The following is a 69,318-nucleotide window of genomic DNA, read 5'->3' on the forward strand; positions in this document are numbered from 1 at the left end:
TTTTTAATTGATATAGGCCTAATAGAATTAGATTTATATACTGTATTTTAAGTCTGTTTATAAATTATGTTTTATTGGCTGTAAACCGCCCTGAGTCCTTCGGGAGAAGGGCGGTATAGAAATTTAATAAATGAAATGAAATGAAATGAAATTAGTATGTGGCTCCACATTGCTTTAATGCGCCAGGTTTTATGGCCAGTAGAGTTTTTGAATCTAACCAATGTGGTCATTCTATTAAGTATGGCTTCACCCTTCTCGATCGATCAGAGAAGAGCTGGAAGGGACCTTGGAGATCTTCTAGTCCAACCCCCCGCTCAAGCAGGAGACCCTACCATTTCAGACAGGTGGCTGTCCAATCTCTTCTTAAAAACCTCCAACGATGAAGCAACCACAACTTCTGAAGACCAACTTCTGTTCCACTGGTTAATTGTCCTCACTCTTGGGAAGTTTTGCTTAATTCCAGGTTGCTTCTCTCCTTGATTAGATTCCATCAGTGGTGGGTTGCTATTGGTTTGCCCCAGTTCTACCGAACTGGTAGCAGCGGCGATGGTGGGAAGCTCCACCCACCTGCCTGGACGTCTCTGTGTGCAGAAGTATTGTGTGTGTGCGCAAGTGTGCGCACGCCCACGAGCAAAACGGTAGCAACGGGATTTGAATCCCACTATTGTTTCTTGTCTTGCCTTCTGGTGCTTTGGCAAATAAATGGACCCCCTCCTCTTTGCAGTAGCCCCTCAAATACTAGAATACTGCTATCATGCCACCTCTTCTGCACCATATAAATTGAAAGGAGAAAACGATTAAAGCCTCAGAGGGATTTTTTTTAAAAAACAAAAAAGGATTTGGGGGAAATGAGAATATAATATTTAGAAGTCCCCTTCAACATCATTTTAAGAGCGGCTTACGCTCTTAAAATTAGAATGCCGTTGATTGGCAGTTTTTGCTCCCTGTAATCCTATTAGTCTATTCGTGTTTTAAATTTCTGTTGTTTTGCTTTTGAATTTGAATTCTCAGCTTCACCTATTTCATTTAGGATGAAAATGCACAAAGTGAGAAACTTCACACCAGCACAACGTTTCTGGGCGAAATACCAAAGTGGGAGCAGCAGATAAGAACGCATGAAATTCATACTGAAGAGTATGAATTTGGTTTACGCCAAATATCTGACCTTCGGACCTTTCGCCGCGAACTGAAAACATACTTGTTTGTTCGCGTGGGGCTTTCTTAGACTGTTTAGATTCTGAATTTAAATTTTATTTAAGTTTTAAATTGGGTTTTTTTAGATTTTAAATATTTTAATTTTTCGGCCAAATTGTATAATAAGTCTTTTAATTTAATTTTTAATTGTACATTGTTCATTTTTATCCTGGCTGTACACCGCCCTGAGTCCTTCGGGAGAAGGGCGGTCTAGAAATCTAATAAAATAAATAAATAAATAAAAAATAAGAGAGCTGCGTTCAAATCCTAGTGAAGCTCAATACAGGTGGTCCTCGACTTAACGACCACAATTGGGGCCGGAATTTTCATCTTTAAGCAAGGGGGCTGTGGAGCGAGTCACGTCCAATTCTATGATCACTTGTTTTTTCTTGTCAACAATCGTTGCGGTTGTTAAACGAAGCATGTGGTTTGTTAAGCGACATCCCCTGTTGGCTTTGCTTGTCGGAAGCCAGTTGGGAAGGTCGCAAATGTTGATCACGTCACGTGACCCTGGGATGCTGCCTGTTCTGACCCAGCTCCCCAAATAAAACAAACCCTCTGAATTTAACTCAAACATTCCTTTATTAGGAGCGCCGGAAGCCCCAGCAAAAAAATTATCTTTCATCTCAGGCTAACAAATCTGTCTGGCCGGAAGATGAACAGTTGTCTGCCACATCTATTCATCTCCGCCCCCTGCCTTTTGGCCCCAGAGCTAGGGTAGGGCTTCGCTAGCAGCGGTGGCTCTTCCGTCCCAAGGACCGTCCCATGGATTTCCATTGCTCTCCTCTCCTCTGCCTTCTGTGCATCCGCGCGTCAGGCACTGGACTTAGCTGTTCCTCCTTTTCCTCATCAGTCACCTCCAGACCTGGGGGCTGTTGACTCGCCATCTGAGGGCTGACGGACAGTTCAGGCTCCGCCTCTGTCTCTATCTCTGTCTCTGTCTCTGTCTCTGTCTCTGTCTCTCTCTGACAGCTCCATTCCCTCTTCTCCCTTGGATATCTCAGGTTGCCTGGATGCTGACCCTGACTCCCACGCCTTGTCCTCCTCCGATTTGGCTGTTGGAGGGGCCGGCAGCCGACAGGCCACAACACTGCCACTTAAGTATGTGCCAGTTGCCAAGTGGCCATCACGCTGCGATGGCCATAAGCGCGAGGATTGGTCATAATGGTTGTAAGTCAAGGACTACCTGTAGTTTTTTCTAAGCCTGGCAAATCCTCTCTTAGGCTACTGGACTTTGTTAGGCTGCTGTAAAAATAAAAGCTAGATTTTTGCCGCTTTTCCTGGCAGCTCAAAACAATTTGCAACTGTAAAAAAAAAAAAAAACCCTCAGAAACCTCAATTAGAGATAATATAAAAAAGAACAATAACCCATAAAGGGATTTATACAGCAGTTCATAATCCCCTGTGTGATGCCCGGGGTAAAGATGGATGAGTTGAAATATGATTAATCATATGATTCTATCCCAAATATTTTATTGCTGCTAGGTCAAAATTTAACAGCGGAAGCTTCTCCTGTTGCTCTGTCTCCAAAGTCTGCTACTGGTTCACTGTGCGCACATGCGCGGTGCGTGGCAAATGTGCGCTCAGCGCGCAGGCACACTGCAGCTGCTACCGCATAGCACTGAAAAAGGAGGCTTAAGAAGCATTTTCTAAGGTAAGTAGAACAGCGAGGGGGGTGGGAACAGCTATGCCGCACGGTTTAGATTAGCTAGAAAGCAGGATTTCCTGCTTTCTAACAAATATAAATTGCGCGGCACAGCTGATCGTCGGAAATACTTTTTGTCCGAACCAGTAGCATTTTTTTTACTACTGGATCTCCTGAACTGGTACTTATTATTACTACCGGTTCAGAAGAACTGGTACTAACCGGTAGCATTTCATCCCTGCTCTATCTGCTAATTTTATCTGGGGTTTTTTTTTTGCTGAAAGGGTGGACGAGAGGGGAAAGGGGTAGGGGAATTGAAATCCCTGGTGCTTCTTCCAAGAAAGCTTTGAGGATTTAGGTCTCATACATGGGTTAAACTTGGAGTGGGTATTGTTGGCAGCTAAGCCATGTTGAAAAACTCAAGTGGTTTGAAGCTGGAAGGAGACAAATGCAATCTCCCGGCTTAGCCCTACCAGCAATTAACCCGGCATAAAGGAGACCAAGGCTTGGCTGGTAAGCGAGGGAGGGAGGGAGGGAAGACACGTTCCCTGGCTCTGTTGTGATCCAGGCCCAAGTAGGTAGTAGGAAACTCAGTCAGTGTAAAAACAAACAAACTTTATTCGAACAGCTGAGGACTAACTCATTCTCAGCATAGTCCAACTAAATTAAAGCAAATTCCTCCCAACACAAATTCCTCAGCCCTATCACCAACCTTGATCTAATTTGGCAAACTGCCAAAGGCCTTTCTTGGCAAAAGTTCAAAAGACACCAATACGAAACAAATGCAACAAGACAAAGCTATCAACGTTGTTTTCCGGCGAAGAGCCCAAACACTGTTGCTGGTCTGTTTTAAACCTTATGGGAGGGGCCAATCATCTCTTGGCCCTACTCCCAAGTCGTCCTCTGTGCTTGAGCTGCTCTTAGCTTCTGGTAGCTCTTCTCATGCGTGCATTAGGAACAGGCTCCTCCTGTTCCTCTGCCTCACTACTGTCAGCCTCTGGAGGCTCTGGAGTCCGCACCTCACTCCCCAATGACCCTGGCCCCACCTCAGCCTCAGCCTCATCGCTGTCTGATCCCATTGCCAGCTCCGCAGGCTGCTGGCGGGCTACAACAGGCTCCCCAGCGGGGAAGACCCTGGCATGGAGTGGCATGAAAGAACCCGAGGTAGCGAAGACGACAAAGTGAGGACTGTTCAAAAGAGAAACCGATCTGCAGGCTGAGTGAGGTTGCGTCTCTCATGTCATCCCCGAGCAACATTTAGATTTCACGTGCTTTGACCACAAGATCAAATTCCCACCTTGACAAGACCGAGCTGCTTAGAAGAGTTGTTTGAGATACGTTCCCCTCCTGACTCATCTTTTTCTTCCAGGCAGGGCTTTTGATTCGTTTCATCAGCAGAAAGGGAAACTTAAGAGGAGTTCGCTTTCATACCCAGGACGCTGAAACGTTCAAAGCGCTTCTCGAGCTTCCTATTATTCAGTCCTTGATTTGGTACAACGCTGGGGTTACAAGGACAATTTAAGATGGATTTTTAATCTTACATACGCCTTTCTCTAAGCTGATGATTTTATTTATTTATTTATTTATTTATTTATTTAAATTTTTATACTGCCCTTCTCCCGAAGGACTCAGGGCGGTGTACAGCCAAAAATAAAAACAGCAAGTATACAAAGTTAAAATATCAATTTAAAATACCTATTCCATAATGGCCGAATTAAAACCGTCAGATTGACCTAACCTAAAATACCCCATATAAAATTACAAAAGATTAAAACTTTAAAATTTAGAATTTAAAAAATCCAGATAGGTTTCCAGATAGGTTGGAGGACAGCTCCAATCCCCCGGCCCCCCGTTAGCTGAGTCATGTCCAATGGATGCTGAACTGAATCCATTTAGCAATGGCCACATACAACTAGTCCTCAACATACGAGAGTTCGTTTTTGAGGCACCGTTCGAAATTACAACGGCACTGAAAAAAAGGAAAACCGTTTTCCACACTTACGATCAGTTGTAGCATCCTCACGGTCGTGTGAACAAAATCCAAGATGCTTGGCAACTGATTCTGTATTTATAATGGTTGCAGGGTCCTGAGGACAATATGATCATGTTTTGTGACCTTCCGACCGGCCAGATTCACTTAACAACCGCGTTGTTAACTGAATGACTGCAGAGATTCACTTAACCGCCATAGCAGGAAAAGGTCGTAAAACTTGGAGGTCCTCTAGCCCAACCCCCTGCTTTGGCAGGAAAGCCTATACCAGGGGTCGGCAACCTTAAACATTCAAAGAGCCATTTGGACCCGTTTCCCACAGAAAAGAAAACATCGGGAGCCACAAAACCCTTTTGACATCTAAAATGAAGATAACATTGCATATATTGTGGTGTTTTTTTACCTTTATGCTATGTATAAATGCTATGTATAAATGCAACACACTATAGTGTGTTGCATTTATGAAATCAATGAACTGCTACAGAGAAAACCAATTTTTACTTCGGCATGCAACAAAAACATTTTGAACTCCGAGAAAAAAAAAAAGATGGGTCGAAAACCTCAATAAATGGTGTGCCGGCAGGGTGTCTCACATTGGCAGTTGTGAGGCATATTTTGAGCGACAGGGAGCCACAGCAGAGGAATGAAAGGGCCACACGTGGCTCCAGAGCCACAGGTTGCAGACCCCTGTCCTACACCACTTCAGACAAATGGTTATCCAACATCTTATTAAAAATTTCCACTGTTGGAGCATCCACAACTTCTGGAGGCAAGTTGTTCCACTGATTCATTGTTCTCACTGTCAGGAAATTTTTCCTTAGTTCTAAGTTGCTTCTCTCCTTGATCAGTTTCCACCCATTGCTTCTTGTTCTACCCTCAGGTGCTTTGGAGAACAACCCGACTCCCTCTTCTTTGTGGCAACCCCTGAGATATTGGAACACTGCTATCATGTCTCCCCTAGTCCTTCTTTTCATTAAACTAGGCGTACCCAGTTCCTGCAACTGTTCTTCATATGTTTTAGCCTCCAGTCCCCTACTCATCTTTGTTGCTCTTCTCTGCACTCTTTCTCGAGTTTCAACAAAGATTAGTTTCCACTAGTTACTTCTTGTCCTGCCTTCAGGAGCTTTGGAGAATAGCTTGACTCCCTCTTCCTTGTGGCAGCCCCTGAGATATTGGAAGACTGCTATCATGTCTCCCTTAGTCCTTCTTTTCATCAGACTAGACATACCCAGTTCCAGCAACCATTCTTCCTATTTCAGCCTCCGGTCCCCGAAGTCTGGGGGAGAGGAATGCTGCAGTGGCGTGGAAGCTCAGGAAGGTTGGGGAAAGAGGGCGCATACCAGCAACTGAGAGACTCTTGAAAGAGGGCGCAGGATTTGGGGGTGTCTGTGTGCAAGCGCAGGAAGGCAAGGGAAAGAGGGAATGAAGTATGGAATCTGATGACAATCCGTATAATTCAGTGATCGCAGATCTATTCCTCTTAAATTAGTTTACAAGCAGGACATAAAGGAGTCCTTGTTCCCAGCATCTGTTTCTCAAAAACAGATCTAGGCAAGTTCGGGGTAAACATCACATTCAGTCCTGGGATATTTTTTTTTTTATCATGCATGAATATTTGGGTAGTCTGCCAAAGCTGTGACCTCCCAAAGTGATAAGAGCAGAAGAACAAGACGTACTGAAACTCAAGTTCGTTGTAACCTCAGTGAAGGGAGGGGCTTTCAAGATTTGTTCGAGTATCTCTGCAGAAGAGAAAGATAACCAAGTCAGTAGGAAGCGATTTAGTGCCAGAACTCAGAATACCGTTTTTTAAAAAAATTTGAATTTATATCCCGCCCTTCTCCGAAGACTCAGGGCGGCTTACACAGTATTAAGCAATAGTCTTCATCCATTTGTATATTATATACAAAGTCAACTTTTATTGCCCCCAACAATCTGGGTCCTCATTTTACGTACCTTATAAAGGATGGAAGGCTGAGTCAACCTTGGGCCTGGTGGGGCTTGAACCTGCAATAATTGCAAGCAGCTGCTGTTAATAACAGACAGACTTAGTCTGCTGAGCCACCAGAGGCCCTTTATCTTTCGCCCACCAGATTCTCAGAAACAGAGAGCTAATGGAAAGACCCCCCTTGAAGAGGATCAATACAGGTAGCCCTCGACTTACGACCGTCGTCCGGCCACTGTTCAAAGTTACAAGAGCGGCCGAATGAAGAATGGAACCGGTCCTTGAGGTCCCTGCCATTGCAATATCCCGCAGTCACGAGAACAAAATTTGAAGCACTTGGATAAGTCTCCCCCCAACCACCACCAGGTCTTTTTCCTTTTCTGAAGACATTTCGCTTCTCATCCAAGAAGCTTCTTCCGCTCTGATAGGATAGTGGGGAATGGAAGGATTTATACTCCTTCCAGACAGCAGGTCATTTGCATCCTTTTAGAGCAGGGGTCTCCAACCTTGGCCACTTTAAGCCTGGCGGACTTCAACTCCCAGAATTCCCCAGCCAGCAAAGCTGGCTGGGGCATTCTGGGAGTTGAAGTCCTCCAGGTTTAAAGTGACCAAGGTTGGAGACCCCTGTTTTAGAGGGTCCTTGAAGCACTTGGAGGTTGATCTGTGTCCTCAGGGTCACCTGAGTGGTGTTCCTGGGTCCTGGAGTCTGCAATTTTGCTTCTGGAAATCCGTTCCAAGGCTGTTCATCTCAAATTGTATAGCTAAAAGTCTGCAGAGATTCTCAGTCATCCAGGTCGTGGTTGCTCCAAAAGGTGCTTTTTACTTTTAAATATGTTTCGCTTCTCATCCAAGAAGCTCCTTCAGCTCTGGCTGGATCGTTCTTTCCATCCTCTTCCGCAGCACAAATTCTTTCTGGGTTTTTTTAAGCAAAAGGGTCATGCGAACCCTGTGTAGGAACAGGAGACTGTGGTGGTGGGGGATTAGGTTAGCCTAACGCAAGGCAAGTATCGGTGGATTAAATTCCATTTCTCTGCATGGGGGAAGAAAAGAAATGACTCTGATTTCACTGATTAGCAGAGCTGCATGCTAGCTAGCTAGCTAGCGGAAGATGACATCATAGTTATCTATTCTGAAATCATCTTCTTCTCGCTGGGTTCTTTTTAAAAAGGCAGTTGGAAGCCCTCTTGCCTGCCTTCTCTGAAGCTTTTCTCTGATTCTGGGAATCAAGTTCGAGGAAGCTTATAGGGCAATTCTAGGCAGGCGTGTGACTCAGTGGAATACTTGTAGCCCAGGGTTAAAAATATACAAATAATATACAAATGGATGAAGACTATTGCTTAACACAGTGTAAGCCGCCCTGAGTCTTTGGAGAAAGGCGGGATATAAATTCAAATAAAAAAAAAAAGAGGTGTCCTTGGGTTTTTTTTTAATTAATTTTTTTAATACAAACAATCCATGTTCCATTAAACAGTGTGTCATCTGGGTACAAATGTCTTGTGCAATAATAGTTAAAATTTACAGCCATGTTCATTGTTTCGTCTATTCTTAACTTAATACTGATATACATAGTGTATCTAATAATGTGACTTCTTAACTTATTTAATTCTATTGATATATTTTTCTGTATTTCACTAATCTACTTTTAATTCTAACTTTCATATTTATTCTCTAGCCATTGGTAGAATAGTTCCAATATAATATAATATAATATAATATAATATAATATAATATAATATAATATAATATAATATAATATAATATAATATAATATAATATAATATAATATAATATAATATAATAATATAATATAATATAATATAATATAATATAATATTATAATATAATATTATAATATAATATAATATAATATAATATAATATAATATAATATAATATAATATAATATCATATCATATCATACAATATTTCAGTTTATTCCTTCTCTTTGATTGCAAGTGTTAACCTATTCATTTCTGCACATTCTAATGTTTTCCTAATCACATTCCCATCCATAGGAATCTCTTCACTTTTCCAATTTTGTGCAAATCTTGCAGATGTCTTCCAGAAAACAACCAAGATCAGAGAGCACCAAGGGGGTCCTCAAATATTAAAAAAAATAAACTATCCTATTTATTTACCAACGTCGTTCTTACATTTGCCCGTATCTGTATATAAAACATGCGTTCTGGGTAGAGAAGAGAGCTACGAGCATTTTAGCAAGCTTCTTTCTATGCCCCACATTCTCACAAAAAGGAAAAAAAATTAAGGCTGAGTTTCTTGATGGCAGTCCTTTGAAGGACTCGTCTTAAAAGCTTACAAAATTAAAAACGCTACCTCATTAATTAGGGATGTCATTTTGATTAACTCAAAGGTTAATTGTTTGATGTTTTTAACTGACTAATCAGTGAAAGTGATAATTTTGAGATAGATTCCTAAGTAGGGTGGGATATTTTTCCACAGTGGCTTGTAGATGCACAGTGTGTAGCCCCTCCAAAGTCATTCTCAGACAGCCTGAAGGATGCTCAAAGGGCTACCCCGGTACAGACTATCATCCTCAGGTGTTATTACACAAGTCACTACAGTGTGTTTGTGAAAAGGGAGTCTAGTGATTAAGGCACCAGGCTAGAAATTTGAAGAGTATGACTTTAAGTCCCATTCTAGGCATGAAAGCTGGCTGGGTGACTTTGGGCCAATCGCTAGGAGACTGTGAGTTCTAGTCCTGCCTTACACATGAAAGTAGCTGAGTGATTTGGGCCACCAGGAGACTGTGACTTCTAGTCCTGCCTTAGGCATGAAAGCTGGCTGTGTGACTTTGGGCCAATCGCTAGGAGACTGTGAGTTCTAGTCCTGCCTTACACATGAAAGTAGCTGAGTGATTTGGGCCACCAGGAGACTGTGACTTCTAGTCCTGCCTTAGGCATGAAAGCTGGCTGTGTGACTTTGGGCCAATCGCTAGGAGACTGTGAGTTCTAGTCCTGCCTTACACATGAAAGTAGCTGAGTGATTTGGGCCACCAGGAGACTGTGAGTTCTAGTCCTGCCTTAGGCATGAAAGCTGGCTGGGTGACTTTGGGCCAATCGCTAGGAGACTGTGAGTTCTGGTCCTGCCTTACACATGAAAGTAGCTGAGTGATTTGGGCCACCAGGAGACTGTGAGTTCTAGTCCTGCCTTAGGCATGAAAGCTGGCTGTGTGACTTTGGTCCAATCGCTAGGAGACTGTGAGTTCTAGTCCTGCCTTACACATGAAAGTAGCTGAGTGATTTGGGCCACCAGGAGACTGTGAGTTTTAGTCCTGCCTAAGGCATGAAAGCTGGCTGGGTGATTTTGGGCCAATCGCTAGGAGACTGTGAGTTCTGGTCCTGCCTTACACATGAAAATAGCTGAGTGATTTGGGCCACCAGGAGACTGTGAGTTCTAATCCTGCCTTAGGCATGAAAGCTGGCTGTGTGACTTTGGTCCAATCGCTAGGAGACTGTGAGTTCTAGTCCTGCCTTACACATGAAAGTAGCTGAGTGATTTGGGCCACCAGGAGACTGTGACTTCTAGTCCGGCCTTAGGCATGAAAGCTGGCTGGGTGACTCTGGGCCAATCGCTAGGAGACTGTGAGTTCTAGTCCTGCCTTACACATGAAAGTAGCTGAGTGATTTGGGCCACCAGGAGACTGTGAGTTTTAGTCCTGCCTAAGGCATGAAAGCTGGCTGGGTGATTTTGGGCCAATCGCTAGGAGACTGTGAGTTCTAGTCCTGCCTTACACATGAAAGTAGCTGAGTGATTTGGGCCACCAGGAGACTGTGACTTCTAGTCCGGCCTTAGGCATGAAAGCTGGCTGGGTGACTCTGGGCCAATCGCTGGAGACTGTGAGTTCTAGTCCTGCCTTACATGAAAGTAGCTGAGTGATTTGATCCACCAGGAGACTGTGAATTCTAGTCCTGCCTAAGGCATGAAAGCTGGCTGTGTGACTTTGGGCCAATCGCTAGGAGACTGTGAGTTCTAGTCCTGCCTTACACATGAAAGTAGCTGAGTGATTTGGGCCACCAGGAGACTGTGACTTCTAGTCCTGCCTTAGGCATGAAAGCTGGCTGTGTGACTTTGGGCCAATCGCTAGGAGACTGTGAGTTCTAGTCCTGCCTTACACATGAAAGTAGCTGAGTGATTTGGGCCACCAGGAGACTGTGAGTTCTAGTCCTGCCTTAGGCATGAAAGCTGGCTGGGTGACTTTGGGCCAATCGCTAGGAGACTGTGAGTTCTGGTCCTGCCTTACACATGAAAGTAGCTGAGTGATTTGGGCCACCAGGAGACTGTGAGTTCTAGTCCTGCCTTAGGCATGAAAGCTGGCTGTGTGACTTTGGTCCAATCGCTAGGAGACTGTGAGTTCTAGTCCTGCCTTACACATGAAAGTAGCTGAGTGATTTGGGCCACCAGGAGACTGTGAGTTTTAGTCCTGCCTAAGGCATGAAAGCTGGCTGGGTGATTTTGGGCCAATCGCTAGGAGACTGTGAGTTCTGGTCCTGCCTTACACATGAAAATAGCTGAGTGATTTGGGCCACCAGGAGACTGTGAGTTCTAATCCTGCCTTAGGCATGAAAGCTGGCTGTGTGACTTTGGTCCAATCGCTAGGAGACTGTGAGTTCTAGTCCTGCCTTACACATGAAAGTAGCTGAGTGATTTGGGCCACCAGGAGACTGTGACTTCTAGTCCGGCCTTAGGCATGAAAGCTGGCTGGGTGACTCTGGGCCAATCGCTAGGAGACTGTGAGTTCTAGTCCTGCCTTACACATGAAAGTAGCTGAGTGATTTGGGCCACCAGGAGACTGTGAGTTTTAGTCCTGCCTAAGGCATGAAAGCTGGCTGGGTGATTTTGGGCCAATCGCTAGGAGACTGTGAGTTCTAGTCCTGCCTTACACATGAAAGTAGCTGAGTGATTTGGGCCACCAGGAGACTGTGACTTCTAGTCCGGCCTTAGGCATGAAAGCTGGCTGGGTGACTCTGGGCCAATCGCTAGGAGACTGTGAGTTCTAGTCCTGCCTTACACATGAAAGTAGCTGAGTGATTTGATCCACCAGGAGACTGTGAATTCTAGTCCTGCCTAAGGCATGAAAACAATCCTGCCTCGCAAAGTTGTTGTCGTATGGAAAATAGGAGCATTTGGTAAGTTGGCTTCCTTGAATTGGCTTAAAAAAGACGTAAAACGGCAGGATAAAAATCTAATAATAATAAAAAAACGCCATTATTTTTATTTCTTAGAAACCTGTTATTTAAGCAAACAATACATTGTTTAATAATATTTATTTATTTAATAATAACCGAGTAATGAAATTCTGCAAACAAATAACTGAAGATCTGCAAGCCAACCACTGAGGCCAGAGGACATAAAATAATTCAATACAGCTAGGCGAAGTGATTGCATCTGCCTGCAAAAATCAGGGTGACCGAAGGGGGCAGCAGGGAGTTTTACTGTAGCTTAGCTTTGTTTCTGTCCCTTGCCCCTTAAGTATGACCGCTTCTTTTTCCTCTCAAGGACGCCCTCTGCTGGCAGCAATCTCGATGTCCGAGCGCCCTCTAGCGTCCGTGGCAGAAGCCTTTCCCCCAGGTCTTCAGTGCTGCAGGACCCTCTCACGAATGCAGCTGCCTGACCTACAAAGCTCCAGAGGGAATTTCTCCAGAATTGCTGCTCTTTGAGACACTTTTGGATATTTAGGCTTGGGGGGGGGGGGAAATAAATCACACCAGCCGATGGAAAGGAGGCCACACAGCAATTCCGTTCTCGCAGCCTTCTGTTTCTCCGGGAGTGCTAGTACCGCAATTCCTAGAATTTCAATTCCAGTTAATGCTGTCTAGGGCTCTTCAAAAGATAAAACAAGAAAGTCCAGTTGCCTCCCTAAAAAAGCACCTTTGGGACAACCATGAACTGAAGACTGAGAATCTTTACAGACTTTTAGCTATACAATTTGGGACGAAACTGCTTTGAATGGTGTGGGAATAGGAATGGATTTCCAGAGGAAAAAAATGGCAGACTACAGGAACCAGGAGCAACACTCAGGTGACCCTGAGGACACAGATAAACCTCCAAGTGCTTCAATGACCCTCTAAAAGGATGCAAATGACCAGCTGTCTGCAAGGAACATGAATCCTTCCATCCTCCACTATCCTGTCAGAGCTGAAGAAGCTTCTTGGAGGAGAAGCGAAATGTCTTCAAAAGAAAAAAATGAGAAAGTCCAGTTGCCTCTTGGAAAAAAACACACAACACCTTTGAGACTGTCTAGGGCAGGGATGTCCAAACTTGGCAATTTTAAGACTTGTGGACTTTAACTCCCAGAATTCTTCAGCCAGCTTTGCTGTCCACAAGTCTTAAAGTTGCCAAGTTTGGACACCCCTGGTCTAGTCGCTTTTCTCTCGCCGCCCTTCCACTTTAGACCAGGTCTCCAACCTTGGCAACTTTAAGCCTGGTGGACTTCAACTCCCAGAAGTCCACCAAATTGGGTGGTGGGAGGTGAAGTCCACCAAATTGTGGAAGGCGGCAGTGATGGGTTTCAATTTTTTTTTAATATTTTCTGTGGGTGTGGCTTGGTGGGCGTGGCATGGCAAGGTTACTGCAAAATCCCCATTTCCTCCCGATAAGCTGGGATTTGGGAGGCAGAGAATAGATGGGGGCGGGGCCAGCCAGAATTTTTACTACCGGTTCTCAAAACCACTCAAAATTTCCACTACTGGTTCTCCAGAATTGGTCAGAACCTGCTGAAACCCAAACTCTGGAAAGTGGTGTTTAGAGGCGCATATACTCTTTCCCAATCAGGCTTCCTGGGACTACATCTCCCAGAATCCTCAACTAAGTCACATTTTAGCCCCAGCAGGAAGGATCAAGGCAGTTTCGGCTGCAGTTCCCAGAATGGGAATTGTTGTGTCTTGCCCGCCCTCAGAGCAGCCGGGGCCTTCTTACCTGCTCCCGAACACTGAGGAATGTATGCCTCCCGGCCCCAGTCCTGGCTCCATGCCCACACAAACTGCAGAAGAAGGAGCATCTCCCTGCCCCAGCCCTGACTCCATGCCCAGGCAAACGGAGCAGCTAGACCCCTCCCCCTCCTCCACAGCAGGTGAGCCTGAGGAGGGTTTACTCCCAACAACAGCTGATTGGAGTGACCCTCGCATCAGAAGATTGGAGAGGCGGAGGCAACAGAAGGAAGGGAGGGGCCGGCCTTAATGAGTGCTGAGTCATGGAGCCACACCCCATGGCCTATATAAAGGATCTACTTTCTGGCAGTCTCTGAGTCAGGCAAAAGTCGAACTTATCTTGCTGAAGTCACTTACTGGTCTCCTGCCTGCTCTGAGGACTTTGCTAGGACTTTGGGCAGAGCTGCAGAGGCAAGCCTGATTCGGATTTCCCTGACCCAGCCGTCAGCGGAGGAGTGGGACACGACAGGAATAGTAACAGCAGTCGCAGCCCATCTGTTGTGTCTTGCCCGCTCTCACCGCAGCCGGGGCCTTCTTATCTGCTTCCGAACACGGAGGAATGTCCTAGTATGCCTCCCGGCCCCAGCCCTGGCTCCATGCCCAGACAGGAGGAAGCACCTCCCGGCTCCAGCCCTGGTTCCATGCCCAGGCAAACGGAGCAACTAGACCCCTCCCCCTCCCCCACAGCATGTGAGCCTGAGGGAGGTCAATTACCAACAGCTGCCGACTGGAGTGACCCTCGCTTCAGAAGAATTGATAGGCGTCGTCGTCAGAAGGAAGGGAGGGGCAGGCCTGGATAAGTGCTGAGTCATGGAGCCACACCCCATGGCCTATATAAAGGACCTGCTTTCTGGCATTCTCTGAGTCAGGCAAAGTCTAACATATCTTGCTGAAGTCACTTACTGGTCTCCTGCCTGCTCTGAGGACTTTGCTAGGACTTTGGCAGAGCTGCAGAGGCACGCCTGATTCGGATTTCCCTGACCCGGCCGTCAGCGGAGGAGTGGGACACGACACCATCCTGGGGTGCCAGACTGGGGGAAGATTCTTGATCCTGGCTTATGTTTTTTTATTCTGCAATGTGGGGCGGGGGAAGAGACACAAAAACCGTAAGTGGCAATCACAAAACTCCATTGCACTTATTTCCAAATAGAAATGCGTCTTTAAAATTGCACTTTATCACAATTTTTGTCGCTTTTCTCTCACCGCCCTTCCATTTTAGACCAGGTCTCCAACCTTGGCAACTTAAAGCCTGGCGGACTTCAACTCCCAGAATTCCCCAGCCAGCAAAGCAAAGCTGGCTGGGGAATTCTGAGAGTTGAAGTCCGCCAGGCTTAAAGTTGCCAAGGTTGGAGACCCCTGCTTTAGACTACAGGTAGTCCTCGACTTACGACCACAATGGAGCCCAAAATGTATGTTGGCTAAGCGAGGAATGCGTTAAGTGAGTTTTGCCCCATCTTAGTGACGACCCTTCGTGCCACATTTGTTGTTAAGCCAAATCGCTGCAAGTTGTTCAGTGAATAACATGGTCCTTAAGCGAATCTGGGCTTCTCCCTTGATTTGGCTTATCAGGAGGTCGCAAAAGAGGACCGCGTGACCCTGGGTGACTGCGACCGTCATAAGTACGAGTCAGTTGTCAAGCACCCGAATATAAATCATGTGATCCTGGGGATGCTGCAATGGTCGTTTTAAGTGTGAAAAACCGGCCCGAAGTCACTTTTTTTCATTGCCCTTGCAACTTTAAACGGTCACTAAGCGAACTGTTGTAAGTCGAGGACCATCTGTACTTGGCAAACCTCCCCTCCGTCCCTCTGGCCGCGCGCATGCGCGGAACGATTCGACCAGCACACCATAGAAAACTCCCGATCGCCCGTTTAGAACGATTCGCCGCCCGCTCATGCGCAGTGCCGGATTGACGAACCCGAGCCTCACGGCGCACGCGCAAGGCCTGAGGGCTGGTGGGCGGGTCCTGCCCATATATATATATATATTTATATGTATATATATATTTATATTTTAATTCCCCTCTCTCTTTCTTTGCGCTTGCGCAGCGGGGGGGGTTTTCTGTGGCCGGAGGGGACCGGGCTGCCCCTCCCCAAATCCGGAGGAACCGGTGAGTGGTAGGCTGTGCAAGGCATTGTGGGAAAGGGGTAGCTTCCCTCCACCCCCCCCGCTTCTACTTACTCTTGGCTCGCGGGCCCTCTTTTTTTTTTTTTTTTCCCCTCTCTCCCCAGCCGCGGTGCATGATGGGATCGTGGACTCCGCCGTGGTCCGCTAGCCGCAGAGCATGCTGGGAAAGAAAGGCCCGGGGCCGGTTTATAGCGCTTGGCTTGGCTTGGCTGGTGGGGGCGGTGGGCAGGCCTGGCTATTATGGGATGGGACCCCCGGGAAAAGAGGGGGAGTGGGTTGGGGGGGGTGCAGGCTCCCCGCCATCTCTCTCTCTCTCTCTCTCGTGTCTCGGTTCTGCTCCTCTTGCAGGTTGGGCCGCTGGCTTGTTTTTTGAGGGGTGATGTCCGAAGTACCCAAGCCGGTGGAAGTGGGCAGCTCTGAGGACATTGGCTTTGAGGAGGAGGATGGGACCTCGACCGGTGAGCGCACAGGCCAGGCCGGGGAAGAGCTTGCCCGGAGGGTGGGGCGGGGGGGGTGTCCCTGAGCTCTCCCCGTGGGGGGTCGAAAAAGGGGCTGAGAGGAGCGTGTCACCGACACGACTGGCCCTGGCTCTGTGAGTGTGAGTGTGTGTGTGTGTGTGGTGGTGGGGGTGCGTTTCTGGTAGGCCTCCTCCAAATTTCTGCAACGTGGGAATCGCCTCCCGGCAAGCTCTGGGATTGGAATAGAATTGGAATAGGAATAGAATTGGAATAGAAATAGAATTGGAATAGAAATAGAATATAATCCTTTATTGTCCAAGCATGATTGGACACACAAAGAATTTGTCTTTAGCGCATAAGCTCTCCGTGTACATAAAAGCTATAAAGGATAAATCGTGATCATTGTCATAAAACTACATAATAAATCATGATACAACAGTGATAAGTGTTCACACACCGTTAGCTTTCCCGTTAATTGCACATCTTGCACCAGAGCGCCAGGGGGTGGCATTGTGCAAGGAGAGGAGTTCAAAGAGACAGCCCTGGAGACTTTGAGCAAAGCAGTGCTTAAAATAATTATATGCCGAAATTCCAAGTGGCATTTTGCTCTTATTACAGGCAATCTTTGACTTACGACCACAAGGGAGCCCAAAATTTCTTGTTGCTAAGCAAGACACATCGGTTAAGTGAGTTTTTGGCCCCCTGTTCAACTTTTCTGGCCACGGTTGTTAAGTTAATCCCTGCAGCAGGCGTTTAAATCAGGTTAAGTGCAGCAGGCTTTCCCGTTGACTTGGCTTGTCAGAAAGTGGCAAAAGAGGATCAGGTGACCACGGGACACTGCAACTGTCGTAAATATGAGTCAGTTGATAATTGTCTGAATTTTGATCTCATGACCATGGGAATGCTGCAACGGTTGTAAATATGAACAACGGTCATAAATCATTTTTTTCAGTGCTATTGTAACTGAACGGTCACTAAATAAGCTGTTGCAAGTCGAGGACTACTTGTGTTCTGGAAGGGCTCCTTTGACCTCCATGTTCTTCTGAATGGGTTGTGAGTGATACATTGATTTGGGAAATCATAGATAGCTGTTATCTGGCACTCTCTGGATAAAAGTCGGAGCATGATTATGAAAATATGGTCCAGCATCCTAGAGGTTTAAAGAATCCTCCACCCAATTAGTTGAAGAGTTTCTGCTTTTGGAGTGGGGGCAAAGAAAGCTGTATTTGTGAATCATCTTCTATCTATCTATATAAAAGCCATATACCACTCACTCATCACGAAATCTCCAGAACTGTAAAGCCTACAAACCTGAAATTTGGCACGTATGTTCCTCTTGGCTTCTAGGTGCTCGCTAAGAAAGGATTTTTTTGAAATGACCATCCGATCATTAGTATTACTTATACAGTATTAACACGCTCTGATCTTAAGGAGTTAGACATTCTGCTCCTCCTCCCCACCTGAGAAGAACTCTGTTCCAACTGCCAGTTGCCTCACATTCCGTTACCTCAGTTCAAACCAGCAGACGTTCCACTCCTTTGCTCAGAAGCGGTCTGGGGCTCCTTACAGTACTAAACATCGGTATCCCACCAAAATGTCTACGCCTTCCACCTATGGAACTGCTTCCGGACTCAAGATGGCGGGAGAGATATTCCCTTACGAGTTTCAATCACCGACCACCACTGAGCCAACAGATTGTGAACCGAATTTCTCCTGCATAGTATTCCAGCCCCAACTCACTTCATACACAGACCCCCTCAATCCAGACACATCTGTTCCATCTACTGTAACACCAGTGAAAGAGGGGAGTGGGTTGGGGGTGCAGGCTCCCGCCATCTCTCTCTCTCTCTCGTGTCTCGGTTCTGCTCCTCTTGCAGGTTGGGCCGCTGGCTTGTTTTTTGAGGGGTGATGTCCGAAGTACCCAAGCCGGTGGAAGTGGGCAGCTCTGAGGACATTGGCTTTGAGGAGGAGGATGGGACCTCGACCGGTGAGCGCACAGGCCAGGCCGCGGAAGAGCTTGCCCGGAGGGTGGGGCGGGGGTGTCCCTGAGCTCTCCCCGTGGGGGGTCGAAAAAGGGGCTGAGAGGAGCGTGTCACCGACACGACTGGCCCTGGCTCTGTGAGTGTGAGTGTGTGTGTGTGTGGTGGTGGGGTGCGTTTCTGGTAGGCCTCCTCCAAATTTCTGCAACGTGGGAATCGCCTCCCGGCAAGCTCTGGGATTGGAATAGAATTGGAATAGGAATAGAATTGGAATAGAAATAGAATTGGAATAGAAATAGAATATAATCCTTTATTGTCCAAGCATGATTGGACACACAAAGAATTTGTCTTTAGCGCATAAGCTCTCCGTGTACATAAAAGCTATAAAGGATAAATCGTGATCATTGTCATAAAACTACATAATAAATCATGATACAACAGTGATAAGTGTTCACACACCGTTAGCTTTCCCGTTAATTGCACATCTTGCACCAGAGCGCCAGGGGGTGGCATTGTGCAAGGAGAGGAGTTCAAAGAGACAGCCCTGGAGACTTTGAGCAAAGCAGTGCTTAAAATAATTATATGCCGAAATTCCAAGTGGCATTTTGCTCTTATTACAGGCAATCTTTGACTTACGACCACAAGGGAGCCCAAAATTTCTTGTTGCTAAGCAAGACACATCGGTTAAGTGAGTTTTTGGCCCCCTGTTCAACTTTTCTGGCCACGGTTGTTAAGTTAATCCCTGCAGCAGGCGTTTAAATCAGGTTAAGTGCAGCAGGCTTTCCCGTTGACTTGGCTTGTCAGAAAGTGGCAAAAGAGGATCAGGTGACCACGGGACACTGCAACTGTCGTAAATATGAGTCAGTTGATAATTGTCTGAATTTTGATCTCATGACCATGGGAATGCTGCAACGGTTGTAAATATGAACAACGGTCATAAATCATTTTTTTCAGTGCTATTGTAACTGAACGGTCACTAAATAAGCTGTTGCAAGTCGAGGACTACTTGTGTTCTGGAAGGGCTCCTTTGACCTCCATGTTCTTCTGAATGGGTTGTGAGTGATACATTGATTTGGGAAATCATAGATAGCTGTTATCTGGCACTCTCTGGATAAAAGTCGGAGCATGATTATGAAAATATGGTCCAGCATCCTAGAGGTTTAAAGAATCCTCCACCCAATTAGTTGAAGAGTTTCTGCTTTTGGAGTGGGGGCAAAGAAAGCTGTATTTGTGAATCATCTTCTATCTATCTATATAAAAGCCATATACCACTCACTCATCATGAAATCTCCAGAACTGTAAAGCCTACAAACCTGAAATTTGGCACGTATGTTCCTCTTGGCTTCTAGGTGCTCGCTAAGAAAGGATTTTTTTGAAATGACCATCCGATCATTAGTATTACTTATACAGTATTAACACGCTCTGATCTTAAGGAGTTAGACATTCTGCTCCTCCTCCCCACCTGAGAAGAACTCTGTTCCAACTGCCAGTTGCCTCACATTCCGTTACCTCAGTTCAAACCAGCAGACGTTCCACTCCTTTGCTCAGAAGCGGTCTGGGGCTCCTTACAGTACTAAACATCGGTATCCCACCAAAATGTCTACGCCTTCCACCTATGGAACTGCTTCCGGACTCAAGATGGCGGGAGAGATATTCCCTTACGAGTTTCAATCACCGACCACCACTGAGCCAACAGATTGTGAACCGAATTTCTCCTGCATAGTATTCCAGCCCCAACTCACTTCATACACAGACCCCCTCAATCCAGACACATCTGTTCCATCTACTGTAACACCAGTGAAAGAGGGGAAAAAAGAGGGGGGAAAACGCAGGAAAAGATTTACAGATGCAATTAGGAAAACACAAGTAAGGGAAGCTGCAAAAAAGTATCGTCAAAGTCATCCCGAAGTCAATAGGCTGTAAAAAAGTATGCATCTAATAACCGCTACGTTAAATATGAACCGCAGAATGATTGCTCCAGGGAAAATGATGTTGATATCAGACCAGTTTCCCTGTGCCTGGTGCCGTGCCCTGAAGTGGCAGGATGAGACTCCCGGGATGTGCTGCAGTGGCGGTAAAGTCCAACTCTCTTGAACCCTTACACAGCCCGATCACACCTGATCACATAGTTTCGTAGCGAAGCACGTGTATCCAGCTAGTAGAATAGAATAGAATTTTATTGCCCAAATGTGATTGGACACACAAGGAATTTGTCTTGGTGCATATGCTCTTAGTGTACATAAAAGAATTGGAATAGGAATGGAATTGGAATAGGAATGGAATTGGAATAGGAATAGGAATAGAAAACAACAGAACAGAACAGAATAGAATAGAATAGAATAGAATAGAATTCTTTATTGGCCAAGTGTGACTTAACACACAAGGAATTTGTTGGCGCATGTGCTCTCAGTGTACATAAAATAGAATTGGAATAGGAATAGAATTGGAATAGGAGTAGGAATGGAATAGAATAGAATAGAATAGAATAGAATAGAATAGAATAGAATTCTTTATTGGCCAAGTGTGACTGGACACAGAAGGAATTTGTCTTCGGTGCATAAGCTCTCATTGTACATAAAAGCTATAAGTGATTAAATCATGATCATCATCATAAAAATACATTCGTCATAAATCATAAGATACAGCACTTACTGATAATAAGTGTTAAAACACCGTTAGCTTTCTCTTTAATTGCACACCTTGCACCAGAGCACCAGGGGGTGGCATTGTGCAAGGAGAGTTTAAAGGGACAGCCCTGGAGACTGAGCAAAGCAGCGCTTAAAACAATTACATGCCGAAATTCCAAGTGGCATTTTGCTCTTATTATAGGCAATCTTTGACTTACGACCACAAGGGAGCCCAAAATTTCTTGTTGCTAAGCGAGACACATTGGTTGAGTGAGTTTTTGGCCCTGTTCTACTTTTCCGGCCACATGAATCACGGCAGCAGATGTTTAAATAAGTAACACGGTTAAGTGAAGCAGGCTTCCCCGTTCACTTGGCTTGTCAGAAAGGGGAAAAGGGGGATCAGGGGATCTCGTGACCACGGGGATGCTGTAAGGGTTGTTAAGTGTGAACAACGGTCATAAGTCACTTTTTTCAGTGCCGTCGTAACTTTGAACGGTCACTAAATGAACTGTTGTAAGTGGAGGACTACTTGTGCTTTGGAAAGGCCCCTGGAACCCCCATGTTCTTCTGAATGGCGGGGGGGGGGGGGAGTTGTGAGGGATGCGTTGACTTGGGAAATCATGGATAAGCTGTTATCTGGCACCCTCTGGATAAGTTGGAGTATGATTAGGAACATGTCCAGTGTAGTAGAAGTTTAAATCGAAAGAATCCTCTCCACAATTAATTGAAGAGTTTCTGCATCTGCAGCAGGGGCAGAGAAAGCTCTACTTGAGAATATCAAATATTCTCAAGTTGGGGGGTCACATACATAGAATAGCCCTTATATGGGACCAGTCTGCAGCATTGAGAAACTTGCATATGTCCATCTTTGATCTGCCTTTGAGGCTTAACGATCAAAAATAGCTTCTTGATTCATTACTTAAGCATATAAACCAGAGGTGGGTTTCAGCAGGTTCTGACCAGTTCTGGAGAACCGGTAGTGGAAAATTTGAGTAGTTCTGAGAACCGGTAAATACGACCTCTGACTGGCCCCGCCCCCATCTATTCTCTGCCTCCCGAGTCCCAGCTGATTGGGAGGAAATGGGGATTTTGCAGTAACCTTCCCGTGGAGTTGGGTGGGAATGGAGCAGAGGTGGGTTTCAGCAGGTTCTGACCAGTTCTGGAGAAGCAGTAGCGGAAATTTTGAGTAGTTCGGAGAACTGGTAGTAAAAATTCTGGCTGTCCCCATCCCCATCTATTCTCTCTCCCAAGTCCCAGCTGATTGGGAGGAAATGGGGATTTTGCAGTAACCTTCCCGTGGAGTTGGGTGGGAATGGAGCAGAGGTGGGTTTCAGCAGGTTCTGACCAGTTCTGGAGAACCAGTAGCGGAAATTTTGAGTAGTTCGGAGAACTGGTAGTAAAAATTCTGGCTGTCCCCATCCCCATCTATTCTCTCTCCCAAGTCCCAGCTGATTGGGAGGAAATGGGGATTTTGCAGTATCCTTCCCCTGGAGTGGGGTGGGAATGGAGATTTTACAGTATCCTTCCTCTGCCATGCCCACCAAGCCACACCCAAAGAACCGGTAGTAAATTTTTTTGAAACCCACCACTAGTATAAACTTCCATGATTTTAGAGCAGGGAATGATGGCCGTTTTATGACTTGTGGACTTCAGCTCCCATGAAGTCCACAAGTCATAAAGGGGGCCATCGATTCCCACCTCTGACTTAGACTATGGTGGATAATGGTTAATTTTAGCACTTAGCTCATAATGGGCTTTTAATTGTTGCAGGTATTTCAGCCATGCAGGAGGAGGAGGAGGAATCGGAAGCAACCTCGGTATCTTCTGGAGACAGTAGCCCCGCGACCCCATCTGCCAATGGCTATCCAGGTAAACGGATCTGTCAGATCATAGGAAGGAGTGTTACATAACAAGAAACTTTGGCGCAGCAGCGGAAGAGATGTTCAGGTTTGATGTTGGGCGCAGGCTCAGCTATTATATTTATGGTGCTTGAGGCCGTAATCTGTAAGAAGGCAATCAAAATACCACTTTTGCGGATATGAAGAGTATTATTTCCAGCACCGCTGAATAGCTGTAGTTCTTGTCTCTTCTTAATTTAAGGTATTTTCCTGCAGGCTGCTCTCTTCACATTCTTTTACGATTCCACAAGATACATAAAACGTGACCCCCTGGGGTTTAGCAAATTATCCATGGGTCTGGCAAAAGAGCAAAGTCCCAAAAAGGTGCTTTTCCAAAAAGCCGAACAAAACTGAAGAAGCTACTTGGAATGAGAAGCGAGGGGGGGGGGGGAAATAAATAAATCAAAGTCCAGCTGCCTTTTGCAAAAGCACCTTTGGGACAACCGTGACGTGGATGATTGAGAATCTCCACAGACCATAGGTATCAAACTCGCGGCATCGCGTTGCTGTCATGTGACAATATCGTGGAGCTGGGGCTGGGCGTGGCCTGCGCGTGACGCATCTGGCCCGCAGGCCGCCAGCTTGACACCCCTGCCATAGACAAATGAGGCAGTGGGGAAATCCAAATTTTTTTACTACCGGTTCTGTGGGCGTGGCATGGTGTGGCTTGGTGGATGTGGCAGGGGAAGGATACTGCAAAATCTCCATTCCCTCCCCACTCCTGGGAGAAGGATATTGCAAAATCCCCATTCCCTCCTCACTCCTGGGGGAAGGATACTGCAAAATCCCCATTCCCTCCTCACTCCTGGGGGAAGGATATTGCAAAATCTCCATTCCCTCCTCACTTCTGGGGAAAGGATATTGCAGAATCTCCATTCCCTCCTCACTCCTGAGGGAAGGATACTGCAAAATCTCCATTCGCTCCCTACTCCTGGGGAAAGGATATTGCAAAATCCCCATTCTCTCCTCACTCCTGGGGGAAGGATACTGCAAAATCCCCATTCCCTCCTCACTCCTGGGGGAAGGATATTGCAAAATCTCCATTCCCTCCTCACTTCTGGGGAAAGGATATTGCAGAATCTCCATTCCCTCCTCACTCCTGGGGGAAGGATACTGCAAAATCTCCATTCCCTCCCCACTCCTGGGGGAAGGATACTGCAAAATCTCCATTCGCTCCCTACTCCTGGGGAAAGGATATTGCAAAATCCCCATTCTCTCCTCACTCCTGGGGGAAGGATACTGCAAAATCTCCATTCCCTCCCCACTCCTGGGGGAAGGATATTGCAAAATCTGCATTCCCGCCTCACTGGGGCCAGACAGAGATGGTATTTGCCGGTTCTCCGAACGGCTCAAAATTTCCGCTACTGGTTCTGCAGAACCTGTCAGAACCTGCTAGATTTCACCCCTGAAATGAGGAAAATTTTGTTCCCCTCTCCTACGTTAGAGCTGTGAATTGTAGAGTGGGGGACAGGGTGTGTTATACTTGCATACCTCACTGTGTTTTCTCTCTTCGTTCTCCTAGGTCCCCAGAGCAAAGAACCCAAACTGGCCATCGCTATGGAACAGGTGGATGATGTTGGAGACGGAGGGCAGGATCGCCTCAGCTCTTCCCAGGCTCCTAGCCCCGAATGGCACGAATGCCCTGAATGTGGGCGTGGCTTTGGCACATCTCGGGCCCTGAAGGTGCACCGTAGCTACCACGTGGGGCGCAAAAGGCCGCACAGTGGTGGTTCCTCTTCAACCAAGCCACCCGCACCTCCACTGACCTTGCCGGGAAATCCTGACAGCCAGGAAGGGCGGACGGCCCTGACCTCCGGCCGGGGCAGAGCTTTCCACTACATCTGTGCTGAGTGTGGCGTGGGCTTTACCTCTCCTGCCACGCTGGAGGGCCATCGCTGCGAACACAGCTGGCGCCGAAGCCCTCCAGCCCCTCCTCGTAATAAGCTTGCTCCATCTCCTGCGCCCAGAGAGGCTAACGGGGATCAGGGCACAGATGGGGCTGATGGACCATACCACTGCACCGAGTGCCCAGGCGAATTTGGCTTGGTATCCGAACTTCATGAGCACTACATGCTCCATGCTCGCGGAGAGCTGTAGATCACTCTTCAGCCCTTCCCCCCTCCCCCCCTCCCAGCCCACTTCCATTTCCCTGTTGTCATAGGCGGCCCCTCTGCTAAAGGATCTGTCCTGCTAGGATACTCAAAAAGCGAAACCTCCTTTATCTTTAGTTCCTTTAAAAAAAAAAAAGACAAGACACATTTCTATATTTCTGAAATGAATTTAGCTTTGGAACGAGAGAGACAGACGTGACCTTGGGAGCGATCGCTTTGGTATCCCGCCTCCCTGGCGGTGAGTGCAGTGACTTAAAAGCCCATCTGCAGGAAGTGAAGTCCCCGCCCCCTTCAGTGATCTGCATCTCACGGTCCCTAAAATATTTTAACACCCCCCCCCCCGCCCAACAGGACATCCGGTTCATGAACTTTCATTAAAAGTAACACTAGCAGGATTGCGCTCTGCAGGTCCGTTTCGTTAACAAGAACCAGGATTTTCTTCAGCCAGACCCATCCCAAATGGGGAGATGGTGTGCCCCCCCCCCCGAGTGATAGAAAGCAATGAATTGGAATCGCTTTGTCCTCGTGTGCGGAGATCCTGCTTTCCCAGACAGTTCCTTCTCAAGTCAGGGTCCCGTTTTCATTGTCATCATGTTGGCACCTGGGCGGCCCATGCCGAAGTACAGAAGCTGTGTTCCGTTTGTGCGTGTGCGTGTTTGGCTTTTTAAGGAAGCAGCTCCTGGGAATGGCACCCGATCTGCCCCTAACTCACGAATTCTAACAATATCTCTTCACGGTAATTGGGAGAGAATGGTTTAATAAAAACGATTCTGTATGTATGACCTTTTTATGGTGCCCATCTCTTGTGTTTGCAAATGTGTAGCGGGAGGGGGGGGACGGATGGATGGATGGGTGCTGATTTGGTGCAGCTCTTGGCTGGGGTCTTTCTTATATGGAAGCCAGTTCTAGTTTGAAAGGCACCGTCATTGCAAATGAAGCTGCCTGATCTTCTCTTGAGTTTAATGGTGCACAGTCATTCTTGACAAACCAAGATCTCTTTTATGCCATTATGAGAGTTTAGGATAGCAAGCAGGTGGCACACGAAGCCATATCGGTGGGCGCGCGAGCTCAAAAGCAGGCCTTACTGGTCCCACCGGAAGTCAGCAAACAGGCAGTTTCCGGCTTCCAGAGGGGGAGATGGGGAAGGCTGTTTTCGCCCTCCTCAGGCTCCTAGAAAGGCTCTGGAGCCTGGGGAGAGCGAAAAACGGGCCTACTGGGCCCTCCGTGCCATCGCGTGCCAAAAGGGAGTGTGTGTGGGGGGGCAGGGCGCATAGAATTATGGGTGTGGGCACGCGCACACGCAACTCCCTCCGCTTTTGGCACGCGATGGCAAAACTAGCCATCACTTGTTATAGGTTGTCCTCAACTTACAGTGGCATAGCAACCAGTTGAAGTTACAATATATCTCCCCAGAGATACTAAACGATCCTATTCCAAAGATCTATTGACCGTTTCGCCCCCCCAGGTCACATGACCATATCTCCGGCCCTCTGCAACTGGCCTGCATTTATGGCTGTTTGTAGTGTTTTGTGGTCACGTGACCACATTTGACAATGTTTTTCATGAAACCTGGCATTCGCCAGCCCATAGTGAACAATTGATTCATTTTATGACTGCAGTGGTCACTTTTAAATCCTAGCAGTTGCTTAATAACCACCACAAAACAGGTGATACAATGAGATTGGTCACATGACCCAGATTGTTGGGGGCAATATGCTGACATTGTAAACTGCTCAGAAAATCCTGTAAAGGGCCTCTGTGGTTCAGACTGGTAAGACAGTCTGTTATTAACAGCTGCTTGCAATTAGTGCAGGTTCAAGTCCCACCAGGCCCAAAGTTGACTCAGCCTTCCATCCTTTATAAGGTAGGTAAAATGAGGACCCAGATTGTTGGGGGCAATAAAAGTTGACTTTGTATATAATATACAAATGGATGAAGACGATTGCTTGACATAGTGTAAGCCGCCCTGAGTCTTCGGAGAAGGGTGGGATATAAATGCAAATTAAAAAAAAGCACCATCGGGTAGTATGTAAATCTAGGTGCAATTGCTATTTTTGTGCAGATATGCCAAAGCCAATCCCTAAATCTGGTTTCTATACATCTGTATCTATTAACCAAATCTCCCATAATTTTGCCTAAATATGCATACAGAGCTATGTAAGCATTGGTATTTTTTGTCTCTGGAAAGTTCAATTGCATTTGATGCAACACAATCCATAAAAGTAAGATTATCCAGAAGTAGTATTTAACTGCTCAAAGAGAAAGTTGTTGCTGTGCCTACTAAGGCTTCCACCGTTTCAAAAAGCAACAGCTATAGAAATCCCTCACCCTGCCTGGAGAAAAATTCAGTCGAAATGTATCATGAACAAACCTCTGCAACAATTTGACGCCAGTCCCATGTTTATAAATTAACTGGACTAGATCTCTCCTGCTTCAGATCTTCAAAAAAAACCCTGCAATTCCTTCATCGTTAGATGCTGATTCTAGAAACTCTTCATCTTCTTAATATGTGACCAGGCTCAAAATATTCCTGAAAGATAGATACCTGCAAAATTACTGTTAATATTACTTTTTATTCGTGGCTGTACAGGAAAATTGCCTTGACAGATAAACTGACATAATTCCCACTGGAGAATCTTCTTTCTAACACGTGACATCATGACGTGCAATTAAAAACGCAGGAGAATTGATGGGAAACTGAAGAGAAAGCTAGAGCGGACGGCGCCTGCGCTCCTCGTTCAACCTCCATAATGGCTGGGAATATCGCAATTGCTAGGAGCATGCGCAGGTACAACTAGCCAGTGGAACTCTTTGAAGCCCAGCCACATCCCACTCATACAGACCTACGGGTGCCTGGTAGAACGCTTTCTGTGGTGCGCATGCGCCATTTCTCATGTGGTTTTTGGGTGTGTGTGTGTGCTTTTCTCTCTCGCTCTCTCTCCCCCCCTCCACCGCTTGAAGCTGTCTGTGATATTGCCTGAAACAAGTTACGATAATTTATGAGACCTGGCTCACGGCTCTCGGAGGCTTCCGCATTTCCCCCAAATCTCTAATTTGTCTCTGTGAGAAAACAGCGGGCAGCAGTCCTTAAGGCACACGGCGGAAAGAAGAGTAAGAATTTTTTGCAGGCGTTCGGAAAGACTCGCTCTACGGGAAGAGCGGTGGCTAGGTAGGGGTGGGGGGTCCTTCCTGGGAGGCCCCCTGACAGAGGCCTAATGTGGAGCGGAGCCGGGGAGGTGGGTGGCTGAGGGTGGCGACCGAGGCTATCCGGAGGGGATGACCGGGGAGCCAGCGGCAGGGATTTGGGGCAAGTTTCCTGGTTCGGAGGGCCGAAGCTGGGAAGGGGGACCCCGCCGGGGCATTGATGAGAGGCGCTTGGGAGGGGTAGGCCTCGTCGGCAGAGGCAGGCGAGGCAAGGAATAGCAGCAGCAGCAGCTCTGGCCTGGCCTGGCCTAGCTGTGGGGCGGCAGAGGGGCTCGTCCCGGGCTTGAGGCCTCCACCCCAGGGCCAACCTTGGCCACTTTTAAGACTTGTGCAGCGGCTAGAATTGTGTTTGCAAAAAAACTGGAAAAAATGAGAAAACACCCACACAAGATGAAATTATTATGAAAAGAATGGAATGTGCAAGAAATGAGTAAACTGACATTTGAAATTAGAGAACAGAAAGATAAACAATACTATAAGATGCGGGATTTGTTTTATCAGTGGTTAGATAATAAAATACGTTAATGAAATTTTGATAGAGAGTTGTATAATATAAGAATTGTTTGAAAGATGTAAATACAATGTAATATTACTAGTCTGAATTATTATTTTTGTGTGTGTCCAATCACACTTTTTTTTAATTTTTTTATTTACTTTGTCATACAGTATATATAATACACACACACACACACATATATATATATATAAAGATGAGGAATGAATGATATAAGGCAAGCAGTAAAAAAAATTAGAACATATTATATGAAGATAGAGAGGATATATTCATAGTTAAATGATAAGCTGGCCAAAATAGTTGGCTATACATCAATATTGGTAAAATGTAAAATTAGAAGAATTATACTTTATAAGTATGGTGAAATTGCACAAAAAGATTTGTAAGTAACCAACCGACACACTGTTTGTACTTTTATTGAAGATGTTTTTATGTATGTTTGTTTAGTTTAGAAAATAATTAAAAAAAAAAAAAAGACTTGTGGACTTCAACTCCCAGAGTTCCTCAGCCGGCTTTGCTAGCCACTGTCATTTCTGTCCCGCAGTGGCTCCTCTGAGCCGCTGTGGACAACACCAATGTCCCAATATTGCAGAATATACAGCCTCGTGCTACATAACTAAGCTCCATTTCATGCTGAATAAACTAAATTATCAATGTATTTTAAATAGAAAACTTATTTTTAGATATATATTTTTTACTACAAAAGCATTTTATTAAAATAAATTTGGTAAAAATAAAAACCTGATTTAAATAAAAAAGAATCCAATTTAAATTAAATCCATTTTTAAATTTTTTTTAAAAAAAAATCATTGATTTTTATCCACCCTGATGGCTAATGGACTTTCGCCCTGTGCTGGATCTTGGGAGAGGGGCTGCTGTACTAATCCTTATCGTTCTGCTGGGTTTTTTTTAGTTGTCAAACTTTGCTGCAAGGAGTTTCAAAATGTCCTGTCTTGATTGGATTTCTGCCTGCAGTATTTGCTTTGCTTATTAATAGAGCCATCTAGATAGTTGGCTGCTTCTTTCAATTAAGCTTAATTAATCTCCTTAATTAATCTCCTTAAGTGCTGGCATCTGCTGTGGGAAATTGGGGACTGCTTTCTGCCTCTAAAAACATATTTCTCCATTTCTCCTTTAGGGAAATATAATCTGCCCTTTTTTTAATATTTCCCAAAATATTTCATTCTTCTGGGGGGTGGGGGTGGGGGGCTTCTCAGAGTGGGAAAAACAACACATTTACCTTCTGGGTTTCATGAGTTGACCTTGCTTGTTTTATTGACCCAAGAAGGTGTCGTAAAAATATCTCAATAAAGAGGAACCCAGACAAACTGCAAGCAACAAATCTTACTTTAAGATTCAGAGGTTCATTTCATGAGCAATTTGGAACATGAACAGCCCACATAGCAATGCAATTTCACAACAAAATGTACATTATTAAACCATTGCAGTGGGGTCCGATGACACATAGCAGATCCTATGAGGACTGCAATTGGGCAAAGGACACCATTCTCCTTTCAAGCCACATTTCTTATACCTTCTTTTTTACTGACATACACATTCCATAGTTTCACTTCTTTGTTCTTTCTTACATTCTTACTGACCGTCACTCTCTGCAAACACCCATATACATTTGGAGCTCTCAGCCATTTGTTACTTTTAATTCCTCATTTCCCACCGTCTCATTCTTCCTGCTCTAGATATATCCGCACAAGTACATACTTTGCAGAAAACACAGCACACAAGTCAGCACATTAGAAATATGCCTCGTACATTTTGCAATTATGTTAGTTTAAAACTTTGGCTGAGTGAGACCTACAAGCCCACTCCTAGACCTTGTTACCTGCAACTTTCCAATGGATATATTTCTCTTCTCACAAAGGACTTAGAATAACTTCATTGTCACTTTAAATGTACACTAATCGGCATACATGAAAATGAAATTTGCTTTAAAATGAAAAAAAAGGGCTCTTCAAAGCTGCTGCCAAACTTGCTGTAAGAGAAAGGTGTGAATCCAAAGGGTCTTAAACGGGTAGGCTGTCTTTGGGTTGGAGCTGAACCATGCAGGGGGGGAAAAACTGGGAAATGTGAATATTTGGGGCTAGAATTAGCACAATGTCCGTTGACCTGGAGGCAGAGGGAGATGCTTTTAGTCCAACACACTTTTAGAAGTCACCGTTTGTGGTGTGTAGGAAGGAACTGGATGGGCCGGGATGTTTTTGCTCACCGCTTGATTTCATTGTTACAGGAAGCGATGGCTGAATCTTCCACAGTTGGCAACTTAACATTGGCTGAACCGTTCCTTAAAAAGGGGTCAGACTGTAACAGCGGCGCATCGCTGTCCCAGAAGCATCTCTCAGCCTTTAAACCCGAACCTCTCTGGATAGACGGAAACCTTGCAATAATGCCAGCAGAGGGCAAGGACAAAGAATGCACTAGGAAGACTTCCATCTGTGAGTGTTGAGTCTGGTCCTTGATTTCAGAGGATTTCTGACTGATACAACTATTAAGAGAAGGGTGGTGTGTGGAAATGGCGCTCTTGCCTCAGATCAGTAGGCTATAGTCCGACCCTAGGTAGCAGCAGATATTTCTCTTTCTGGGTGCGGAGAAAATATCTGCTGTGAACTCTGCAAGGGCGTCAGGAAGGGCATCCAGCCAGTAAATGCTTAGCTCCATTCAGTCTCCCTACTCCACCCTGATGCAAAGGATTACAGGGTCTTTGAAAGAAAAGGTTACGTTAAGAGAAACAGTGTAGTGGTTAAGGCAGGGGTGTCAAACGGGCGGCCCCTGGACCGGATGTGTCACATACAGGCCATGCCCACCCCAGCTCCGTGAAGGGGGAAAAAAACATTGCAATACGTCACGTGACGTCAACATGACATGGCGAGTTTGACACCCGTAGGTTAAGGCATCAGGCTAGAAATCAGAAGACTATGACTTCTAATTTGACATAGGCACAAAGCAAGGTAGGCGACCTTGGGCCAGTCACTCTCTCAGCCCTAGAAAGCAAGCAATGGCAAAATTGGGCCTCTGTGGCTCAGACTGGTAAGACAGTCTGTTATTAACAGCAGCTGCTTGCAATTACTGCAGGTTCAAGCCCCACCAGGCCCAAGGTTGACTCAGCCTTCCATCCTTTATAAGGTAGGTAAAATGAGGACCCAGATTGTTGGGGGGGCAATAAAAGTTGACTTTGTATATAATATACAAATGGATGAAGACTATTGCTTGACATAGTGTAAGCCGCCCTGAGTCTTCGGAGAAGGGCGGGATATAAATGCAAATAAAAAAAACACATTTCCGAAATCTTGCCAAGAACACTTGTCCAGGCAGTTGCCAGGTGTCAGCCCTGATTTGAAGACACACAAACGCATTAGTTGCAAGTTAAGCAAATCACCGCATTTGTTCAGTGAATTACATGGTGGTTAAGTGAATCTGGCTTCACCCATTGATTTACTTGTCAGAAGCTACCCGGCAAGGTCACAGATGTGGATCACGTGACCCAGGGGCCTTACAAACATTGCAAACATATGCTGGTTGCCAAGTGCCTGATTTTTTTTTAATCACGTGACAGTTGCGTGAGGATGATCATAAGTCTCTTTTTTTTTTTCCAGCGCCCCTTCTAATGTCTAATGCTAAACCAATGGCTGTAAATTGAGGGCTTCCCTGTAGATTATTCAGTTGTTTCTTTGTTGTATTGCCATACCGTTGCTTGTCTTGCAATCCGTAGATATCTGTACCTCAATAACCTTATACCCACTGCTGCCTCTCTCTCCTCTCCATTTTCAGGTAGCCTGGGTGCCAATCAGTGCTTTCACTGCCTGATTACCTTCCCTGACGAGAAATTCAAGGAACGGCATATGAAGCGGGAACACCCACAGGAATTTGTTCAGGCCAATTTGCGGGATGCCCTGTTTCTCTGCTTTGTCTGTAAGAAGGCTTTCAAGAGCTCCCAAGCGCTTATCTGCCACCAGCGAGGCCATGCCTCGCCCTCGCCCTCCGATTGCAGTGACTGCTTGCGCCCCCCCTTTGACTGTGCTGACTGCGGCCGCCGTTTTGACCAGCTGGCCAACTACCAGCATCACCGCCTAGGCCACACAGCCGGCCATAGCTTGCCTCACCAGTGCTCCGATTGCAGCAAAAGTTATCGGCAGCTTTCCAGCCTGCGTCAACACCAGGCTTTCCACCGGCAGACCCAGGTGCTGCTACCCTCCTGGCCCTATTCCTGCACTGAGTGTGGGGAGAGCTTCAGGCACGAGGCAGGCCTGCATGAGCATTACATCCGGCATGCTCGCGGAGAGCTCTAGTGCGGTAGCACTAGCCAATCCCTCTGCTTCCTGAACCTGGGTGGTGGTGTGTCTGCACCCCCCGAGCCGGGCCCCCTGCCAGAAAGTGACTTGGAAAGTGAGGGGGAAGGGCCATCAGGACTTACCTTGGGAGCACCGGCTTCCCTGGCTCAGCTCCAGGAACCAGAGGCAGGCTAGGTGGAGGAGATAACGAGGCCTCTGTCCCCTGACTTTTCCCCCCAGGCCACGCCTCCTGACCCAGCTGCTGGCAATCAGGCCTGGCTGGACCCTAGGTTTCGTAGGCAGGAGAGGCGGGAACAACAGAAGCAGGGGTGGGGCAGGCCTAGGAAGTGCTGACTCATGGAGCCACACCCCACAGGATATAAAACCAGTGAGGGCTGCTATGCCTCTTCATAGCAGGCAAAATCAACTGCTGAACTAAGAGCTGAAGTACTGTTTGTTCCTGGGTGACTCATCGGCATCAAGGGAGATAACAGAGTCACTTGGCAGAAGCTCGCTAGTTTGCTGCCAGAGCTGATAGTGCTGGCTAATTAAGCCATCGCTTGGACGGAGGCGAGTGGGGACAGAACAGGTGGGGACTAGAAGGCCATGGGCATTGCTGTCTGGGATAGGGAGCCAGATTCCTTTTTTTTGGGGGGGGGGGGAAATACAGGGTAAAATCTTTGTCCTTTGGAAGTGCCACAGCTGCTTATGTTCCCCTTAGAACAGGGGTCAGCAACCTGCGATTCTGGAGCCGCGTGCGGCTCTTTCACCCCTCTGCTGCGGCTCCCTGTCGCTCAAAATGTGCGTCACAACTGCCAATGTGCGACACCCGCTGGCACGCAATTTATTGAGCTTTTCAACCCCGGTAGGCCAATCGTGGATAAATCCAAGAAAAGAAAAGTTGCAGAAGAAAAACAGAACGTTTAATTCAACTACATATGCTAGTTTTGTGGCCGCTCGAGAAATACTCAGGGATGGGAGGGGTTTTGTGGCTCCCGGTGTTTTCTTTTCTGTGGGAAATGGGTCCAAATGGCTCTTTGAGTGTTGCAGACCCCTGCCTTGGAAAAACAGCTGAGAATCTGTAAAGAAACATTTCCGGGACTCATCGTTTTTCAACCTTAGCAGCTCTTAAGGTGCGTGGGCTTCAGCTCTCAGCATTCCTCAGCCAGCCTCTTAAGTAGTCCTTGACTTAAGAACAGTGGAGCCCAAAATTTCTGTTGCTAAGCAAAATACTTGTTAAGTGAATTTTGCCACACTATGATCTTTCTTGCCACAGTTTGTGGCAAGAATCACAGCTGTGAAGGAAATCACTTGCAGTTGTTAAGTCAATAAAAGAGTTGTTAAGTGAATCTGGCTTCCCCATTGACTCTCACCAAAGATAATCACATAACCCAGTGGTGAAATCTGAACCGGTTTACTACCGGTTCGCTGCCTGCGCATGCGCGCGGGCATGCGCAGTGCGCACTATGCGCCAAATGGGAGGTGCGTGCGTGGCGCACGCCAAAAGGAGGCATGGGATAAACAGAACAGCGTGCGGGTGTGTATGTGTGATCAGCTGTGGCGCGCAATCTTTTTTTTTTTACTTTTAAAAGCATTTTTTTACAACCTATTCGGCCGAATAGGTTGTTAAAAAATGCTTTTAAAAGCAAAAAAAAAAGCCTCTGATGATTGCGCGGCTCAGCTGTGATCATCAGAGCCTTTTTTTTTAACCTTTTAAAAGCATTTTTTAAAAGAAGCGGCAAGTGGGCAAGCGGGTGATTGGGTGGGCATGGGTGGAGAGGGTAGGGGGGCAGGGATTTTTGCTACCGGTTCTCTGAACCACCTGCTGCAATTGCTACCGGATTGGCTGATCCAGTCCGAACCGGGAGCATTTCATCCCTGACATAATCCCAGGACAAACTACCCCCCCCTCTCTCTACACCTCTTCAGGAAATCCATCAGCGCAAGTAACCTTGTGTTAGAAAATGAAGGGACCCCGGAAGTCACTCTGCATCCTCACAAAACTCCCTTCTCTAGCATCTTTTTGGTCATTTAAAGTAGCTTCTGTCTTTAGATAAGTTCTTGTGATGCTGAAAATGGAAAAACTAGCTTGAAATGGTTTTTGCAACGGTGTGAGTGAATCTTCTAGATCTTAAACGGGCGAGATTGGCTCAGAATGAAGTAAATCTGAGCATTGTCAGTTGGCCCCATGCAGGACTTGTTTCTGCCGGCTGCCCTTCTCTGGATGCTGGAGGTAGAGAATTTTAGGGAAAAAGATCTTTTTAAACTGGGAAGTTGCTGTGGGTTTTGCATCACGTAAATGACACATTCTGCAGGCGAATTTTGATTTGACACGGACTTCTGTATCTTTTGAGGTTATGATTCCTGGCACTTTATTTATCCTTTGATATTTTATTGTATAATGGAATATTAAAAAAAAGTAGGAAGAAAATAAAATAAAAGAATAACTCCTTGTTGGCAGCTGGCTGGGAAAGTTGCAAATGGCAATCATGAGACCTGGGGTGCCCGCAATTGTTGTAAATGTGAACTGGTTACTAGGCCCCTAGATGGTGATCATGGGGACATTGCAATAATCGTATGTGCAAGCACTGGTTGTAAGTCGCCTTTTCCAGCCCTGTCATAACTTCAAACAGTAGCTGTGTGAACAATCGTAAATCGATATTTATACATATTTTCTAGTAATAGTCTTGACTTCCCATCTAATAGAGGAGGAAGATGGGATAAGTTGCTATATTAATTTCTGCCCCAACTACTGGATGTATTATATTTTTTGGCGTATAAGATGCACCTTAGTTTTTTGGGAGGAAAATGGGGGGCGGGGAAATCTGCCTACCAGGTATTCATCTGGCTAATCCCAGCACATTAGTTTGCTCGCTGGTTTTGAGGTTGGGGCTGGTTGGGGCTGTGCTTCTAAAGTACAGCTGATTGTCGGAGGGAGCAGCAATTGGAAAAGCAGGCAAAGCACGGAAGATCGCTTCACTTGCGTTGGGGCTGAAAAGCACAGCTGATCCTCGGAGGGAGCTCCAGTGTCTAAAGCAGGCAAAGCGCGGAAGGGGTAAGAGAAGGCAGCAGCTGTTCCGGGTAGCCATTTTGGACACCAAGCGGGATTACATTTGGAGTATAAGACACCCAAATTTTCAGCCTCTTTTAGGAGGGAAAAAAGTGCATTTTATACTCCGAAAAATACGGTAGTTGTCAATTACCAAATAGACAATTTTGTCATCCAAATGAGATTTTCTCTCAGCACCTGGTAGTCACAGAAACCACAACGCTCTTGCATCACTCTGAAGACAATTTGCTTCAGGCAGGCCGGACAAATATTTTGTAAGGAATTTGGATTTATGATCCTGCACTGCCTGGCAAATCAAATTAAGATAAACAATTTAAAAAAAATTTAGGCAAGGCCTGACTGAGGGTGAAGATTTTAGAAACCCAGTGAGTTACATACTATAAACAAAAATGATCAAAACACGATTGTACAACAAAGAACAACTATTTTAATTGGTCATGCAGCAAACTACAAACGCAACTCTTTTCAATTAACTTGTGGCATGGCTAAATGTACAATGTATAGAACTTTTCGTTGCAGTTTGTCTTGTGCAAGGCAATCTACCCCTGACCAGTGTTTTTAATAACTGTGTAACATGATCTACTTCCAGGACAGACATATTTAAACTACTCTTTCAATCGACAGAATTTGAATTCTCCTGGATAGAAAATAACTCTTTTTAAGCATGTGTACGTCTGGGGAATTCAAAAGAGTTTTTAGGCACAGCGTGCGCTTTCCTGAACAGGCCAAGCTGTGTGTGAAGCCTGTCTTAGCATGAGATGCATTTGCTACCCCCCCCCCCAAAATAAACTAACTTCCCACTATATAAGACCAGTATTGTAAGCCAGGATCCTAGCAAGTAAGCAAGCCTTTGATTTCTCTGTAATAATAAGGAACTCCTTCATGTAAAGAACGACTCAGAGTATTTTCTCAACCGTACCAACTTTTAAGATGTGGGGAATTCTGGGAGTTGAAGTCCACACATCTTAAAAGTTGTCAAGGTTGAGAGCCACTACAAAGCGTGAAATGAGCAGTGCAAAGGGGTACAGGCTTAGCGCTGATGTTCCATTTCTTAAGTTTCTACAGCCCAATCTTGCTTGGGTCCTTCCCAAAAACACCATCGTCGCCACCACCGCCACAGGACGCTATGCCAACCAGCCTTTGCTCTCGCCTCATCGTGTCCTATTGCAGGGACGCTTCCGTGACTTTTCCTCCCCGCCGTTTTTAAAGTGGGGCAAAGAGGTTGTTGGTCCTTCCTCTCTCTCTCTCTCCCCCTAAATCAATCTATCCAACCAGCTCTAGTCCTCCAAGAAGGCCGCCACCAGCAACCTCTCTGCATCCCCGGACAGTTCCATGACAGCTTGTTTCAGCAGGTTGTAAATGTTCTCCACCGAGATGGTGGCCTCCACTTTGCCTTCTCCGCCCCAGTACGGCACGTAGGTCCACGCCCAGTTGCCCCACGAGGGAGGCTTAACTATGAGGGTGAGCACCTCGGTGGGTTGCATTGGCTGGGCAAAACGACTTTGGATCTGTTCCTGAAGCCGGTGGGTGGCTTTGCCAGTACACCGGGCCGTGTTCGCCACAGACGCTTCATTCAGACCCAGGTGGATGCAGAAGCTGGCGATGATGGTCAGGAGCTTCTCGACCACAGTCTCGTTGAGATTGTCCACAGAGGAGAGGCCAACTTGCAAGGTCTTCCCCCACACGTCCTTCATCAACACTTTGCTCTTGAGCCTCACCAGCTGGGAGAAGACGGTCGGGATGGCTCTCCTCAGTTCCTTCCTCTTCAACTCAGAAGCCCGTTTCTGGAGTTCTTCCCGAAGGAGAGGGAGGTCGTAGGCTTCCGCCATGAAGGAAGAGACCAAGAAGACTGGACAGTCGATGCCGTCGTTCTTCAGAGCTTCTACACAGTTCTTCCGGATCTGTTCCTGAAGTTTCTCCTTCAACTTGGGTTGTTTTTCAGCTTGGGCCTCCACATCTACGTCTATCTTGTTCCTCACAAAGAAAGACTGTTTCCCTTCCGAAGCAATAATTTTGGCCAGACAGCTGTGGATGTGCTTGTAGCGCTCCGAGGCCACCAGCAGGAAGGCACTGTAGCGGCTGAGATCCAGGCGCTTCACGTCACCCTCCATCAATCCCACTCCTGGCAAATCCCAAAGGAACATGTTAGGGACGGACGGGAATGGGTAGGCTGTGGCTGTCCTGGTGGTTTCGGCTACTCCGGTGGGGGCCGCCCCTGTCTCTTCAGAGCCTACTCTTCTCAGCGCATTGATCAGGGAGGAGTTTCCTGAGCCTGTTTCCCCAATCACAGCTACATTCAGATGGATTTGAGTGGGGTTGGCCAGCGTAGCCTGGATTACCTCTGGGACTTCAACCAAGCTGCTGAACTTGCAAATTTCAAACAGCTCCTTGATCATCTTTTGACTCACTGCATGGAAGTCTTTCAGATTTCCGTCATGGTGCCTAGAAAGAACCAAGAGCAGAAATACACTGTAAACGTAATACATTGTCTTCCTAAAGTCCTTAGTTGCAGTTAAAGATGACAGACAGGATACGCAGCGTCGATTTGATTTAAATCAAGTTCAATTAAATCACGATTTAAATCACTCGTAAAAAGGCTTGATTTAAATCAGCTCGATTTAAATCATAATCTTTAAAGAGCAGCGGTCATCTCCGTCCCGCAGCGGCTCCTCCTCTGACCCGCTGTTGACTCATCGACAGTCCCAATATTAAAGAATATACAGCCTAATATGCCACATAACTAAGCTCCATTTCATGCTGAATAAACTAAATTATCGACGTATCTTAAATAGAAAACTACAGCTTTTACTCCAAAAGCATTTGATTAAAATAAATTTGATAAAAAAAAAAAATCCAATTTAAATTTTTAAAAAAATCAGATTTAAATTTTAAAAATCCATTTTTTTAATTTTATTTTTTTAAAAAATCATCGATTTTTATCCATCCTGAGGCTACATCAAGGACTCAACACTGTCTTTCTCAAGGAGTACACTGGGCATGTCCAATAATAATGTCCATGCTATCATAGGACTTTTCTCCCCTTTTGACGTTTGTCATTCTTTAATTTTTTTAACCCTATTTAATTTTTAATTTTAACATTATTTGTATACATTTTTATTGGTTATATTGTAATGTACACCGCCCAGAGCTCCTCTTTGACGGAGTGGGATGGTTTAGAAGTATGAAACAACACACACACATATACACACACTGGTATATAAAATCTGAGAGATTTTGCTGGAATGTTTTAAATTGGCATATCGAGATAGACCTCGCTTATCAACAGTCTCAATCAGCAACAGTTTGAAGTTACAATGGTGGTGAAAAATTACTTTATGATCAATGCCTTTGCAGTGCCCCTTAAGTCTTGTGATTGCTGTTAAAAGTAATACATTGTCCTATGCTTGACCTGTTGTTGTTTTTTCCTCCCTTGAAGAGCAGGGAGATTGGAGGAAAAGGGATTATAAGAGACTAAGCAAATACAAAATGGTGACTTCCAGTCCTGAGTATGCTTGGGGCTGCTGGCACCACTGCATTCCTTTCGATGTATATTTCTCACTTGTATGTCTGCCTAATCTCTTGTAATCCCTTGTAATTCCACCACCAATATAAGCATTCCAAAGGGCAAGGGACCAGAGGAAAAGGAAAACATAGTCACAGTCCCATAATTTCCCTCTTAGCAACCACTTCGCAGTTCACTTAATAACAGCTGCCAGTCCCAATTTTGGTTCGTAAGCAAGGATGCTAAAGAAAGTCAGCGTGTGAAAGCTTTATGCTAAATTATAGGATTTTTTTTTCTACTTTCCTTGCTAGTGTTCTGTCTTAGCAAGTTTTGAGTTCCATATAGAAAAGTAAGGAAAATTAATTAATTAATTAATTAAATTTCTATACCGCCCTTCTCCCAAAGGACTCAGGGCGGTTTACAGCCAGAATAAAACAATTGATAGAAAAATTAAAACCAATTTAAAAAGTGAAAATTCAAAGTTGGCTGGACATTATAAAACCCATAAAAACCCCATTTAAAAAACCATTAGGCCAGTCCTGCTTGATGGAACAGAAATTTTAAATTAACTATTTTAAATTGGGTTTTTACTATTTTAGGGTTTTTAAATTTTTAAACTTTTAATGTCAGCCTTTTTTCTGTAATTTGCTTTGTTTTAACTTCTGGTTTTAATTGTATATATATTGAGTTTTATTCTTGGCTGTACACCGCCCTGAGTCCTTCGGGAGAAGGGCGGTATAAAAATCTAATAAATAATAATAATAATAATAATAATAATAATAATAATAATAATAATAATAATAATAATAATAATAATAATAACAACAACAACAACAACAACAATAACAATAACAACAATAATAATAATAATAATAAATGTTTTCAGCTCGTGTCGAAAGGTCCGGAGATCAGGGAGTTGGCGGATATCTGGTGGTAGCTCGTTCCAGAGGATTGGTGCCCCCACAGAGAAGGCCCTCCCCCAGATGTCGCCAGCCGACATTGTCTGGCCGACGGCACCCCCAGGAGACCCTCCCTATGGAAGCGTCCTGGTCGATGGGAGGCCGCCGGTAGCAGCAGGCGGTCCCGTAAATTTCCCGTAAGGAAAATGTTCTCATCTAAGTCAGACCCCCTCCCCACTTTACCGTTTCAAATTGAGCACTTCTCCTTCCAAAGTATCTTCGAAAAAAGCAAAATCGTATCTTTCCGTCTGCAGCCCAGACACCAGGAAGATCTTCTTGGCCTCCAACCCTTCCTTGATCAACGTCTCGGACAATTCCTTCCGGATCTGGTTCATCTGCTCTGCCGGATTGTATCTGTATTGAAGGCGCCTTCGAGCGGTGTGCAAATCCAGGTCGATCTTGGTGCGAACCACGAAGAAAGCTTTCTTCTTTTGCTTGATGGCCTTAAGGACTTGTAGGTGAAGGTCTCGGAAGCCCCTGGTTCCTACCACCATCACAAAGCAGCTGAACTGCTGTAGGTCACCCAGCTTCTTGAGATAGGCAGCCGGTGTCTCGCTGGCTTCAAAGCCGGGTAGATCGTGCAAGATGAGGTGAGGGAAGGTGGGATGAACGTGGGCCTCTGCAGAGAGCGTGGGCTGTTGAGCTTCCCGGAAGTAAGCATAAAGATTGGTCACTGGGCAGGGCTTGCTCAGGAGAGCCTCAACCAGCATGGTCACCCCCGCGCGACGCTCTCCTAGGATCCCAACCTGGACCTTGAAGGAGTTCAAAAAATCCAGCAGTTCCTGGATTTGAGAGGCAGCTGCGACGGAGTTCTGGGCCAAATATTGAGCCTTGCGTTTCCTCAGCTGAGCTTCGTCCAAATAGGGAAAGCTGGCCATGGCTGAGCTGCAGGAAGAGAAGAGAGGAGGTGAGTGTTGGCCCAGGCAGGAACCTTCTGGTGAGAATCCAGGCTTCACACAACCGCGTGCAACCACCTATCACAGGTGTTTCTCAACTTCGGCCATTTTTTTTTAAAAAAAATATTTATTTCGTCAAGCATGTATTTTATGACAGATACAAGTGTAAATGTAATTATAAATACATGTAAAGGATACGAATAAAAGAAAACATTAGGACAGGGACGGTAGGCACGCTGGTGCGCTTATGCCCGCCCCTTACAGGCCTCTTAGGAATGGGATGAGATCTACAGTAGACAGTCTAAGGCTAAAGTTTTGGGGATTTGGGGAAGAAACCAGAGTCAGGTAGTGCATTCCAGGCACTGACAACCGTTACTGAAGTCGTATTTTCTGAAGTCGAATTCAATACAATTCTCTTGTTTTGGTTGAAGCTGAAGTATTCATTGGCTGGTAGGACATTGTAGCAGATGATTTTATGTACTATGCTTAGGTCAGACTTAAGACGGCGTAATTCTAAATTGTCTAAGCCCAAAATTTGAAATCTGGTGGCATAAGTTGCGAGCAGAGGCGTGGAGGACTCTTCTTGTGAAATATCTCTGGACTCGTTCGATTGTATTAATGTCCGACAGGCAGTGTTTTGATGATGGGTGGACTTCCACTCCCAGAACTCCCCAGCCAGCCAGAACTCTGGGAGTTGAAGTCCACAAGTCTTAAAGGGACCAAGGTTGGAGACCCCGGCCCCAGAACAGGGCTCTCCAACCTTAGCAACTTTAAGCCTTGGTGGACTTCAACTCCCAGAATTCCCCAGCCAGCCAGAATTCTGGGAGTTGAAGTCCACAAGTCTTAAAGGGACCAAGGTTGGAGACCCCTTGCCCCAGAAGACAGAGCTTAAAAGAAGTTCTCCCTTGAGAAGGGTTCTTAGACCCTCCCGCTCCAGACTCTGCTTTGTCTTTTCCCCGGTAGCCCCCTCCCCACTTTCCCCCCCTCGTTCAGCCCGCGATCGGGAGGAATCGAAAGTTACCGCCTCCCGACCGCGCCTTAGAGGGGGACTGTCATACCTCAGACGACCATGAGGGGGCAGCAAAAGAGATTAGGGAAAATAACACCCATACTTTGGTTGCGCTCCGGGGATCGCCCGCAGTTTTGCAGCTCCGCGCGGGCTTAGCAAGACTTCTCCTGCCCTTTTTTTTGTTGTTGTTGAGAGGGGGGGAGGTCTGGGATTTTTCCCCCCTCCGCCTTTCCAGGTGACCCTCCCCAACCTCACCTGCAGCCCCCCCACCCCCACCCCCTTGGCCCCTTCCCCGGGTTTGCGGGGCAGCAGCATCATCTCACCTGTCCTCCAAAAGGCGATCCAGGCGCCGTTGGCGAAGAAGAGAGCCGCGGCCAACAACAACCCCACGCGTGGGCAGTCCTCCCCCACCCCAATGCCACCGGCTGAGGCTGCTTTCCTCCCGTTCCCCCCTTCTTCTCTCTCTCGCTCAGCGCCGGGGAGCCTCCCACGCGCTTCCAAGGCAGGAGCAGCCAGCGAGCGGACCGTGCGCGCGATCCAGAAGCCGCTTTCTTGCACCTTTACTTCCCTTCTTCCCCCCCCCCAGCCTCGGTTCTGCGCTCGCACCGCGGCGCCGCAAAACCGCCCCTTCTGACGCGGCCGGGGAAGAGGAGGGTTCTGGAGAAACGAAAGCGGCCGGAGGAGACCCCCAGCTCAGCCCGGGAGCCCGAAGGGGGAAGGTCGCCTCTCTGCCCAGGGAATCCGGACTGCCCTGCGCTGGGCTGCACACCCAGCCGACTTCCCCTCCGTCCTTCAAGGGGCGACCGATCTGCAGGTAGATGGGGAGGGAAGGGCAGGTTTGTTGTTTGCAAGCGGGGCGGATGCAAAAGAGGCCGCCTTGGCCACTCGGTTTGGTGCAACCCCATCCGGAGTGGCGGAGCGGCTTTCGGCAAGCCAGGATGCAAAAGCCAGGATGCAAAAGCCAGGATGCAAAGCCAGGATGGCTGAGCCCGCAGCTCTAGGAAACTACTCTTCCCCCCCCCCCCCACATCTCGCCTCTCTCTCTCCCTGCGTCTTTCCAGCATCCCCGGCTAGATGGAGAACAATAGAATAGAATAGAATAGAATAGAATAGAATAGAATAGAATAGAATAGAATAGAATAGAATAGAATAACAAGGTTAGAGAAGAAGGTTTCCCTGACTTGGCAAGTCTGAAGAGTTCCCAGAATTCCCCAGCTAAGCAGGAAAGTCAGGAGGAAGAAAAAAAACACACACACACAATCTGGTCCAGCTGTTGAAACACCAGGCTAGAAACCCGGAAACGGAGAATTCTACTTCGATAGGAAAGCTGGGCCATTGATTTAGCCCAGGACTCTCCAACCTCGGCAACTTTAAGCCTGGAGGACTTCAACTCCCAGAATTCCCCAACCAGCTTTGCTGAATTTGCTGAATGAATGAGTTGAAGTCCTCCAGGCTTAAAGTTGCCAAGGTTGGAGACCCCCTGATTTAGCCTACTAGGGCAGATCGTATAGGTAGACTGGCAACATCAATGAATGCAATAATATAATATAATATTCTATCATATAATATAATATAATATAATATAATATAATATAATATAATATAATATAATATAATATAATATAATATAATATAATATAATATAATATAATTAATATAATATAATATAATAAAAATTTAATAAATAAATAAATAAAATCAATAAAATAAAATCAATAAAATAACATTAAATAACATTAAATTAAATAACAGTAAACAACATTAAATTAAATAAAAATAAAATCAATAAAATTAAATAAATAACATTAAATTAAATAACATTAAATAACATTAAATAAATTTAAATATAAATATAAATATAATATGCAATATATATAAATATAATAAAATATAAAACAAATAATAAAATAAAATATAAAATAAAACAACAAAATGAAATAAATAAATAATAATAAAATAAAATATAAAATAAAACATAAATAATAAAAAAAATAAAAAAGCAAAATAAAATAAAATAAAAAAACCAAAATAAAATAAGAAAAATAACAAAAAATAAAATAAAATATAAAAAATAAAATGTGACGGGTATGTAGCCAGTTCGCCCCCTTGTGGTGCACCCTGGATAGCGCAGGCAGTGTGAACTAAAGGAACTAGCAACTGTTGGCAGTCAGACGACTCCGTAGACTTTCCTGGCTTTCAAAATAAATGGCAATGAAACTTAGAGCCAATCTCCAGGAGATGTGAATTCTAGTCTTACCACAGGCATGAAACCCCTGACTGGGGGGACTTTGGGCCAGTCATTCTGCCTCAGCCCAACCCAATATGTAGAGGACTTGTGGAGAAAGTAGAAGGGGTATCAGGTATGTTTGTCACTTTGATTTATTTGCAAAAACAGGAGAAACAGGATAAAATCCTTTCTAAAAATCCCTGATTTTTTTGTGGCTGCGTCTTGCTTGCATCATGGCCTAATTTGGAAACGTTGTTATATGATTTGTTGGTCTTGCTGAGCAATGAAAAACAGAAGAAGCTTGAACAACAACAAAAAAAAGGAACAATAAGCACTTTGTTATAAGGGAGGTGAAAATGTACCCATCCCAATATTTATGGGCTTGCGGTGAAATTAAACGGAATTAATTGATCCTTCTTGTGCTCTTGGCCTGTGGCCAATTGTGTTCATTTCGATAATTGATATTTGTGACTGAGCGCTGCTTGAAATATTATTAGCCAAGCTTAGAATTTGAACTTAGCCTAAAAAAGACATTTTTTCCTCTCTGACCTTTGTCTTTCCTTCTTTAAAAGTTTACAGCCTGCTCAGAAGAAAAATTAATCTCTTTGTCAACACGTCCAAACATGTCCGCAGAGGCCTCTCCAAATTCCGCTCCGGGTTCCCCCGATTGCGGGGATGTCTCTATCATCTTCGTGGGGAAATCCGACGTCGGGAAATCGGCTCTTCTTAATGCCGTACGACAGATGACCGAACATGATGTCGGATCAGCCCCCGTGGGGGCTGCGGTGAAATCTGAAAAGCCCATCATGTACCCAGACCCGATTTTTAATAATTTACTGCTGTGGGAGCGGTCGATGGAGGGCAAAGGCCACGCGGATCAGTGGATGAGAGAGGCTGACTTGATTGTGTTGGTGACTGACGACAAGTTTGAGGATTCTCACGGCCGCCTTGTGTTGGAGGCCCGGCAAGCTGGCAAAAAGGTCTATTTTGCCCGGAGCAAGGCTGATCTGGAACTTCACACACTCAAGCGGTTGATGGGGCAGCGTTACGATCGATCGAAAGTCCTGCAGGCCCTCCGGGAGGCGTGTACTGAATCCCTGGGGACCCTCCCTCTCGTGGATCCCTTTGTATACCTGATCTCTGCTTTTGAGCCAGGCGCCCTCGATTGCCCCCGGCTGCGGGAAGATTTGCTGAAGGACCTGCACCAATATGAAAGGTTGGTATGACAGCTTCGAAACAGAAAACAGAAACAGAAAAAGTTTTGAATGAAGGCGAATACAGGTAGTTCTCGAACTTAACGATCACAATTGAGCCACAATTGCTGTCGTTAAGTGAGTTTTTGCTTCGTTTTACGACCTTCCTTTGCTGCACTTGAATCAGCACAGTTGATAGGTGACTAACATGACACACACACACACACCTCGGGATGCTGCAACGGTCATAAATATGAAGCAGTTGTCCAGCATCTGAATTTTGATCATGCGATTGTGGGATGCTGCAAAGGTGGTCATCTTGAAAAACCAACATAAGTCACTTTTTTCGGTGACGTTGTAATTTTGAACGCTCACTAAATGAACGGTTGTAAGTTGAGGATGACCTGCATATGTGTCCCAAGATAATGTTGCAGGATCCAATCTGGGTCGGTCACTGGGACCAGAGGTTTTGTCTTCCGAGCTTTCGGACTCGCGCTGGAGCCCATCTTCAGGGAACTTGTGATGACCCGGGGCGTGACACAAAGGCAACACAGGCAGAGAACCAATATGAGTCCCTTTATTATCACCAACTGTGCCCCCAATGTCCCTTTCAACTCTCCGGCCTGGAGAGAGAGCTCTTCCATCAACCTGTAACGGTCTTTGGCTGGCAATACTTCAGTCCCAAACGTTGTAAGCAGAAAATTTCCAATTATAAATCCAACAGGACAAGATAAGGTAATTAATATGGCAGGGCAGCAAGATAAGGAGTTGCAGAACTGAAGTAGCATGGCAGTAAATCAAACCAGTTGGGAGGATGCCAGGAACTCAGATAAACACAAGATGAACTCAGTATTCGTTCCCCACAACCACCCCTCCCATTTGCATCTCCTTTAAACTCCATCAGCAGCTGTGCCTTGTAAAGGGAATCGGGGCCCTTTCCTCCCTCGTAACCCACGTTGCTCTCTTCTCCGTTCCTCCCTGCGCTGCCTAGGATGAGGAGGGGGTGGGCCTCGGTCTTCATCTGAACTCCCTTTCCCTTGTTCTACCTCTCCCCTGCTCTGCCCAGCCTGACTTTGCCCTTCCCCAGTTTCTTCCACAGCCAACGGAGCCATTCTCTCATTCTCTGTCAGCTGTTCATCTTCCCCTTTGGATTCAGAGACACTTTTTCAGAAAAGTGGCACATTTTGTAGAGAGAGAAGTTCCCTGAAGATGGGCTCCAGCGCGAGGCCAAAAAGAGAGAAGTTCTAACTAGAGAGACATTTATAAACATCGCAATTACTTGTCGTGTGAGGGTAATTGTTTTAGCGTTAGCTTGCTGTGTGGTATCCTTCCTGCTCTGAGCTTGGTTGTTTGTTTGCAGATATTTTGCTATGCAACTAGGTAACAACAACAGTGTGAGTAAGTGGAGAGTTTGCTCCCTGTTTATATACGGTACAGATAGTCTTTGACTTACGACGGTTGCTTAGCGGCCATTCCCAGTTACATGACCTGTTATGACCTGGTTCTGAAGCTCTGACAGTGTGACCGCATTTCAGCCACTCAGCAACCAGTCTGCATTCATGGCTATTTGCAGTGGTCACATGACTGAGTTTTAGGTTTTTGCCCAAAATTGGCGTTTACTTGTGGTTTTGGGCAAAAACACTTCGGTAGCAAACAGTGGCTTCCCTTGATGACTGCTGCAAAAAAGGTTGTAAAATCACATGGGTCATGTGATGACTTCCTTTACAACGATTGAAACTTACAACTGTAATGGGCAGGCTCCATTATCGTCCTAAGTCAAGGACTACCTGTAGCTTGTTCTGCCAGGAGGTGTGGTTTTTCTCCTCGGTAGTTCCTTAATGAGGCTATTGGTTTCTGCTTGATTATTTGTCTGGGATTAGTCCCTTCTTATTTGGGTGTTGGTTGCTGGGAAGGAGGATATGTTCTGGACTTTTTGTTTCCTTCTTAACCTCTTATAGTCTCTTTCATGTGGGTGTGTAAACACGGTTGATCTGCAATGTTGTGATGTTATGTTTGGATGTTACCTAATATAACGAAACATATCTGCAAGCAAACAACCAATTCTGAGAGCACCATTGTTCAACCCTGAGCTACAGAGATTCCTGCTCTATTAGTCAGTTTACTTTATTGTCATTGCACCTCGTACAACGAAATTAAAAGCCATTTCTAGTGTACATTATACATACAAAAACACAAAACACAAACACACATCCTTCACATTCTATACAATTAAATTGAAAACCCCTGATATTGCATTAATACTGCACTATACGCACACTCCCGATAGCGAACCGGCAGCACCGGGATTCAAAACCCACTACTGTTCTCCATCCAGACCTTTTGACCATCCTTCGTATCTTTCCACACAGGGTGCAGAAACCCACTCGCTGGGACTTCGAAGAGTTCAGCGAAAAAGAGATTGCTGAGATCCAGGAAGCCTACGAACTCGGGGGTCTCGCCGAGGTAGTGACCCGAATCCAGAGCAGTTTGGAGAACATCTGGAATGCCCAGCTGGATATTGCGATCACAGGAGAATCGGGCGCTGGGAAATCCACTTTTGTTAACGTCCTGAGGGGCATGAGTGATGAAGAGGAAGGGGCGGCCGCAACGGGCGTGACCGAGACCACAATGAAGCCCACGCAATATCCTTATCCTGGTCACGCCAACGTCAGCCTGTGGGATCTCCCCGGTATAGGAACGCCCAACTTCCAGGCCGATCAATACTTAGAAATGGTGGACTTTTCCCGTTACGATTTCTTTATCATCCTGGCTTCCGAACGGTTTAAAGAAAACCACGTCCGTTTGGCCCAGGCCATTGTCCAACAGGGAAAGCAGTTCTACTTCGTACGCACCAAGATAGACAACGATTTGGAGGCCGAGCGGAGGAAGAAGAACCCGCCCACGGAAGCCGAAGTTCTGGAGGTGATCAGAAAGGATTGCCAGAGCAAGCTCTCCAAAGCTGGGCTGAGCGACGCCAAGGTGTTCCTTCTCAGCAATTTTTACCTCGACAAGTTTGACTTCCAGGCTTTTGAGGAAACTCTGGAGCACGAACTGCCCACCCATAAGCAACAGGCTTTTCTCTTGTCTCTGCCCAACGTCTCCACGGTGATCATAGAGAAGAAGAAGAAAGTCCTTCAGCAGGAAATCTGGAAGGTGGCTTTGATTTCCAGCTTGGTAGCTGCTGTCCCTTTGCCCGGCCTGGCCTTCGCGTGTGACGTATCCATTTTGCTCAAGAAGTTGTCCAGTTACCGGCAAGACTTCGGCCTCGATGCAGCAGCTTTGTCCCGTCTGGCTGAACGATCCGGGAAGTCCATGGAGGTCCTGAGAAAAGAAGTACACAGCTGTCTAGGCCGTAGCATCAACAAGGATGTGGTGATCAGTTTGCTGGGAAAGGCCACCGGAACAGGGTTGATGGTGGCCAATTTTTTCCTCCATCGGTTCCCGATTTATGGAGCCCTGGCCTCTGGCGGTATCTCTTTTCATACTACCTACTCCATGCTGAGACAGTGCCTGGAAGAGCTGGCTGCGGACTCCCAGCGCGTCCTCATGAAGGCCTGTGAAAGTCACGTCTGATGTGGCTTAAGACAGTTTGCCCATCTGGTCCCCTCCAACTACGGTTCCCATCATTCTCAGCTGGTCCGGCTTTTGGCTGCAGTAGAAGGACTTTCCTTGTTCCCGTTTCTGATCTTCCCTGGACGTCTTCTCATGGAGGCTTCCTTCCCTTAGCTCAGAGGTCTTCAAATTTGGCAGTTTTAAGACTTGTGGACTACAGCTCCCAGAATTCTCCAACCAGCTATGCTATGCCGGCTGGAGAATTCTGGGAGTTGAAGTCCACAAGTCTTAAAGCTGCCAAGTTTGAAGACCCCCGCCTTAGCTTCTATCATTATAACAAGCTACTCAGCACTGTGTGGCCTGTAAAATCTTAAGGACTAGGAACAAGTGTTTTGCTTTGGCGTTGATGTTCTGGAGACAAGATTTAGACGAGCTATTTTGTCTGAAAAGGTTCCATCGGCCCTACAGTTGTTTATTATTTTAAATATTGTATTGTTCCTCTCACTTCTGGCATGGACATACTGAGTTTGAATGAAATTTAAGGTTTTTGTGGCAAATTGCTGCCCTAGCCTTAGGATGACTAACCAGAAATGTGGAAGGAGGAGGGGAAAGGAGGGGGATGACATCTAATAATATTTTCCAGAGTTAGATCCAAATGTAAGCCATAGAGCTGTCCAATGGGAAGGCTTGGTTGGAGCACAAGGTTGAATGTAAGATTTCCCTGTTGGCTTTATTTATGGTGACACTCCCTCGGCTGGCCACTAGAGGCAGATGCTGTGTGTTTATAGGAATTAAAAAACAACAACCATAGATCACATGGCTGGCTGAGGAATTCTGGGAATTGAAGTCCACACTTGAGACTACAAAACATTGATCTAGAACAGGGGTCTCCAACCTTAGTAAGGTTGTGGACTTCAACTCCCAGAGTTCGTCAACCAGCTTTGCTGGCTGAGGAACTCTGGGAGTTGAAATCCACAAACCTTAAAGTTACTAAGGTGGAGACCCCTGATCTAGAATACAGGTTGAATTGCAATTGGTGTGTGTCTGTGGAGGTGTGTGCGTGCGTATATCAAATGTATATAAAATTGCACGCTGTGCAAAATATCAAACAAGTCCTTTCCCTCTCTGTTTCTTCCCATGCTATAGAAACCTTTCCCAAATGCCGTTAATAAAAAGGTAGTAGAGAAATAACAATTATGTCTCAAATAATTCTTTGAAGTACCATCCCGTGTGGACATCATGGAGCAGCTTAGTCATGCCTCCTAGATCAAGGGTCTCCAACCTTGGCTACTTTAAGACTTGTGGATTTCAACTCCCAGAGTTCCTCAGCCAGCAAAGCTTTGCTGAGGAACTCTGGACGTTGAAGTCCACAAGTCTTAAAAGTGGCCAAGGTTGGAGACCCCTGTCCTAGATGGTAAACCTATCAGGGACTGAATCAATGGTGGGTTTCAAATTTTTTTACTACTGGTTCTTTGGGTATGACTTGGTGGATGTGGCAGGCTTGGTGGGAGTGGCAAGGGAAGGATACTACAAAATCCCCATTCCCTCCCCAGTCCAGGGGATGGTTATTGCAAAATCCCCATTCCCTCCCCAGTCCAGGGGAAGGTTACTGCAAAATCCCCATTTCCTCCCGATCAGCTGGGACTCGGGAGGCAGAAAATAGATGTGGGCGGGGCCAGTCAGAGCTGGTATTTACGGGTTCTCCAGAACCTGCTGAAACCAACCTCTGTACTGAATGCAACTCATTTTACTGCTTCCCTGCATGGTGACGGTTAGGAGAAGTATGAAAAATTACGCTGCTGCCGTTTGAAGGCTGGATTTTGGCAATGCAACCTTGGGGGAATTGGTTAGGGGAACCCTCTAAATAGACTGTTGATCGAAGCTCAACTGAGCAGATGCTCTCACCGTTCTTAAATCAGATTGATGTCCGCTCCTAAGCCAAAGGAAATTAAAAATAACATCTTTCTAAAGCAAATTCCAGCCCCAGAAGGATGGTGTCGTTTTGAAGAGCGGCTGCCAAGAGATGGGGTTGGTTTGGTTTCTGATCAGGTAGAATATGCTCCTTGGAAGCACAGTATTGCCAACTCACCTTAAGCCTCAGGAGAGAAAAGCAGATTGTCAGATTAAAGTGAGACAAAAATACAGCAGGGCTGTCAAATGGGAGGAGTACCTGATCTCTACATTATATAAGAGTAGAGATTTTAGAGCCAAAATGGAAACCTTCCTAGGCCTTGCACAATTTGTGGGTCAACGGGGTGAGCTCCCGTGACTTGTCCCAGCTTCTGCCAACCTAGCAGTTTCGAAAGCATGTAAAAATGCAAGTAGAAAAAAATAGGGACCACCTTTGGTGGGAAGGTAACAGTGTTCCCTGTGCCTTTGGCTGGCCACACACACACACACACACACACACACACACACACACAAAGTGCTTTACAGCAGGGGTCTCCAACCTTGGCAACTTCGGACAACTTGACGTCTTTGGACAGCGCTGGCTCTTCGGCTTTGAAACTGAGATGAACACCGCCCCCTAGAGTCGGGAACAACTAGCACATATGTGCCTCTTACTCACTAGACTCTTAAGTCGCTCTGGTTCACTAAATGACACCCGACTCTGGTTCTTAAAGACAGCACGTAGCTTCTTGGGCCAAGCAGAATCACAAATGACTCGACAGCAACCATTTTAACCCAGTTGAGTCGCCTTGTCTGAACCTCAATCTCCTTGTGTTAAATTTCCTAATAGCTAGTTAAAAGTTAGGTTTCCAGAGAAGGTGCCTGTCAGGCTAAACTTGATTGATTTATGCTTTAAAAGCCTTCTAGGAGTTATTCCAGAGAAGGTCTGAACCTTAACAAAGCATTTTTAGGGGCCAACATCGATAGACATTTACAAGGTTTCTTGCTTGCTTGTTGGCCAAGCGGTTGAGCGTGTTGCAATTTAACTGCCTGAAAATACTGTGTCCTGTGGTCTAACTGAACCTAAAGGTTGATTCAGCTTTGCATCCTCCTGAGGTTGGTAATATGAGGATCCAGACTCATGAGGTGAGGGGTGTTTGGTGCTCTCTGAGCTTGTTTGTTTTTTTTTGCAGATGTTTCATTACCCAAACTAGGTAACATCATCGGGTAAGGAGTGCAGTTTGCTGTCTGTTTATGTTCTGGTGGCTTGCCGTGTTGGTGGAGTTGATCTTAGAGGTTCTTTGGTGGGGCTGTTCACTGTTGGTCTCTTAGCAGTTTCTTAATTGGGGTATTATTTATTTGATTGTTGATCTGATGATAACTTTGGAGTTGATCTATGCTGACCTGAGTGTTGATTGCTGGTGGAGAAGTGCCGGGGCATTCTGGGAGTTGAAGTCCTCCAGGCTTAAAGTTGCCAAGGTTGGAGACCCCTGCTGTAAAGCACGTGTGTGTATGTTTTCTGAGGTTTTCGCGGGTGTTTGTATGTAGGTCTTTGGTTATTTGGGTTTTCTCTCGCGTAAAATTGGAAGTGTCTTGGCGACGTTTCGACATTGCTCCCAGAAGCACGAAGCTGTAAACACCAGCCTGAAGATGACGAATGAGACTTCGTCGAAACGTCGCCAAGACACTTCCAATTTTACACGGGAGAAAACCCGAATAACCCAAGACCTCTCTCTCTCTCTCTCTCTCTCTCTCTCTCTCTCTCTCTCCCTCTCTATATATATATATATATATATATATATATATATATATATATATATATATATATATATATATATATATATATATATATATATATATATATACATATATATATATACATATACTACATATATATATATATATATATATATATATATATATATTTGTTTTCTGAGGTTTTCGCGGGTGTTTGTATGTAGGTCTTTGGTTATTTGGGTTTTCTCTCGCGTAAAATTGGAAGTGTCTTGGCGACGTTTCGACATTGCTCCCAGAAGCACGAAGCTGTAAACACCAGCCTGAAGATGACGAATGAGACTTCGTCGAAACGTCGTCAAGACACTTCCAATTTTACACGGGAGAAAACCCGAATAACCCAAGACCTCTCTCTCTCTGTATATATATATATATATATATATATATATATATATATATATATATATATATATATATATATATATATATATATATATATATATATATATATATATATATATATATATATATATAAAATCAAGTGCTAGTGCTATAATAAAATATATATATATATATATATATATATATATATATGGAAGAGACAGAAATTGAACTATAAGTGCAGTTTCACCTAAATCAAGAGCGCTCTTTTGAATGGGTCTTTTTTTTAAAAAAATAGAAACAAATTAACGTGGCATTGAATTTGGATTATTTGTTGAACGCTGGAGAAGTAGGAAACCCCGCCCCTCTGTTTATCCCTTTGAAGGAGGGGCAATCCAAGGGTTCTCCTTGGCTTGGCCATATTTCAGTAGGGATGCGTTCCAGGAGATCTCTTTGTCTCATCCAGATCATCAGCTGCTGGTAAGGTAATACGAACGGGCGGCTTGCCATATCATTTTCTTTAACTTCTTCTTTTGAGCAACCTGAAATGCTCTGCTCGGGTTCGAAGCCTTTGATTGTCTTTTCTTAGAGGTTGTTTGGATGTACTTGATCGTGGTTTTTTTTATAAGGAATGATGGCAGGGGTGAAAATTAGTTACTACCGGTTCTGTGGGCATGGCTTGGTGGGGGGGGGGGTAATGTGACTGGGTGGGTGTGGCCAACTTTTTTTTTTTTTTTACTTTTAAAAGCATTTTTTCTACAACCTCTTCTGCCGAAAAATGCTTTTAACAGCCTGTGATGACCAGGCAACTCAGCTAGGATCTCCAAAGGAAAACAAAAACTTTTAAAGGGTTCTGACAATCCCAGCTGAATTGCCCGATTGCCAGAACCCTTTAGAAGCACTTTTTTTACAGCCTCTTCGGCTGAAGAGCTTGTAGAAAACATGCTTTTAAAGGGTTCTGACAATCCCAGCTGAGCCGCGCGATCATCAGAGGCTTTTTTTTTAACTTTTAAAAGCATTTTTTCGGCCAAAGAAAAAATGCTTTTAAAAGTTAAAAAAAAAAACCCCTCTGATGATTGCGTGGCTCAGCTGGGGGGAGGGGCAGGGATTTTTGCTACTGGTTCTCCAAACTACCTGCCGCCATTGCTACCAGATCCGGTGATCTGGTCCGAACCGGGGGCATTTCACCCCTGAATGGTGGGTAGATGAGGATGAAGGAGGTGGTATTTAGCTGGTTCGGATCAGTTCAGGTGAACCAGTAGCGGTGACTGCAGATGGACCCGCTCCCTGCTTCCCCGCCCCCCGCTTCGCCCCCACCCCCCCGGCATAAAGACGTCCTATTTAGCCACGCTTTCAAGGCCAGGCGCATGTGCGGAAAGTGTGGGTGGACAGGGCAAACCAGTGGTAAGCATTTCTGAAACCCACCGCTGGGTGGTTTTTCTCCAGCAGGAAAGTAATGAGGTCAGTTTTGAAACTCTTTTAACTTCTTCCTCCTCGTTCTTCATGGAGAAGTAATTTGCTGTGGATCAGGGATCTCCAAACCTAGCAACTTTAAGACTGGTGGACTTCAACTCCCAGAATTCCATGCTGGCTGAGGAATTCTGGGAGTTGAAGTCCACCAGTCTTAAAGTTTGGAGACTTGCAATAGATTGTACTGTTAAGGTCCTGGGACAGAATACGGCCCCCATCCAGTAGGTATTTATTCCCGAAACCGATTGTGGACAAATTCCTTGTATCTGAAGCACATTATAATTTGCTGCGTTTCCCTCTTCTCCGATAGAGTGGCTGTGATGGATAAAGGGTCCATTACAATCTTCATTTTTTGTCTTGGGATGGGTAAGTGCAAATGATTGCTCCCTGTTCTTTAGTTCATTTTAAACTAAAGTTGTCTGGATGGTTTATAAAATAAAGGTGGAGATGGAAGCCTTCATGTTGAGATTGCAACTGGGTTTTTGTTTTTCCTTGAAGACGTCTCGCTTCTCAACCAAGAAGCTTCTTCAGTTCTGACTCCCGACAAAACCGAAGAAGCTTCTTGGATGAGAAGCAAAACGGTTTCAAAGGAAAGCAAAGTCCGGCTGCCTTTTGAAAAAGCACCTTTGGAACAACCATCACTGAGAATCTCCATAGCTATTCCATTAGGAAGGTTGCTGCAACCAACCTGACCTTAAAACATTCAGTGAGATTCTCCATATATACAAAGCAGCGTTTTCTGTATCAAGTTCAATATAAGAACACAGGAAACGAAATTCATATTAGTCAAATCAAATCTCTGTTGGTTTATGGATGACTCTAATCAGAGCTGGTATTCAGCCGGTTCGAAACAATTCAACTGAACCGGTAGCGGAAATTGCAGGTGGGCCTGTCCACCCGCCCCGGCTTTATGCCGTCCTATTTTTTTTATTTGCATTTATATCCCGCCCTTCTCTGAAGACTCAGGGCGGCTTACACTATGTCAAGCAATAGTCTTCATCCAGTGGTGGGATTCAAACAATTTAACAACCAGTTCTCTGCTCTTAATGACCAGCTGGGTAGGCGTGGCTCGGTGATCATGTGACCGTGTGGGCATGGCCAAATCAACATCACTCATGTTGATGGGCGCTTCACCTTAGCTGTTACAATGTAATAAGGGTTAACCAGAGAGGCAGTTTCTGTAAGCAGGGCAATAAAGATTAGGCTAGAAACACCAGAATGTTGCCTTCCTGCCTTCCTTACAGGATTAGCCCTGTAAAGTAGAAAAAAACAAAATAAGATTTTTTCCGACAACCGGCTCTCTGAGCTGCTTAGAAAGTTAACAACCGGTTTTCCCGAATAGGTGCAAACTGGCTGAATCCCGCTACTGTCTTCATCCATTTGTATATTATATACAAAGTCAACTTATTGCCCCCAACAATCTGGGTCCTCATTTTACCTACCTTATAAAGGATGGAAGGCTGAGTCAACCTTGGGCCTGGTGGGACTAGAACCTGCAGTAATTGCAAGCAGCTGCTGTTAATAACAGACTGTCTTACCAGTCTGAGCCACAGAGGCCCGTTTAGGCACATTTAGGCACTTTTTGTGGCCTTGTGCATGTGCAAAAGGCACATGCACCAGCAAAGCACATGTACAGAAGGCTGGGCAGGTGCATGGATACATGTGTGCTCACACTTGCGAACCAATAGAGAAAGAGGGCCTCTGGTGGCTCAGCAGATTAAGTCTGTTATATTAACACAGCTGCTTGCAATTACTGCAAGTTCAAGTCCCACCAGGCCCAAAGTTGACTCAGCCTTCCATCCTTTATAAGGTACGTAAAATGAAGACCCAGATTGTTGGGGGCAATAAAAGTTGACTTTGTATATAATATACAAATGGATGAAGACTATTGCTTAACACAGTGTAAGCCGCCCTGAGTCTTTGGAGAAGGGCGGGATATAAATTCAAATTAAAAAAAAAAGTAACTGAATACCAGCCCTGACTGTAATGCCCAAGCCAGGGGGAAAAAAAATTATTTCAATGGTTAACTGAATTTTATTTGTGTTTGAAGCAAAATCGTATTACAATAGGGTAGCATTGAGAACAAGGAGGAAAAAATAGGCGATTAACGAATTATTGACTATTATTGCCTATATGATTCGATTGCTTATTTGTTCCCTATGACTACCATTAAGTGTTATACCTTATGATTCTTGACAAACATATCTTTTTATGTACACTGAGAGCGTATGCACCAAGACAAATTCCTCGTGCGTCCAATCACACTTGGCCAATAAAGAATTCTATTCTATTCGAATTGGAATGTTTTCAAATGAAATTTTCATTCAGAGGACAAAGCATAGAGCAGATCTAAGACATTATGTATTAATGCAATCAGGGGAACCAGTGAATAATATTAGAAAGGAAAGACAAACCAGCTTGGGGAAAATGAATGAATTAATGGCCAGATAATTAATGGTCTCTTAGCAATAATGATGCTTCTTGTCATTTCAGTAAAGCACAAGCCTAGGAGATATTTCTATCAGTTGGTTTAACTCACTTCCCCAGGGAAATTATTGTGTGAACCAAACCAAACCAAACCAAACCAAACCAAACCAAACCAAACCAAACCAAACCAACCCAAACCAAACCACTTTCGCCTCAGAGGATGAGAAAATAATGTCATAAAACAGTGTTTCTCAAACTGTGGCAAGTTTAAGAATTATGGACTTCTAACTCCCAGAATTCTTTGTGCTGACTGGGGAATTCTGGGAGCTGAAGTCCATACTTCTCAAACTTGCCAAGGCTGAGAAACACTGTCTTAAAACATTTCGTAGATATATCTGGATAGATCTCCCGAGAAAGCCTGCATGACAGCATGATCAGCTTATTTATTTATATTTACAGTAGTGGCCAAAATTGTGGGAACCTTTTGGGAAAAAGTGTATTTTGGAGCTTTGATGGCTAATAACGCCACTTTTTTTTTTTTTTTTGAGTTTCAAGATCATCCTATTCCACTGCTGGAATGGCCTGGGAATAGCCCAAACTTTCACCCAATTGAAAATCTATGGACCCGACCAAAGAAACTTGTTAGTCAGAAGCGACCCATCAATAAAACCCAGTTAATAGAAGCAATCATTCAATCTTGGTTTTGCATTATAACAGTTGCAGAACTAAAAAGACTTGGTTCACTCCATGGGAAGATGTTGTAAGGCCATAATTCATGCTAAAAGTTACCCAACTAAGTATTAACTGACACAGTGATAATTTTTGAATATCTCATTTTTTCTATGGTAATTATTTCTGTATATCTCTTTTTTTCTACATGTTTCACTTCTCTTCTTTATGCTGTAATTGCTATTCTAATAGCAAATCCTTCATCAAAGTTATTACATTACATTTTTGATTGAATTATCTTTCCATTGATATATAATTTTATGGTACTACTACTCAAAAAAAAAAGTGGTGTTATTAGCTACTTTTAGAAAATACATTTTTCCCTTTTGGCCACTACTTTATTTTATTTTTACTTTATTTATAAAACTGATTTGATTCCCACCTCTTAACCAACGAACTTGAGACGCTAAATGCATCATTTAGCAACACATCTCTGTGAGAGCTTCGGCCCTGTGGAATGAACTACCTGTGGGACTCTGTCTTCTCCCTGATCTTCGGACCTTTAAGCGCGAGCTCAAAACCTTCTTTTTTCACCAAACAGGGCTGGCCTAACGATACAGTTTTTAATTGAGTGTTTTAATGGGGTTTTAAGGGAATTAATTCTATTTTATTAATTTTTACCTAGAAATTTTTAATTCTTCAGCTTATTGAATCAGATTCTTAATTGTTTATTGTATTTTAAAAAATTTTCCCGATATTTATGTTTATGTTTTATTTCTGCTGCTTCAGAGAAGGGCGGTATAAAAATACGAAAAATAAATAAAATAAAAACAAACATCTTGCAAATTTTATCACCGCTTTAAGAGGGCTGTTACCTTCTTCCAAATTGGTGTGGTAGGAAAGTATGGGGAACTGTCATTCCTAAAATTCTGAGTTTCGAAAGACAGGATTACTCAGGGCAGATAATGAAGAACTGTGCAATTCTTTCAAGTCCCATCCCGCTGTATCTGGAGAACATATCTGGAGAACGTCACTGGAAAGATAGTGAAATTACATCGTTCGGTGGAATGTTGATTCTTCTTCTTCTTCTTCAGCCAATAGCTTGGAGTGCTATAAGTGCTTAATTAACGAAGGGAACTGCTCTAAGGCTCCAGTGGAAGTTTGCAGGCCCAACCAAAACGCCTGCTTCACCGTGATCAAGAAGTACCATGGATGTAAGTCTTGTTCTTCAAAGGGTGTGTGGGGGGAACTGTGGGGGTCTTCCTGAGGAGATTTCAGATCTTCCTCCTGTAATCTTCCCATCACCAATCTCTTTCCACTTATGACTGTATCTTTGTTGCTGGCAATCCTTATAATTTATATTGATATATTGACCATCAATTGTGTTGTAAATGTTGTACCTTGATGAACGTATCTTTTCTTTTATGTACACTGAGAGCATAAGCACCAAGACAAATTCCTTGTGTGTCCAATCACACTTGGCCAATAAAAAATTCTGTTCTGTTCTATTCTATAAAGATTATACACCGCTCAAAAAAATACTGTGTGTGTGGCTATTAGTCTGCACTTTTAATCTGACTCTTACCTAGTCTATGGCTCTTCCTTCTGACTCTCGAGGGCATCCTCACAGACGATGACAGATACTCCTCGATTTACAACGTTCATTTAGTGACTGTTCAAAGTTACAATGAGCACTGAAAAAAAGTGACTCATGACTGTTTCTCACACTGTGTCGTGTCCCACTCCTCCGCTGACGGCCGGGTCAGGGAAATCCGAATCAGGCTTGCCTCTGCAGCTCTGCCCAAAGTCCTAGCAAAGTCCTCAGAGCAGGCAGGAGACCAGTAAGTGACTTCAGCAAGATAAGTTCGACTTTTGCCTGACTCAGAGACTGCCAGAAAGTAGATCCTTTATATAGGCCATGGGGTGTGGCTCCATGACTCAGCACTCATTAAGGCCTGCCCCTCCCTTCCTTCTGTTGCCTCCGCTATCCAATCTTCTGATGCGAGGGTCACTCCAATCAGCTGTTGTTGGAAGTAAACTTTCCTCAGGCTCACCTGCTGTGGAGGAGGGGGAGGGGTCTAGCTGCTCCGTTTGCCTGGGCATGGAGTCAGGGCTGGGGCTGGGAGATTCTCCTTCTTCTGCAGTTTGTGTGGGCATGGAGCCAGGACTTGGGCCGGGAGGCATACATTCCTCAGTGTTCGGGAGCAGGTAAGAAGGCCCCGGCTGCTCTGAGGGCGGGCAAGACACAACACACTGTTGAAGCATCCCCATGGGCACGTGGTGGTCAAAAGTTAGATGTTTGGCAAGTGATTCATATTTATGACGATTGCAGTGTCCCGGGATCACCTGATCCCCTTTTGTGACCACCACCTGATCAGCAAAGTCAGTGGGGATCGCCAGATTCACTTAACAGCCTTACTAGCTTAACAGTTGCAGTGACTCACTTAACAGCTGTGGCCAGAAAGGTCATAAAATGGGGCAAACGGTCACTTTACAGCCGTCTTGCTTAGCAATGGAAATTTTGGGGTCAATTGTGGTCATAAGTCGAGGACTACCACAAAGAAGAGGGAGTCAAGCTCTTCTCCAAAGCACCTGAGGGCAGGACAAGAAGCAATGGGTGGAAACTAATCAAGGAAAGAAGCAACTTAGAACTAAGGAGAAATTTCCAAACAGTTAGAACAATGAATCAGCGGAACCACTTGCCTCCAGAAGTTGTGAATGCTCCAACACTGGAAGTTTTTAAGAAGAGGTTGGACAACCATTTGTCTGAAGTGGGGTAGGGTTTCCTGCCTAAGCAGCGGGTTGGATTAGAAGACCTCCAAGGTCCCTCCCAACTCCTATTCTATTCTATTCTATTCTATTCTATTCTATTCTATTCTATTCTATTCTATTCTATTCTATTCTATTCTATTCTATTCTATTCTATTCCATCTATACGATCCAGTAAATCACATTGTAGATTGCAACCAACTGTACAAGATGATTGTGCAACTCCAAATAGACTCATCAGAAAAAACTTCTAACCAATGGTAAGTAACCTCGTGATTTATTATTTTCCTTGCAGTGAGCGCAGATACAGCAAAGCAGGGCTGTGGATCCTCAAATGATTGCCGTAGGTACCCCATGGGCACAAAGGGCTCCTTGTTCCGAACAATGTGGTGTTGTTCTACAAATCTTTGCCAACCCATCCATTTGCCTGGTACGTCAAAGGGGAAAGCCATAGAAGCAAACGTGAGGGGAGAGATAGAGATAACTGGGGGATGATGTGTAGCCAAAATAACATTCTTCCCCACGGGAGCCAAGGACGTCCTCACCAGGTGTTTGAAAGGCGTGGACTAAAGCCAGCTGAATTGGGGACTGTGACCTGTTTGGACCAAGTGATGGATGTGTGACCTGGGGGGCAAGAACTTTGGGTTTTGATTTGGGTGGGGAAAACCTCAGGTCTTTCAGAGTCAGGTTTTCCCCAGCTGTGCCAATATGGCATTCCTTACTTTGAGGAAACTTCAGGTCAACCTCAGAGGTTGTAGAAAAAAATGCTTTTAAAAGTAAAAAAAAAAAAAAGTTGGCCATGCCCACCCAGTCACATTACCCCCCCCCAACACCAAGCCATGCCCACAGAACCTGTAGTAACAAATTTCACATTTCACCCCTGATGTACACCATGTGGGGCTAATTTCTGTCACTTTCTCTTACTTTTTCCTGCATCCTGAAAGGATCAGAAGAACTTTAAATATGAACAGGCTCATTTTGGCGTAGGTTCTAGTACCTTTGCCCGTATTTTGGGGAGGGGGGGTTTGGATTGCTCCCAATGATGGAATTGGACGAGTGACTTGAGCGAGTGCTCTCCTTGCCTGTCATTTCAAACAGTCAACCGAGATGGATCGCAAAACAATCTGCTGTGCCAAAGTTGCATTGGGAGCCCAGCCGAATGTGGGCTGACGGCCCCTTCGCAGCAATGCTCCGGGAGTGCAGATCGGTGCGTGCAAATTTCCCAGCGTTTCCTTCCAGGTACAAGGGGGGGGGGTCGATGTGAGATAACTTTGGCAGGGCTGTGTGACAAAACACACCACCTTCTCTCTTCTAGTTGGTGGACGGGGGTGGTGGTGGTGTTATTCGTGGTTTCTGTTTGTCGCTTGGAATTTTCTACCATCGTGAAAAATAGCTACTTTCCTATTGAAGAAAGAAAACAAGAGAATTAACAGAAGCCCCTCCCCTTAAGGGAGGGGTGTCAAACTTGATTTCGTTGAGGGCCGCATCAGGGTTGTATTTGACCTTGAGGGGGGGGAGGCGTGAGGGCGTGGCCAAGGTGGGCGTGGCCAGCTCAACGTCACTCGTGTCAGGGGCGCCTGTGGTAGCCTGAGCGCTCTGCCAGTGAAAACAGGTTCCCGAGCTTCGTTTCCGGCTGCGACAGCCTCCTGCAACCCTCTGCCAGCAAAAACGGAGCGCGGCCCTCCGGAGCTCTGATTTCACTGGCAGTAGCAACCCGGGCCAGTCCTTCACTGTTTTCCGGGCGACCCTGCAGGCCAGATCTATGCGCCCCGTGGGTCAGATCCGACCCGCAGGCCTTGAGTTTGCCTTAAGGTGCAACAATTTATTACCTAAATGTAGCTCATAAGCAGTTCAATCCTTTAACCATACTGAAAAAAAGTAATTTAAAAAACAAATTTAGCAGGAAGCTTTTAATTAAAAGTACAAGAACTTAAGGTTTTATTTTATTTAACTGGCCAACCTGTGAATTTGTGTGTGTGTGTGTGTTTGTAAAATCACAGATTGGCCAGTTAAATGTATATAATAGAAGAATAGATGGACTTATTTTTAGTAGAATGGTTATGGAAATCTTCCCAAATTAAAGCAGCCGTCTTGCAACATAGAACTGTGGGAACTATTAGGGAGGTGCTGTCTTCACCTGCTTTTTCTCACACAAACTGTTTTCTCTTGCTCCTCTGGAATGCAGCCCCTCCCTCCTGGGAATCCAGACTACATTCCATCCCATTCTGTCACACCGTAAGATGAATGATTGAGGGAATTAGGCAGGGGTGGGCTGCTCTGGATTTGCCTGGTTTTGGGTGATCTTCTAGCTAAAATTCTGCATGGTTCTGGCTGGCCCCTTCGCGCACATGCACACTGCAGACGCTACCACACACTGCTGAAAAAGGAGGCTTAAGAAGCCTTTTCTGAGTCTGCAAAGATAAGTAGAACAGCGAGGGGGGGGGAAACAGCTGTTCTGTGCGATTTAGATTAGCTAGAAAGCAGGATTTCCTGAATATAAATCACGCGGCACAGCTGATCGTTACACAGCTGATCATCGGAAATACCGGTTCGCCCAAACCGGTAGCATTTTAAACTACCGGTTCGCCTGAACCGGTAGCAATTTTTTACTACCGATTCGGGCGAACCCATCCAAACCGGTAGCATTTCACTCCTGGTATAGGGTCACCTGTCTGAGTAGGGATGTTAAACTAGAAGACTATATTAAGATCCCTTCCAACCCTCTTATTGTATTGTCTACAAGTATTGCTAAAACAATTTGAATAGACTACGATAAATTGTGATCCTGGTGCATAAGAATCATTGGAGGATTGTCCTCTTCAGGAGAAAAGCTAGAACCCATTATAAAGGGATGTGGAAATAGCTCCTTCAAAGATCTGCAAGTGCTCTACCAGATTGGAAAGGACTTTGCTTTCCTTGATCAAAAAGTCTGTGGCCAACCCAACTGCAATAATAGAAGTTTTCCAGGTAAGTCCAACAAAGTCATTGTCCTCTTTTCATCTTATTCTGTCATATTGTTCTTCAACCAACTCTAAATTTTCCTTTTAAACTGGTCTTAAAAATTGTACTAACTGTCTTTCCTTTGGCTGTAAACCGCCCTGAGTCCTTTGGGAGAAGGGCGGTATAGAAATTGAAACAACAAATAATAAATAAATAAATAAAATATTGTCAACTGCCCTGAATCTTTTAAACTGGAGCGATATAGAAATAGAGGCATGAATAAATGTAAGTATAAATAGCTAACACGCCCCCCCCACACACACACATCCAGTCCACCACAAGATGGCAGTAAAGAGGTGTGGAAATGTAATGAATTAATAACTTCAGCGTTTCTCAACCGGGGACTTCAACTCCCAGAATCCCATGCTGGCTGGGGAATTCTGGGAGTTGAAGTCCACACATCTTCAAATGGCCCAGGATGAGAAACACAGATTTAATCTACTCTGCCCGGAATCGTTACTAAAGTTAGATGGAGTAATGATTGTGCAATCTCGGCAACGAACAATTTATTTACAGATAACGTCTTTTTGGAAAATATGCCTTTGTTTTGAATAAAAAAAGGGATTCTAATAAGACATAATAATTGTAAAGGAAGAGGGAAATGAGTATCTATACATCTATATATGATGTGTCATTGTTAAATAATGTCTTTTTCAATGGAAAAGAAAGAAAAACAGAGGCAGAAAGACAGTTCAGGTCCACATAGTTTAAGGAAATGCCAGTTTTTGTCCAAAAAAAAAAGTGTAAGTCACCATAGGTTGACCCAAAATGTGGGCGGTACCCAGAATATGGTGACATGACCACAGGGACCTGACCTGACCAGTGGTGAAATCCAATTTTTTTTACTACCGGTTCCGTGGGCGTGGCTTGGTGGGCCTGGTGTGGCTTGGTGGGCCTGACTTGGTGGGCTTGGCAGGGGAAGGATACTGCAAAATCTCTATTCCCATCCCACTCCTGGGACCAGCCACAGGTGGTATTTGCCAGTTTCCTGAACTGCTCAAAATTTCCTCTACCGGATCTCTAGAACCTGTCAGAACCTGCTAGATTTCACCCCTGGACCTGACCCATCAAAACAAGTGGAACAATTAACTAAGGGAACGACATGCCTCCAGAAATTGTGGGTGCTCTATGCCTGGAGGTTTTTAAGAAGAGATTGGACCATTTGTCTGAAATGGCATAGGGCTTCCTGCTTGATCAGGGGGTTGGACTAGAAGACCTCCAAGGTCCCTTCCAACTCTGTTATTCTGAAACTCAAGAACTGTGTTAAGATAAAGGTAAAGGTTCCCCTCGCACATACGTGCTAGTTGTTCCCGACTCTAGGGGGCGGTGCTCATCTCCGTTTCAAAGCCGAAGAGCCAGCGCTGTCCGAAGACGTCTCCGTGGTCATGTGGCCGGCATGACTCAATGCCAAAGGCGCACGGAATGCTGTTCCCTTCCCAGCAAAGGTGGCCCCTATTTTTTCTACTTGCATTTTTTACGTGCTTTCGAAACTGCTAGGTTGGCAGAAGCTGGGACAAGTAATGGGAGCCCACCCCGTTATGTGGCACAAGGGATTCGAACTGATGAAGTGCCGACCTTTCGATCGACAACCTCAACGTCCTAGCCCCTGAGCCACCGCGTCCCTTTTAAGAACTGTGTTATAAGTACCTTTTGGGTGGTTTGTCGAAAAATGAATGGTTGCTAATCAGCTGTAAGTCGAGAACTCCCTGTACCGAAAAGCAGCAACAGCATCGTGTTTTTGAACATTTTCCTAGAAAGCAAATTCATGGGTTTGGTTTTGCTTCATTTTAATTGGCTGTAGGCAATCTTTTGCGGCACCTTTATGCGACTGTGTTTGTATATTCGTGCATTTTAGTTTATCAATCCACCTAAAGTTATTTGCAAAGAAAATGTGGGAATGGATGAATGAAGGCAATAAAGATCAGCTTTGTACTAGGATCGGTTATAAGCTGACCACAAGTAAAATCTCTACAAACTATTTAACTATCTTAACATTCTCACTTCTTCCATTTCATCTGCTTTCCTTCAGGCCTCCTGGTTTAGAATAGAATAGAGCTCCAAGGAACCTTGGAGGTCTTCTAGTCCAACCCCTTTGTTGTGTCCCCCTCCCCCTCCAACGACCGGGTCTAGGAAGTCCGTATCAAGCGTGGCCACGAAGCCTCTGCAGCTTTGCCAAATTCCTTTCAGATTTCTCAGGGCAGGCAGGAATCCAACTTGTGACTTCAACAAGCCAGATGAGACTTTGCTTGACTCAAAGTTGCTTGACTCAAGCTGAACCTTTATATAGGCTGTGGGGTGTGGCTCCATGACTCAGCACTTATCCAGGCCTGCCCCTCCCTTCCTTCTGCTGACGTTGCCTCTCAGATCTCCGAAAGCGGGGATCCTCCCACTGTGGGTTCTCTTCCTCTGGATCTGCTGCCGGTAATTCCAGCATGTGGCTGGCTCCCTGCTCACATGCTGTAGGAGTGAGGTTTGTTTGTTCATTCCTGGCATTCTGTCCGGGCATAGTGCCAGGGCTGGGGGCTGGAGGCATGCCAGGCCGTTCCTCTTCATTATTAGACTCTGAATCTGATAGCAGACCCGGGAGGAGGCAGGAGGGGCCTGGCTGAGGAGAGGAGGGAGGATGAGGCACAACACCCCTGCTCAAGCAGGAGAACCTATACTATTAGAGATAAGTGACTGTCTAGTTTCTTCTTAAAAACCTCCAGTGATGGAGAGCCCACAGTTTCTGGAGGCAACCTGTTCCACTGGTTAATTATCCTCACTATTACCCTGTTTCCCCGAAAATAAGACATCCCCTGATAATAAACCCAGCTGGGCTTTTGAACGCATGTGCTAAAATAAGCCTCCCCCAGAAAATAAGCCCTCCCCAAAAATATTTAAACGCAGAGCTGGAAATTGGGTAAGACAACAAGAGGAGCCCCATCTTGCTCTCATGCGCCCCAAAATAATAAGACCACCCCGAAAATAAGGCCAAGTGCTTATTTCGGGGTTCCAAAAAATATAAGACAGGGTCTTATTTTCGGGGAAACACGGTAGGAGGTTTCTCCTTAATTCTAGGTTGCTTCTCTCTTTGATCAGTTTTGTTGTGCCTCGTCCTCCCTCCTCTCCTCAGCTGGGCCCCTCCCATCTTGTCCCGGGTCTGCTATCAGACTCTGAGTCTGATAAGGAAAATGAACGGCCTGTCATGCCTCCAGCCCCCGGCCCTGGCCTCATGGCCGGACAGGATGTCAGGAATGAACAAACAAACCTCACTCCTACAGCGTGTGAGCAGGAAGCCAGCCACGTGCTGGAATTACCGGCAGCAGATCCCGCGGAAGAGAATTCACAGTGGGAGGATCCCCGCTTCCGGAGATCTGAGAGGTGACGTCAGCAGAAGGAAGGGAGGGGCAGGCCTGGATAAGTGCTGAGTCATGGAGCCACACCCCACCGCCTATATAAAGGATCAGCTTGAGTCAAGCAACTTTGAGTCAAGCAAAGTCTCATCTGGTTTGCTGAAGTCACAAGTTGGATTCCTGCCTGCCCTGAGAAATCTGAAAGGAATTTGGCAAAGCTGCAGAGGCTTCGTGGCCACGCTTGATATGGACTTCCTAGACCCGGTCGTTGGAGGGGGAGGGGGACACGACAAGTTTTCATCTGTTGTTTCTTGTCTTGCCTTCTGCTGCTTTGGAGAATAATTTGACCCCTCTTTTCTTTGTGGCAGCCTCTCAAATACTGGAAGACTGCTATCATGTCACCCCCTAATTCTTCTTCTTTTCTCTAGACTAGCCAAACCCACATCCTGCAGCCGTTCTTCCTATGTTTTAGTCTCCAGGCCTTTGATCATTTTAGTTACTCTTCTCTGAACTTTTTCCCAGAATCTCAACTCAAATCTTTTTTGTAGTATGGTGACCAAAATGGGTTACAGTATTCCAGTTTCGCCCTGTCAATTGTAAAACCATGATCAGGTCCTTTATTATTTTCCCCCCCCTACCTGCAGAGATCCTTACGGGACAACCCAATGGGCTACAGTGCTATAGTTATCGTGGTTCGGGCCGTGAAGAGCGCATCCTCCAGGAACAGCAAATTTTGAGGTGCACCGGAGCCATGAATCGGTGTGTGCGTATCATAAAAGGAGGTAAAGAGAAGACTTATAGATTGAGATGATACAAAAGACAGAGAAGAAGAGGGGAAAAAATGCATCTCCATAACAGGTCACCTTCAACTTATGACCATTTGTTTTTAGTGATGGTTTTACATTACAGCAGCACTGGAAAGGTGATTTATGACCAGTCCTCACACTTATGACTGTTGCAGGATCTTCATGATCACATGATTGAAATATGGGTGCTTGGTAACTAGCATGTATTTATCATAGTTGCATAGTTTTTTTGGGTTTTTTTGTTTTTTTTATTTGCATTTATATCCCGCCCTTCTCCGAAGACTCAGGGCGGCTTACACTATGTTAGCAATAGTCTTCATTCATTGCATAATTATATACAACATCAACTTATTGCCCCCAACAATCTGGGTCCTCATTTTACCTACCTTATAAAGGATGGAAGGCTGAGTCAACCTTGGGCCTGGTGGGATTCGAGCCTGCAGTAATTGCAAGCAGCTGTGTTTAATAACAGACTATCTTATCTGTCTGAGCCACCAGTGGCCCACCAGTTCCCCCTATCTATCCAGACCAGCCAGCCAGCCACTCCTTCCATCTACCCTATCCTTCCATCTTTCCATCCATCACCCACCCTATCCATCTATATTTCCATATATTCCTCCAGCCATTCATCCACCCACCCATCCCTCTTTCATATCACTGCATCCATCTATACATCCATATGTTCATCCATCCATCCATCCATCCATCCATCCATCCATCCATCCATCCATCCATCATATCATTCATCCATCTATCGGTATACATCCATATATTCCTCCATCCATTCCATCCATATATTCCTCCATCCATTCCATCCATCCATCCATCCATCCATCCATCCATCCATCCATCCATCCATCATATCATTCATCCATCTATCGGTATACATCCATATGTTCATCCATCCATCCATCCATCCATCCATCCATCCATCCATCCATCCATCATATCATTCATCCATCTATCGGTATACATCCATATATTCCTCCATCCATTCCATCCATATATTCCTCCATCCATTCCATCCATCCATCCATCCATCATATCATTCATCCATCTATCGGTATACATCCATATATTCCTCCATCCATTCCATCCATCCATCCATCCAGTGGTGAAATCTGAACCGGTTTGCTACCAGTTCACTGGCAGCTCATGCAACGCTGGGCACCAAGCACGCGTTGCGTACATGCATACACATCAAATGCATGCTGCGTGTCCATGCGCAGTACGTGCCAAAAGGAGATTTGGGAAGGTAAGTAGAACAGCGAGGGGGGGGGGAATCAGCTGTGGTGCACAGTTTAGCTTCGCTAGAAAGTAAAAATCCTGCTTTTTAGCAAAGCTAAACCGTGCAGCACAGGTGATCATTGGATTGTAGCTTTTTTTTTTACTACCGGTTCGCCCGAACCAGTAGTTTTTATTGCTGCCAGTTTGCCCGAACCAGAGTAAACCAGTAGCATTTCACCCCTGCATCCATCCATCATATGATCATACGAACTTCCCCCTGGTTT

General features: G+C 45.3%; 5 protein-coding genes and 1 long non-coding RNA gene across 14 annotated transcripts in view; 5 read left to right on the forward strand and 1 right to left on the reverse strand.

The window, feature by feature from the left end:
- LOC131204557 (uncharacterized) overlaps positions 1 to 1,355 on the forward strand; it is a 6,352-nt gene extending 4,997 nt beyond the window's left edge. Inside the window, exon 3 of the long non-coding RNA XR_009156610.1 lies at positions 1,031 to 1,355. This is a non-coding gene — a long non-coding RNA (uncharacterized LOC131204557). The remainder of the gene's footprint in view (positions 1 to 1,030) is intronic.
- A 14,361-nt stretch (positions 1,356 to 15,716) lies between these two features.
- LOC131204758 (zinc finger protein 497-like) lies at positions 15,717 to 25,696 on the forward strand. 3 transcript variants are annotated; one of them, XM_058196300.1, is made up of 3 exons: positions 15,717 to 15,827; positions 22,679 to 22,777; positions 24,329 to 25,696. In XM_058196300.1, exons 2-3 carry the CDS (start codon positions 22,690 to 22,692, stop codon positions 24,901 to 24,903), a joined length of 663 nt encoding a protein of 220 aa, XP_058052283.1. In that variant the 5' UTR covers positions 15,717 to 15,827; positions 22,679 to 22,689; the 3' UTR covers positions 24,904 to 25,696. The 3 variants fall into 3 exon arrangements, with proteins under 3 accessions (XP_058052283.1, XP_058052284.1, XP_058052282.1); XM_058196301.1 differs by lacking the exon at positions 15,717 to 15,827 and adding an exon at positions 18,138 to 18,289; XM_058196299.1 differs by lacking the exon at positions 15,717 to 15,827 and adding an exon at positions 19,629 to 20,355.
- Positions 25,697 to 27,884: 2,188 nt separating this feature from the next.
- LOC131204325 (interferon-inducible GTPase 5-like) lies at positions 27,885 to 50,520 on the forward strand. Of its 4 annotated transcripts, none has more exons than XM_058195489.1 (4): positions 27,885 to 28,028; positions 30,881 to 31,085; positions 45,154 to 45,797; positions 48,144 to 50,520. In XM_058195489.1, the coding sequence occupies exons 3-4, from the start codon at positions 45,205 to 45,207 to the stop codon at positions 49,345 to 49,347; spliced, it is 1,797 nt and encodes a 598-aa protein (XP_058051472.1). In that variant the 5' UTR covers positions 27,885 to 28,028; positions 30,881 to 31,085; positions 45,154 to 45,204; the 3' UTR covers positions 49,348 to 50,520. The 4 variants fall into 4 exon arrangements, with proteins under 4 accessions (XP_058051472.1, XP_058051473.1, XP_058051471.1 ...); XM_058195490.1 differs by lacking the exon at positions 27,885 to 28,028 and adding an exon at positions 28,565 to 29,017; XM_058195488.1 differs by lacking the exons at positions 27,885 to 28,028; positions 30,881 to 31,085 and adding an exon at positions 42,939 to 43,168.
- ZNF576 (zinc finger protein 576) lies at positions 31,163 to 32,936 on the forward strand. The gene is made up of 2 exons (XM_058195951.1): positions 31,163 to 31,184; positions 32,419 to 32,936. The coding sequence occupies exons 1-2, from the start codon at positions 31,163 to 31,165 to the stop codon at positions 32,934 to 32,936; spliced, it is 540 nt and encodes a 179-aa protein (XP_058051934.1).
- LOC131204324 (interferon-inducible GTPase 5-like) lies at positions 35,731 to 42,835 on the reverse strand. Its single transcript, XM_058195487.1, has 3 exons — positions 42,678 to 42,835; positions 40,633 to 41,334; positions 35,731 to 38,430 (listed from the first exon to the last, which is right to left on the reverse strand). The coding sequence occupies exons 2-3, from the start codon at positions 41,325 to 41,327 to the stop codon at positions 37,266 to 37,268; spliced, it is 1,860 nt and encodes a 619-aa protein (XP_058051470.1). The 5' UTR covers positions 41,328 to 41,334; positions 42,678 to 42,835; the 3' UTR covers positions 35,731 to 37,265.
- A 3,035-nt stretch (positions 50,521 to 53,555) lies between the features above and the next one.
- LOC131204123 (urokinase plasminogen activator surface receptor-like) overlaps positions 53,556 to 69,318 on the forward strand; it is a 17,324-nt gene continuing 1,561 nt past the window's right edge. Inside the window, exons 1-7 of one of the 4 annotated variants that reach the window (XM_058195015.1) lie at positions 53,558 to 53,811; positions 55,112 to 55,167; positions 58,992 to 59,111; positions 60,962 to 61,009; positions 61,765 to 61,905; positions 63,490 to 63,633; positions 67,646 to 67,783. In XM_058195015.1, the coding sequence (XP_058050998.1) occupies positions 55,122 to 55,167; positions 58,992 to 59,111; positions 60,962 to 61,009; positions 61,765 to 61,905; positions 63,490 to 63,633; positions 67,646 to 67,783 (637 nt within the window). In that variant the 5' untranslated portion in view covers positions 53,558 to 53,811; positions 55,112 to 55,121. Of the gene's footprint in view, positions 53,817 to 55,111; positions 55,168 to 58,991; positions 59,112 to 60,961; positions 61,097 to 61,764; positions 61,906 to 63,489; positions 63,634 to 67,645; positions 67,784 to 69,318 lie in introns of all 4 variants that reach the window. The other 3 variants (XM_058195014.1, XM_058195013.1, XM_058195016.1) reach the window with 3 other exon arrangements.

Source organism: Ahaetulla prasina, chromosome 10 (assembly GCF_028640845.1).
Source record: "Ahaetulla prasina isolate Xishuangbanna chromosome 10, ASM2864084v1, whole genome shotgun sequence".
NCBI classification, from domain to species: Eukaryota; Metazoa; Chordata; class Lepidosauria; order Squamata; family Colubridae; genus Ahaetulla; species Ahaetulla prasina.

Bases quoted from the DNA above. Each gene is read 5' to 3' on its own strand.
- ZNF576 (XM_058195951.1), top strand. From the start codon at position 31,163: ATGGCGCTCTTGCCTCAGATCA. The intron at 31,185-32,418 runs GTAGGCTATAGT...CTCCATTTTCAG, and splicing joins GGCGCTCTTGCCTCAGATCA to GTAGCCTGGGTGCCAATCAG.
- LOC131204758 (XM_058196299.1), top strand. From the start codon at position 20,211: ATGCATCTAATAACCGCTACGTTAAATATGAACCGCAGAATGATTGCT. The intron at 20,356-22,678 runs GTAAAGTCCAAC...TAATTGTTGCAG, and splicing joins CGGGATGTGCTGCAGTGGCG to GTATTTCAGCCATGCAGGAG. The intron at 22,778-24,328 runs GTAAACGGATCT...TCGTTCTCCTAG, and splicing joins ATCTGCCAATGGCTATCCAG to GTCCCCAGAGCAAAGAACCC.
- LOC131204324 (XM_058195487.1), bottom strand. From the start codon at position 41,327: ATGGCCAGCTTTCCCTATTTGGACGAAGCTCAGCTGAGGAAACGCAAG. The intron at 38,431-40,632 runs GTAAAGTGGGGA...GGTTCTTTCTAG, and splicing joins GAAGTGCTCAATTTGAAACG to GCACCATGACGGAAATCTGA.
- LOC131204325 (XM_058195489.1), top strand. From the start codon at position 45,205: ATGTCCGCAGAGGCCTCTCCAAATTCCGCTCCGGGTTCCCCCGATTGC. The intron at 45,798-48,143 runs GTTGGTATGACA...CTTTCCACACAG, and splicing joins GACCTGCACCAATATGAAAG to GGTGCAGAAACCCACTCGCT.